The sequence below is a fragment of the Oncorhynchus masou genome, unplaced genomic scaffold (genome assembly GCF_036934945.1).
Source record: "Oncorhynchus masou masou isolate Uvic2021 unplaced genomic scaffold, UVic_Omas_1.1 unplaced_scaffold_1461, whole genome shotgun sequence".
Classification (NCBI taxonomy): Eukaryota; Metazoa; Chordata; class Actinopteri; order Salmoniformes; family Salmonidae; genus Oncorhynchus; species Oncorhynchus masou.
The window spans coordinates 238-72,326 of NW_027004595.1; the positions used below are offsets into that span (position 1 = coordinate 238).

At 42.3% G+C, this 72,089-nt stretch overlaps 3 protein-coding genes and 1 long non-coding RNA gene across 5 annotated transcripts; all 4 read left to right on the plus strand.

Moving 5' to 3' along the window:
- The first annotated feature begins 3,385 nt into the window (after window positions 1-3,385).
- LOC135530931 (B-cell receptor CD22-like) lies at window positions 3,386-10,633 on the plus strand. Its single transcript, XM_064959099.1, has 11 exons — window positions 3,386-3,464; window positions 4,063-4,140; window positions 4,424-4,771; window positions 5,797-6,006; window positions 6,158-6,424; window positions 7,174-7,377; window positions 7,476-7,739; window positions 7,909-7,996; window positions 8,303-8,312; window positions 8,434-8,528; window positions 10,498-10,633. The coding sequence occupies exons 2-11, from the start codon at window positions 4,086-4,088 to the stop codon at window positions 10,631-10,633; spliced, it is 1,677 nt and encodes a 558-aa protein (XP_064815171.1). The 5' UTR covers window positions 3,386-3,464; window positions 4,063-4,085.
- A 20,705-nt stretch (window positions 10,634-31,338) lies between these two features.
- LOC135530929 (B-cell receptor CD22-like) lies at window positions 31,339-37,959 on the plus strand. Its single transcript, XM_064959098.1, has 9 exons — window positions 31,339-32,341; window positions 32,450-32,598; window positions 33,300-33,471; window positions 33,629-33,883; window positions 34,503-34,766; window positions 34,961-35,057; window positions 35,150-35,204; window positions 35,315-35,494; window positions 36,065-37,959. The coding sequence occupies exons 4-9, from the start codon at window positions 33,643-33,645 to the stop codon at window positions 36,086-36,088; spliced, it is 861 nt and encodes a 286-aa protein (XP_064815170.1). The 5' UTR covers window positions 31,339-32,341; window positions 32,450-32,598; window positions 33,300-33,471; window positions 33,629-33,642; the 3' UTR covers window positions 36,089-37,959.
- Window positions 37,960-43,778: 5,819 nt separating this feature from the next.
- Window positions 43,779-53,188, plus strand: LOC135530930 (uncharacterized). Of its 2 annotated transcripts, none has more exons than XR_010453922.1 (3): window positions 43,779-43,870; window positions 52,529-52,606; window positions 52,890-53,188. It is a non-coding gene; the product is annotated as an uncharacterized LOC135530930 (long non-coding RNA). The 2 variants fall into 2 exon arrangements; XR_010453921.1 differs by lacking the exon at window positions 43,779-43,870 and adding an exon at window positions 51,450-51,548.
- An 82-nt stretch (window positions 53,189-53,270) lies between these two features.
- On the plus strand, window positions 53,271-57,531 carry LOC135530924 (sialoadhesin-like). The gene is made up of 9 exons (XM_064959091.1): window positions 53,271-53,286; window positions 53,331-53,546; window positions 54,251-54,515; window positions 54,900-55,153; window positions 55,354-55,617; window positions 55,796-55,892; window positions 55,986-56,025; window positions 56,153-56,233; window positions 56,328-57,531. The coding sequence occupies exons 1-9, from the start codon at window positions 53,271-53,273 to the stop codon at window positions 56,397-56,399; spliced, it is 1,305 nt and encodes a 434-aa protein (XP_064815163.1). The 3' UTR covers window positions 56,400-57,531.
- The last annotated feature ends 14,558 nt before the right edge of the window (window positions 57,532-72,089 follow it).

Below are 72,089 nucleotides of genomic sequence, written 5' to 3' on the forward strand. Positions count from 1 at the left end.
AGCTAAAGCTACTAAAAGTACTGTACAACAGAGGAGGCTGGTGGGCGGAGATATAGGAGGATGGACTCATTGTAATGGCTGGAATGAATGGAACACTATCCATTAATTTTATTCCTATTACTGCCAAAGGAATGAGGACGTAATATGAGGACTGGAGGCTGCAGTAATGTTGAGATGCCAGTAGGTGGCGCTCTAGTCTAGAACACTGGAACCTTCAGTACCACTTTGAGGCAGCTGATGAGGAGTGATGGGAATGGGTCATATTTAGCCTCTTTATAAAATCTAGGCCACTCCTCAAATATACAAATGCAACTATTTTCTGACATGTTGTTTATGCACGTTAATGTCTTAACATCCTGACTGGGCTACTTTTGAAAGGTGTCAACCACAGAACTCACACTTACAGTAGGACACTTCTTGTTTCTCTGCACTGCCAGTAAGTGTTGTTGGTTCAGGTGAACTGACTCAGCATCACCTCCCTGTTAACCAGGGTAGGGAGAAGTGTTGACATCTATACTGTGTAGGATGTGTGTTTGTACTTTTCTACGTCCATAACAGCCAGCTCTCTAGACTTTGATGCAGACTCAATGGGCCTTATGTACCTTCCCCTACAGATAGTGTCTGTACTTGTGTGTGTGTGTGAGTCACTTGTTTTAGCCTCACAGCTTGGTGATAGGAGCTATCATTGAATGTGATGGTCAGTCTTCTAGGACCAGACTGATAGGGAGTAGGGCTGACATCTATACTGTGGAGGATTTGTGGTTTAACTTTCTACATCCATAACAACCAGCTCTCTAGACTTTGATTCAGACTCCATAAACCTAATATATACCATCTAGCAGACACTTCTATCCAAAGTCATTCACTCAGTCATTACAGTCATGGGTGCATAAATCCTTCATATGTGGAAGTCCCAGCAGGAATGGAACCCATGAGCCATTCTGTACAAACTGAGTCACACAGAACTACTCTATTCACACTTAGAGTAGGAGTGCGTATCTAGGGTCAGTTTTGCCTTTACATCTATGATCAATAAGAAATTAACCTTGTAAATATTGAATAACTATTTTTTTCTAATATTTTTTGAGTTACAGCAAACTCGGAATCTGATAATAAGAACTTTTGACCAAAACGTTTTATATCTGAATTAGGCAGCCTGGAGGTTCAGTTATATTCTGCATAACTATTATTTAGTATCTGTCTGAAAGAATCATCAGACTTGTGAGACTAAATATGAATGAATGTATTACTTCATATGGTCCTGTAACATGATACACATAATATAAGTTTGTGTGATTTAAAAAAAAAGTTTTATGACAAAGTTAAGGCACAATTTTGCCTCAATGTCCAGGAAAGAGTTCTGCTTGATGCAACGTTTCTTATCGCTTAAAATAATCATGTATGAAGTGTGATATTTTTTGTAATCAACCTTTCAGAATAAACTTAATTGTCATTGTTTTCACCTTGTTATAACAGTATCTTCTGTGGAGAGAAAACGAAAGCTTTCAACATCTCACCTCTTGTACTTTACAGTACATATAGTAACTACAAATAATACATTTACATTGGTTTGTAGAACAATAGTGTTTTATTCACCTTCAACATCATCATGTCAGTACAAAATAAACACAGACACTTTCAGAAGGAGCAATGTCCAGTTACATGAAATATGATGTATTGCCATTTTAAAACACATCATGCAGACACATTATGACATCATGGATGTTTGGAGTGTTGAAGGTAGCTGCACCAGCGAGGGAATTCCACTCCGGAACACAAAGATGGAACATACCGGAATGTTCGATGATTGATAATATTGCATCTCACAGTTAACAAGTTCAGATTATTTCTTGATTTAAAGCCTTTGTCCAAAGATGAATATCCACCATTTTGTCCAAATAGTAGTTAGAGAATAGAATACATCATTGTTTAGTGAGAATGTAATGTCATATGTTTCTTGACCCCTAACTAGTGTCATACTTTCCCAGGTAGGAAGGAGGAGTTAGGGGTGGATGGGAGGGTGAAGATCCAATGGAGAGGTTTACCCCCCTGACAGTCCCATTGAGTCTGATTATGGGATAGAACATGGGGTGGGGGTAAATATGGGCGTCCCTTCTGATAGGCCACACCCACAGGAAGTATCACTAAGTGACGTTGTTGAACAGATGCATGGACTTCTGATTGTTCTCATCCTGGACGGGAGGCAGGAAGGGACAAAAAGCACAATGGGTAAGAAGCAGCTGGAGAGAAGGTTTAGTTATATTTTCATGTATCTCTCCTCCTAGAAATCCTGTTGTATAAGAACCCAAAGTGAACCGGAGGGCCTTGTTGTGGTCACAATAACACCCTTTGACGTCCCTGTGGTCCTTCACACATTCCTGAGTCAGTACCTAGGGATTAGTAGAGGTCATCCAGACCGTTTTTACATGTGTAACAGCTGGATCTCGTCTGAGCGGTTAGCTGGATATGCCGAGACCTGCTGCGTACTTAATGCTGAGTGGTTTAGGTTCTGCCCACTATAGTGCTGTCTGGTTAGAACATGGTGTTGAGGCCCGTCTCTCTACTCTTGATGGTCACCACCACCACATACATGCAGACACATCTGTTTCCATTTGAAGATGTTTTATATTATTGTGTGGTTATATTCGCTGGTCTCACACTGCAGTAAGGAACTGCATGTCAAAAGTCTATCAGCAACACAACACTTCTTCTCAAGACTGACCATGTCGTGCACTAACTGAAGGTGAGGGAGGCGGTGTCCTGCAGCACATCCAAGCACCCTGATTGGTTGGATGAACAGCGGTGCAAAGGGTGATTGACAGGGCTGCAGGCCAATCAAGTTGAGAGGGCATGTAAACACACACGGTCATACCATACCCATAGGGCTCTGGTCAAAGGAAGTGCACTATTTGGGACGCAATCAGTGTAAAGAAATGACAGTGGCATATTGTACTACTACAGACATCAGTGTTTGGGTGATTAAATGTGACTTTGTCAAGTAGCCAATGTTGTGTTTCACCATTCTATCTGATTAATTGAATGTGTTTGTAGAATAGAATGAATGACATCATGGAACTGTCCAAATGTAAATGGAACTTTGACCTGTTCCATGTAGAACTCAGAGGGACAAGGCAACACATTCTAAGATATTATAAACATTCCATATAGAACAGTCAACATATTGTTAACATGGTTCTGTATTTATTGAAAGTGAAATGGGAGACATTTTGTCTATTATAGAAATGTAGGACCCTCTCTAATACAGTAACCTCCGTTCTCTGACATGCTGTTCTGGTCCTCATGCATGTTAATGTCTTAAAGAGGAAGGAAAGGACTGTTCTGCATCAGCTACTTGTGTTCTGACTACTATAAATATGTATCAACCACAGAACACACACTTACCAGCAGTTCCCACTCAATACCAGTCAGTTAACTCACTGTACAAGACCTCTCCCCTTCAGTCTGTAAGTACTCTTGATATCTTGAAATATAGTTTTTTGTTTTTAGCCGTAAGTCATCTCCTCAAGGGTCTCAGGCTTGGAGTGCTGATCTAGGATCAGGTCCTCCTGGTCCATATAATTATGATCTAAATGGGAAAACTAATGCTAGATCCTTCTCTGAGACACTTTGTGAATACAGACACTATCATATAATGATGATATAAAAGGTGTGTGTGACTTGTTGTTTATCCTCACAGCTTGGGGATAGGAGGTGTCATTCAAGCTGGTGGTAACTGCCTTGCTCAAATTGGCAGAGGTTTCCACCTTGCCAGGTCAGAGATTTGAACCAGTAATGTTTCAGTTACTGGCCCAACATTCTTAACTGCTAGACTACCTGCTGATACCACTGACAAACCATATTACCAAACTATTATGAAGAATGTGATTTACATACCATCCACCCAAGGCTGTGATGATGATGTGTTGTTATACCTGCATCCCAAATGACACCATATTCACTATAGAGTGCACTACTTTTGACTAGAGCCCTACCTGCTGTCCCTGATGGTTTGTATGTAGTTATTCACCAGCTACAGAGTGAGTTGTTGTTTATGTTTCTCAGACTGCAGGGTGGGAGATGCAACAATGTCCTTGAGAACAGCAGGAAGTGTGTTGGTGGTCTTTCTCTGGTCTGTAGCAGGTATGGTCTCATTCTTATCTTTTAGTTGCTCTGTTTATCAATCTACAGACATTTCTAAAAGGATAAGAATCATAATGTTATTCTGGTGTGTTCTGTTAGGCGTCTCCACTTCACTTAAATAGTTATCTTTCACACCTCACTGAGTGATGCTTATCTGTGGTTTCCATTCACACTCAAATCAGGAACTATGGCAACAAAGTGTTGGCAAACCCTACAGTCACTGTGAGGCAATATATCTTGTCTTCATTCTGATACCATTGTGTTGTGTGACTTTGTGTTTCAGTGGTACTGGGTCAGTATGGCTGGAGTGTGACATACACCACTCAGAGTATCTGTACCTTGAAGGGGTCATCAGTGGATCTGTTCTGCTCTTACACATATCCCAGTGCTTATACGGTCACAACAACCTTCTGGTTCACTAAATGGGGGACCGGTGTACAACCTAAAGATCTAGGTCAGGACCCAGAGTATGCAGGTCGTCTGGAGTATCATGGGGATAAGAAGAAAGACTGTACCCTGAGAATCACAGACCTGAGAGACAGAGACTCAGCTGAGTACAAGTTCAGATTTCTAACAGATCAGACCAGAGGGAAATATTCTGGAAGTCCTGGAGTCACTCTGTCTGTAACAGGTACAGTAACATGCTTTATACTGCTAATCTGTTGAATTAATATCTACTGTCCATTTAGGTCTAGAAATTGGATTTGCATATATGAAACAGATTTAATAATTAAATGAGTTTGAGAATGTCTTGCATCATGTGATTAAACTATAGAACAGGTGATTCAGGGTTTTAATGTTGTGATCTTCTCCAGCTCTGCAGGTGAAGGTGACTCCTGCTGGTCAAAGGGACAGAAGACACTGACCTGTATCACCACCTGTACTCTGACTGACAACCCCACCTACATCTGGTACAAGAACGGACAACATCAAATGAGAGAACCTCCCCCAGTACAAATACTCAGTCTACACTAACAGTAAAGACAGCTACTCCTGTGCTGTAAAAGGCCATGAGGATCTCCACTCTCCTGCAGTGTGTGAGTGTGAATTTAACTCAGTATTCTAGTATACCTTTTCAAGTATAACTCTTCTGTCTGCTAAACAGGCCTCACAGTTGTGACTGCAACACTTTGACAAGACAGGATGGCATAACTACTTTAGATTAGTGAAGCTCATAATTCCACTGTGTAAATGATGTCCTCTTTATGTTTCAGGTGTTCAGGGTCAGAGCTGCAACAGAGTGACTTACACCAAGAGGAGAATCTGTGTCTTGAAGGGGTCAACAGTGGACATATCCTGTACTGTTGGTTATTATTCCACCACATCATCATTCTGGTTTAGAAGTGATAAGTCGACCCCTGAAGACCTAACCAGAGACCCAGGGGGATGCAGGTCGTGTGAAGTACACTGGAACATACAGAAGGTCCCTCCACCCTGAGAATCTCAGATCTGAGAGAGGAGGACTCAGCTGAGTATCGCTTCACTTTTAAAACAGACAACATTGAATGGGGTCATAGTTTCCCAGGAACAACTCTGTCTGTCACAGGTAATACTACACTGTATGATACAACTGTAAATCATATTTAATTACAGGAGAAATACATTGACCATCCTGTTGACACAGAGGTGTATGTGGTTTTATACATATTGTTTCAGGTCTGCAGGTGAAGGTGACTCCTGCTGCAGAGGGACAGAAGACACTGACCTGTAGCACCACCTGTACTCTGACTGACAACCCCACCTACATCTGGTACAAGAATGGACAGAATGTACAAGGTGTCTCCTCCCCCATGTACTCCATCAGCAGTGAGGATGCAGACAGCTACTTCTGTGCTGTAAAAGGCCGTCTCAGCTCTCCTGCAGTGTGTGAGTACAGCACAATAGTACAGTATTCTACTTAGCAAGTATCATGTATTCAGGCAAAAGAGACCTCTTACTTTATCAATCATTACAGAACAAAAATATATTTTTTACTAATTAATATTACTTTGACAAAACATTTGGTATTTTACATCAGATAAACCAAAGACCTCAGTGTCAGTCAGTCCCTCTGGTGAAATAGTGGAGGGCAGTTCAGTGACTCTGACCTGCAGCAGTGATGCCAACCCACCTGTCCAGAGTTACACCTGGTGGTACAAGAAGAATGGAGGTGACTATCAGAGTATGACAGGACCACAGCATGTCTTCAGTCACATCCAGTCATCTGACAGTGGAGAGTACTACTGTGAGTCCCAGAATGAGATGGGGACAGACAGGTCTGGGACCATCAACATGGATGTGAAATGTGAGTAAAGTACAGCTCAGTGTTTCAATGAGAAGGTAGCAAAACAATTATAATTAAATGAAGTAGTCCTTAAGCATATCATCTCCAAATGAGTATTTGTTAACTTTTGTGTAAGTTAGAGTTTTAGATAGTTCTCTAACTAAACAGATAATTTATTTTTGACATGACATGTCATTTGTAAAATACTACTGTGGTAAATATACTACTGTGGTAAATATACTACTGTGGTTATACTACTGTGGTAAATATACTACTGTGGTAACTATACTACTGTGGTAAATATACTACTGTGGTAAATATACTACTGTGGTTATACTACTGTGGTAAATATACTACTGTGGTAAATATACTACTGTGGTAAATATACTACTGTGGTAAATACTAAATATACTGTCACTGTGGTAAATATACTACTGTGGTAAATAAATAGATATACTACTATCTAACTGTTGTTAAATATCGTACCAGATAAAGAACCCCTCACTAAAATGTTAAATATAAACAGTGTGGTTAGATATACTACTGTGTAAATATATCTACTGTGGTTCAATATACTACTGTGTTAAATATACTACTGTGGTAAATATACTACTGTGGTAAATATACTACTGTGGTAAATATACTACTGTTAGAATTAGTAGTGGAAACTGTGGTAAATATACTACTGTGGTAAATATACTAGTCATATCCCTCTGACAAATGATAAACCAAAGAACCCCCAGTGTCAGTCAGTCCCTCTGGTGAAATAGTGGAGGGCAGTTCAGTGACTCTGACCTGCAGCAGTGATGCCAACCCACCTGTGGACAAATACTGGTACAAACAGAAGAACGTAACCTCACCAAAAGCATCAGGACAGAGTAAGCATCATGACTCATCTCTGAGGACAGAGGAGAATATTACTGTGAGGCTGAGAATAAATATGGACTCTTCTTCTGTGTTTGTGGACGTTCAGTGTAAGTTCACCTCATCTTTAATCAGAGAATCACATTTAAATTCATATGGAAACAGAGAATTCAATAACAAGATAAACACTGTTGTTACAGTCCACCAGATGGCCCAAGGAACACCTCAGTGTCAGTCAGTCCCTCTGGTGAAATAGTGGAGGGCAGTTCAGTGACTCTGACCTGCAGCAGTGATGCCAACCCACCTGTGGACAAATACACCTGGTACTTTCAAAATGAGACTTTTCTAAATGGATGTGGACAGATGTACAACATCAGTAACTTCAAGTCAGTGGACAGTGGACATTACCACTGTGAGGCCTGGAATAGAAGAGGATCTAGGAACTCTACAGCTCTGATGATCATTTTACCAGGTGAAGTTTCAGCTTATATATTTCTACACAAAATTATGTTTCAAGCTAATATTAATAATTGTACTTTGGAATCTTATCATACTTTGTGTTATAATTATATATACATTCAGATTAGATCAGTTAACACATATTGTACTGTTGTTCCCATATCATCCCTATTTTATTATAGTGAAACAGACCTCAGTCCTGACTGCAGCTGTAGGAATCACAGAGGTTCTGGTTCTCATCCTCTGTCTCTCTGGACTCATGTGGTTCAGGTGAGTGATTCTTTTAAAGATTATTTCACTAACTATTTTTTATTAAATGACTTTGTTCATTGATTAATAATAAATGTTCATTCATTCAAGAATAAAAATGTAAATTAATGTGCAAAAACCAGGAAGAAGGCTGTTGGAATCAGAGAATGTACAGGTGAGTCTGTTGGAAATCCAATCCTCTGACACAAGAATCAGAGACATCAGAGAATGTACAGGTGAGTCTGTTACAATCAGATTATTTGTAAACAGAGAATTGCTTTGTGGAACATTTCTACTCATCATGTTGTCTGTCCTCTTCCCCACCAGGGAGACTCTAGTCCAGTGTATGAAAACATCTCAAGCATGTCCACAGCCTCTACTGCAGCACAGACAGCAGCCACAGTCGACCAGGATGATGTTCACTATGCCAGAGTCCACTTCTCTCACTCCAAAACCAGGAAGTGCCTCTGTACTCCACCGTCCAGCTGTGTAAACCCCAGAAACAGGATGTCCAGTACGATGCTGTTGGAAATGTCAACAGTGCTGCCACCAGGTGAGTCGAGCATGTCTGCCATAGATAACATAGAGACATTTCTGGAGCATTTTTTAAAACAACATAGAGCCTAAAAGAGCATTGTTACACCACATTAAAACAACATAGAGACATGTCTGGAGCATTGTGAATACAGGTGAGTCTGTTGGAATCACATTAAAATAACATAGAGACCCTGGAATCAGCTTCACCACATTAAAACAACGAGGATGAGGAAGTGAATTAGATGGAATTGGAGAATGTACAAGTCTGTTGGATAGAGCATTGTCACCACATTAAAACAACATAGAGCTTTGAGGAACATTTCTATTATGTTGTCTGTCCTCTTCCCACCAGAGCATTGTGAATAAATGTCCACAGCCTCTAAAAGACAAGCCACAGTACCAGGATGATGTTCCAAACTCCAAAAACCAGAAGCATTCCAGTGAATACACCACATTAAAATAACATAGAGACATTTCTGGAGCATTGTGAATACACCACATTAAAATAACATAGAGACATTTATGAGCATTGTGAATACACCACATTAAAACAACATAGAGACATTCTATTGTGAATACACCACATTAAAATAACATAGAGACATGTCTGGAGCATTGTGAATACACCACATTAAAACAACATAGAGCCAATTATAGAGCATTGTGAATACACCACATTAAAATACATGTCTGGAGCATTGTGAATACACCACATTAAAATAACATAGAGACATGTCTGGAGCATTGTGAATACACCACATTAAAACAACATAGAGAATTATAGAGTTGTAATACACCACATTAAAACAACATAGAGCCAATTATAGAGCATTGTGAATACACCACATTAAAATAACATAGAGCATTTCTCATTGTGAATACACCACATTAAAACAACATAGAGCCAATTATAGAGCATTGTGAATACACCACATTAAAATAACATAGAGCCATTTATAGAGCATTGTGAATACACCACATTAAAACAACATAGAGCCAATTATAGAGCATTGTGAATACACCACATTAAAACAACATAGAGCAAATTATAGAGCATTGTGAATACACCACATTAAAGGAGAAATATGCTTTTTTACAACCAAATGTCTATTTTGTATCTAAATGCCATGTTCCCAGAAGGGTCCAGACACCTTTTTTTGCAATTTCACTTGTTTTAGGGAAACCAGCAATTCACTTCCTCATCCTCGTTGTGCAGTACGGAGGCTCTGAAAAAACATGAACAAATGCTCCAAAAACACCCAAATCCATCCTTTTAAAACAGAAATATCTCAGTATAGTGATGCAGGTCTTTAGATGTTGCAGTTGTACACATGACATTGTGTCATTCTGAACTGTTCCAAACGGTATATTCCGTTTGTTGACTCCTGCTGTTTCTCCGTCCAAATGTTCTATTCTCCATGTATCAGGCTGCTAGAACGGACCAGAAGCATCGTTCAAGTCTCAACAACATGGAACATAACGTTACAGATTAAGTTCAGAAAGACACATTTTATGTGTACAACATCTGAAGAAATGCATCACTATAGACTACTTAGAGTGCCCACTAAACAACGAGGATGAGGAAGTGAATAGATGGTTGGGGATAGTTTCTCAAAAACGAGTGAATTCGCCCAAAGAAAATCTGACCCTCCTATAACATTCCAGTTACTTATGTTTCTAGATTTGGTTGTAAACAAAGCTTTACCTTGATTACAGCTCATTCATATGCAGCTGATTGGACGAGAAGACCATGACGTCATTAATAAGAGAAAGAGTTGACCCCTAGTGGCCACTAGTAATGGCATTTCCTTACAAACCCAACAATGAATGAGAGACTGGTATGTGTTCCAAATGGAACCCTATTCCCAATTTAGTGCAACTTTTCACCAGAGCCATATAGGCCTTGGTCAAAGTAATGCACTAAACGAGTATATGAAGGTTTTTAGTGGATGCAGACTGTTACATTTCTGTTTCTCTCTCTTCAGACCCACGGCAGCACAAGCAGCTGAGGAGGACTTTTCTGAGACTATAGTAGAGTCAACAAACCCAGAAGACCTGAACACAACAAACCCTGAACCAAGAAGACATGAACTCACCAAACCCAGAACCAAGAGTACCTGAACACAACAAACCCAGAACCAAGAGGACCTGAACACAACAAACCCAGAACCAAGAGGACCTGAACTCAACAAACCCAGAACCAAGAGGACCTGAACACACACAACAAACCCAGAACCAAGAGGACCTGAACACAACAAACCCAGAACCAAGAGTACCTGAACACAACAAACCCAGAACCAAGAAGACCTGAACACACCAAACCCAGAACCAAGAAGACCTGAACACAAGTTTGACATAAACAAACCTGTATATCTGGACCTGTATAGTCCAACTAAGTGATATTATTCCATCATAAGATACGCCATTTAGAAAAACACTTTTAACCAAAGTGACTTATTATCCTGTGTGGATACATCTTTTCATGCCGGTGGTCCCATTCCCCAATCACCCATTCACCATGCTGTACCAACTGAGCCACAGGACTACTGTATTCACACTGGACTGCTGATCTAGAGTCAGTTTAGCCTTTTAAAACTATGATGAATAAGATAATAATCATAATAAATTACATTTGTCAAGCACTTTTCATTATACAGAATAATATACAGAACCTTGTAAATCATTTTTATGTTAAATACACTTTAGAACTTTCATGTTTTAAGTAACATGGAACAGAATCTGAACACAATAACTTTGCTTTCCTTGGGTCCAGCTGTTTCTGAAACAGCCTCGATGTCCAGTTATATTTTATATGAAGGCTGAGAACATTATAAATATATGTTTTAATTTCTTCTTGATGTTCGCTCACAGGAACAATACTTATATTCTACAGTACCATTCTGTTACATTCTACAGTACTGTATTATTCTATTACATTCTACAGTACTGAACCATTCTGTTACATTTTACAGTACTGAACTTTTCTGTTACATTCTAATAGTACTGTACTATTCATTATACATAATCTACAGTACTGAAATCATTCTGTTACATTCTACAGTACTGAACTATTCTGTTACATTCTACAGTACTGAACCATTTCTGTTACATTCTACAGTACTGAACTATTCTAGTTACATTCTACAGTACTGAACTATTCTGTTACATTTTACAGTACTGAACTATTCTGTTATTTCGCATTTTACAGTACTGAACTATTCTATTACATTCTACAGTACTGAACTATTCTATTACATTCTACAGTACTGAACCATTCTATTACATTCTACAGTACTGAACCATTCTGTTACATTCTACAGTACTGAACTATTCTGTTACATTCTACAGTACTGAACCATTCTATTACATTCTACAGTACTGAACCATTCTGTTACATTCTACAGTACTGTACTATTCTGTTACATTCTACAGTACTGTATATTCTGTTACATTCTACAGTACTGAACATTCTGTTACATTCTACAGTACTGTACTATTCTATTACATTCTACAGTACTGAACCATTCTGTTACATTATACAGTACTGTACTATTCTATTACATTCTACAGTACTGTATATTCTATTATATTACACAGTACTGAACAGTATTCTGTTTACATTCTACAGTACTGAACTATTCTATTACATTATACAGTACTGAACCATTCTGTTACATTCTACAGTACTGAACTATTCTGTTACATTCTACAGTACCATTTCTGTTACATTCAGTACAGTACTGTACTGTACTATTACATTATACAGTACTGTACTATTCTATTACATTATACAGTACTGTACTATTCTATTACATTATACAGTACTGTATTATTCTATTACATTATACAGTACTGTACTATTCTGTTACATTATACAGTACCATTTCTATTATATTACAGTATACAGTACTGTACTATTCTGTTACATTATACAGTACTGTTTATATTCTATTACATTATACAGTACTGTACTATGTTACAGTATACAGTACTGTTTATATTCTGTTACATTATACAGTACTGAACCATTCTGTTACATTATACAGTACTGTACTATTCTATTACATTATACAGTAATATTCTGTTATATTCTACAGTACTGTTTATATTCTATTACAGTATACAGTACTGTACTGTTACATTATACAGTACTGAACTATTCTATTACATTATACAGTACTGTACTATTCTATATACAGTACTACTAGTACAGAACCATTACTGTTACTATTACAGTATACAGTACTGAACCATTCTATTACATTATACAGTACTGAACTATTCTATTACATTATACAGTACTGTTTATTTTCTATTACATTATACAGTACTGTACTATTCTATTACATTATACAGTACTGTACTATTATATTACAGTATACAGTACTGTTTACTATTCTATTACATTATACAGTACTGTATATTCTATTACATTATACAGTACTGTATATTATATTACAGTATACAGTACTGTTTCTATTCTATTACATTATACAGTAGTACTATGACAGTATACAGTACTGTACTATTACAGTATACAGTACTGTTTATATTCTATTACATTATACAGTCCTGTACTAGTATATTACATTATACAGTACTGTACTATTCTATTACATTATACAGTAGTACTATGACAGTATACAGTACTGTTTATATTCTATTACATTATACAGTACTGTATTATTCCATTACAGATGATACACATAATATATGTTTATTTGATATTTTCATATACATTTGTTATTGGTTTTATGACAAAGTTATGGTAATATTTTGCCTCAATGTTCTGATGCAACGTTTCTTTTCACTTTGTAGTGTCTGACTGTCATTCATGTGATGACATGTTATTTTATCAAATAGATTACCTAACGTTTAATTGATTACGTGATTGAATTAAATCATGCAACAATTAACTCACTAATAACCTGGGGCATGTTGGAGTGAACCATTAAGGAGAGAGCTGAGCATTAAATAGGTCTGGTTGCCAGGCTGAAATAGCAAGGACATGCACATTAAGAGAAGATGACACCCAGGCCATATGACACTCAGACTATACTCTATTTTAGAAAGAGTACATTAACCAAGACCATACATACATTTATGACAGCTGGACGTACTATGTTCAGCAGGTTACAGGAAGAAGATGGAAGCAAGATAACTGATGACTAACACGTGAAACATAAGCATGCAATGCACACATTATTTTTAGAACATGGAAAGAGTTCTACCATCATTATAACCTAACCAAAAGCAGATATGGGTGTTAGGAGTTCCCTCTTCCAAATTAACTCTTACAGATCTAAAACATACATTTCCCTATGTCGTCTTCTCTGTTGGAATCCTGGATCGTCCTGTAGGGTTCCTCACAGTCTCATTTTGTCCAACTAGTAGTTAGAGAATAAATTACATCATTGTTTAGTGAGAATGTGATGTCATATAGAATGAGTGATATGGTCTCCAACATGGCGTGGCTCTTGAGCCCCTAACTGTTGTCTGACCTTCCCAGGTAGGGGTGTCTATTTTGGGGGGCAGAGATGGGCTAGAGGTGGATGAGAGAGTGGAGACCCATGGAGGTGTACCTATTGCCCACCAAACTGTTGTAAGATCTACCCGGTTAGGAGTCTCTATTTTTTTTGGGGGGGGGGGACTAGGGACGGATGGGAGAGTGGAGATCCATGGAGGGGTACGTTTTACCCACCTGACAGCCCTAATGAGTCTGTGATTGGGGATAGAGGAGAGCACGGGGGTGGAAGCTGTGGGGCTAAATATGGGCACCCTGTCCAGAAATTCCTCAGTGGTGACCACACCATCTTTGTTCTTGTCCATTTTCTAACAGAGAAACAGTTGAATATGCAACCCTTTCTCCTCCCCGAGGGTGTCTCAGGAGGAGTGGGATATGCAACCCTTTCTCCTCCCCGAGGGTGTCTCAGGAGGAGTGGGATATGCAACCCTTTCTCCTCCCCGAGGGGAGTCTCAGGAGGAGTGGGATATGCAACCCTCCCCCCCGAGGGTGTCTCAGGAGGAGTGGGATATGCAACCCTTTCTCAGGAGGAGTGGGATATGCTCTCCTCCCCGAGGGTGTCTCAGGAGGAGTGGGATATGCAACCCTTTCTCCTCCCCGAGGGTGTCTCAGGAGGAGTGGGATATGCAACCCTTTCTCCTCCCCGAGGGTGTCTCAGGAGGAGTGGGATATGCAACCCTTTCTCCTCCCCGAGGGTGTCTCAGGAGGAGTGGGATATGCAACCCTTTCTCCTCCCCGAGGGTGTCTCAGGAGGAGTGGGATATGCAACCCTTTCTCCTCCCCGAGGGTGTCTCAGGAGGAGTGGGATATGCAACCCTTTCTCCTCCCCGAGGGTGTCTCAGGAGGAGTGGGATATGCAACCCTTTCTCCTCCCCGAGGGTGTCTCAGGAGGAGTGGGATATGCAACCCTTTCTCCTCCCCGAGGGTGTCTCAGGAGGAGTGGGATATGCTCAGGAGGAGGAGTGGGATATGCAACCCTTTCTCCTCCCCGAGGGTGTCTCAGGAGGAGTGGGATATGCAACCCTTTCTCCTCCCCGAGGGTGTCTCAGGAAGAGTGGGATATGCAACCCTTTCTCCTCCCCGAGGGTGTCTCAGGAGGAGTGGGATATGCAACCCTTTCTCCTCCCCGAGGGTGTCTCAGGAGGAGTGGGATATGCAACCCTTTCTCCTCCCCGAGGGTGTCTCAGGAGGAGTGGGATATGCAACCCTTTCTCCTCCCCGAGGGTGTCTCAGGAGGAGTGGGATATGCAACCCTTTCTCCTCCCCGAGGGTGTCTCAGGAGGAGTGGGATATGCAACCCTTTCTCCTCCCCGAGGGTGTCTCAGGAGGAGTGGGATATGCAACCCTTTCTCCTCCCCGGGTGTCTCAGGAGGAGTGGGATATGCAACCCTTTCTCCTCCCCGAGGATGTCTCAGGAGGAGTGGGATATGCAACCCTTTCTCCTCCCCGAGGGTGTCTCAGGAGGAGTGGGATATGCAACCCTTTCTCCTCCCCGAGGGTGTCTCAGGAGGAGTGGGATATGCAACCCTTTCTCCTCCCCGAGGGTGTCTCAGGAGGAGTGGGATATGCAACCCTTTCTCCTCCCCGAGGGTGTCTCAGGAGGAGTGGATATGCAACCCTTTCTCCTCCCCGAGGGTGTCTCAGGAGGAGTGGGATATGCAACCCTTTCTCCTCCCCGAGGGTGTCTCAGGAGGAGTGGGATATGCAACAAACTATTTCCATTTCACACCACACACACTGTACAGGTTACACGCTTCCATCTGAAACAGGGCAAATATAAGCACAACCTCTATCTGACCTTTTGGTCCTGGTTGTTCATAAGGTCTGAGTGCACCAATAAGGAGAAGGTTATGTCCGTGGGATCCTTTTAAAACACTTTATGGAAAACAAAGGCTGTAGACTTATCTAACCCTGGAGCCTGGAGCCTGGATCCAATTAGAAACCGTGCTAAAGCATTTAAAAGGTCATTTCCAAATCTGCTGTGTTCACCTTGAATGTGATCTCCACTAACGCATTAACTTTGCCTTTAAATAAACGTATTGTCTACAAGCACATTAGGATTGAATCAAGATCCCACAGTGGATTCGGAAAGCATTCAGACCCTTGATTTTTTCCAGATTTTGTTAAGTTACAGCCTTATTCTAAAATGGATGAAATTGTTTATTTTCCCGTCAATCTACACACAATACCCATTAATGACAAAGCAAAAACAGGTTTACATTTTTTTGCAAATGTATAAAAAATACTGAAATATCCCATGTACATAAGTATTCAGACCTGTGGTTAGTTCTGTCACCTAGAATAAGTTGTCGACATGCTCCATGGGTAAATTGTTCTGCATACAGGGGTGCGTTTTTATATTATTTAACCAGGTAAGTTGACTGAGAACACATTCTCATTTACAGCAACGACCTGGGGAATATTTACAGGGAGAGGAGGGGGATGAATCAGCCAATTGGAAGCTGGGGATGATTAGGTGACCGTGATGGTATGAGGGCAAGATTGGGAATTTAGCCAGGACACCAGGGTTAACACCCCTACTCTTATGATAAGTGGCATGGGATCTTTAGCGACCAGAGAGTCAGGACACCCGTTTAGCATCTCATCTGAAAGATGGCACCCTACACAGGGTAGTGTCCCCAATCACTGCCCTGGGACATTGGGAAAAACATTTAGACTAGAGGAAAGAGTGTCTCCTAATGGCCCTCCAACACCACTTCCAGCAGCATCTGGTCTCCCAACCAGGGACCAATCCTGATTAGAATCAAGCCAGCAGTGGGATGCAGTGGTATGCTGCTGACAAACACATCCCCATCATACGGTATCATAGATGGAGTGCAAGTATTGCACCGTATAGGGATTAGGGTGCCATTTGATACAGAAACAGTGTAAAAGAAAATGACATTGGCATGTTGTAACAATACAGACATCAGTTTGTAGCAGTGTTGTTAGAGAGGTAAAGAGAAAGGTTTTATGTTTGGGCGCCAGACAGGTATTAACCTGCTGAACTGAATAGAGTAGGATAGATAGAGAACCACTACCTGTTGAACTGAACAGAGTAGGATAGATAGAGAACCACTACCTGTTGAACTGAACAGAGTAGGATAGATAGAGAACCACTACCTGTTGAACTGAACAGAGTAGGATAGATAGAGAACCACTACCTGTTGAACTGAACAGAGTAGGATAGATAGAGAACCACTACCTGTTGAACTGAACAGAGTAGGATAGATAGAGAACCACTACCTGTTGAACTGAACAGAGTAGGATAGATAGAGAACCACTACCTGCTGAACTGAACAGAGTAGGATGTTAGAACCACTACCTGAACTGAACAGAGTAGGATAGATAGAGAACCACTACCTGTTGAACTGAACAGAGTAGGATAGATAGAGAACCACTACCTGCTGAACTGAACAGAGTAGGATAGATAGAGAACCACTACCTGTTGAACTGAACAGAGTAGGATAGATAGAGAACCACTACCTGTTGAACTGAACAGAGTAGGATAGATAGAGAACCACTACCTGTTGAACTGAACAGAGTAGGATAGATAGAGAACCACTACCTGTTGAACTGAACAGAGTAGGATAGATAGAGAACCACTACCTGCTGAACTGAACAGAGTAGGATAGATAGAGAACCACTACCTGTTGAACTGAACAGAGTAGGATAGATAGAGAACCACTACCTGTTGAACTGAACAGAGTAGGATAGATAGAGAACCACTACCTGTTGAACTGAACAGAGTAGGATAGATAGAGAACCACTACCTGTTGAACTGAACAGAGTAGGATAGATAGAGAACCACTACCTGTTGAACTGAACAGAGTAGGATAGATAGAGAACCACTACCTGTTGAACTGAACAGAGTAGGATAGATAGAGAACCACTACCTGTTGAACTGAACAGAGTAGGATAGATAGAGAACCACTACCTGTTGAACTGAACAGAGTAGGATAGATAGAGAACCACTACCTGTTGAACTGAACAGAGTAGGATAGATAGAGAACCACTACCTGTTGAACTGAACAGAGTAGGATAGATAGAGAACCACTACCTGTTGAACTGAACAGAGTAGAATAGATAGAGAACCACTACATGCTGAACTGAACAGAGTAGGATAGATAGAGAACCACTACCTGTTGAACTGAACAGAGTAGGATAGATAGAGAACCACTACCTGTTGTACTGAACAGAGTAGGATAGATAGAGAACCACTACCTGCTGAACTGAACAGAGTAGGATAGATAGAGAACCACTACCTGTTGAACTGAACAGAGTAGGATAGATAGAGAACCACTACCTGTTGAACTGAACAGAGTAGGATAGATAGAGAACCACTACCTGTTGAACTGAACAGAGTAGGATAGATAGAGAACCACTACCTGTTGAACTGAACAGAGTAGGATAGATAGAGAACCACTACCTGTTGAACTGAACAGAGTAGGATAGATAGAGAACCACTACCATCTGAACTGAACAGAGTAGGATACCACTACCATCTGAACTGAACAGAGTAGGATAGATAGAGAACCACTACCTGCTGAACTGAACAGAGTAGGATAGATAGAGAACCACTACCTGTTGAACTGAATAGAGTAGGATAGATAGAGAACCACTACCTGTTGAACTGAACAGAGTAGGATAGATAGAGAACCACTACCTGTTGAACTGAACAGAGTAGGATAGATAGAGAACCACTACCTGTTGAACTGAACAGAGTAGGATAGATAGAGAACCACTACCTGTTGAACTGAACAGAGTAGGATAGATAGAGAACCACTACCTGTTGAACTGAACAGAGTAGGATAGATAGAGAACCACTACCTGTTGAACTGAACAGAGTAGGATAGATAGAGAACCACTACCTGTTGAACTGAACAGAGTAGGATAGATAGAGAACCACTACCATCTCAACTGAACAGAGTAGGATAGATAGAGAACCACTACCATCTGAACTGAACAGAGTAGGATAGATAGAGAACCACTACCATCTGAACTGAACAGAGTAGGATAGATAGAGAACCACTACCTGCTGAACTGAACAGAGTAGGATAGATAGAGAACCACTACCTGTTGAACTGAACAGAGTAGGATAGATAGAGAACCACTACCTGTTGAACTGAACAGAGTAGGATAGATAGAGAACCACTACCTGTTGAACTGAACAGAGTAGGATAGATAGAGAACCACTACCTGTTGAACTGAACAGAGTAGGATAGATAGAGAACCACTACCTGTTGTACTGAACAGAGTAGGATAGATAGAGAACCACTACCTGTTGAACTGAACAGAGTAGGATAGATAGAGAACCACTACCTGTTGAACTGAACAGAGTAGAATAGATAGAGAACCACTACCTGCTGAACTGAACAGAGTAGGATAGATAGAGAACCACTACCTGTTGAACTGAACAGAGTAGGATAGATAGAGAACCACTACCTGTTGAACTGAACAGAGTAGGATAGATAGAGAACCACTACCTGTTGAACTGAACAGAGTAGGATATATAGATACCATCTGAACTGAACAGAGTAGGATAGATAGAGAACCACTACCTGCTGAACTGAACAGAGTAGGATAGATAGAGAACCACTACCTGTTGAACTGAACAGAGTAGGATAGATAGAGAACCACTACCTGTTGAACTGAACAGAGTAGGATAGATAGAGAACCACTACCTGTTGAACTGAACAGAGTAGGATAGATAGAGAACCACTACCTGCTGAACTGAACAGAGTAGGATAGATACAGAACCACTACCTGTTGAACTGAACAGAGTAGGATAGATAGAGAACCACTACCATCTGAACTGAACAGAGTAGGATAGATAGAGAACCACTACCTGCTGAACTGAACAGAGTAGGATAGATAGAGAACCACTACCATCTGAACTGAACAGAGTAGGATAGATAGAGAACCACTACCTGTTGAACTGAACAGAGTAGGATAGATAGAGAACCACTACCTGTTGAACTGAACAGAGTAGGATAGATAGAGAACCACTACCTGTTGAACTGAACAGAGTAGGATAGATAGAGAACCACTACCTGTTGAACTGAACAGAGTAGGATAGATAGAGAACCACTACCTGTTGAACTGAACAGAGTAGGATAGATAGAGAACCACTACCTGTTGAACTGAACAGAGTAGGATAGATAGAGAACCACTACCTGTTGAACTGAACAGAGTAGGATAGATAGAGAACCACTACCTGTTGAACTGAACAGAGTAGGATAGATAGAGAACCACTACCTGTTGAACTGAACAGAGTAGGATAGATAGAGAACCACTACCTGTTGAACTGAACAGAGTAGGATAGATAGAGAACCACTACCTGCTGAACTGAACAGAGTAGGATAGATAGAGAACCACTACCTGTTGAACTGAACAGAGTAGGATAGATAGAGAACCACTACCTGTTGAACTGAACAGAGTAGAATAGATAGAGAACCACTACCTGCTGAACTGAACAGAGTAGGATAGATAGAGAACCACTACCTGTTGAACTGAACAGAGTAGGATATATAGAGAACCACTACCATCTGAACTGAACAGAGTAGGATAGATAGAGAACCACTACCTGCTGAACTGAACAGAGTAGGATAGATAGAGAACCACTACCTGTTGAACTGAACAGAGAACAGAGAGGATAGATAGAGAACCACTACCTGTTGAACTGAACAGAGTAGGATAGATAGAGAACCACTACCTGTTGAACTGAACAGAGTAGGATAGATAGAGAACCACTACCATCTGAACTGAACAGAGTAGGATAGATAGAGAACCACTACCTGCTGAACTGAACAGAGTAGGATAGATAGAGAACCACTACCATCTGAACTGAACAGAGTAGGATAGATAGAGAACCACTACCAGTTGAACTGAACAGAGTAGGATAGATAGAGAACCACTACCTGTTGAACTGAACAGAGTAGGATAGATAGAGAACCTCTACCTGCTGAACTGAACAGAGTAGGATAGATAGAGAACCACTACCTGTTGAACTGAACAGAGTAGGATAGATAGAGAACTGAACAGAGTACCACTACCTGTTGAACTGAACAGAGTAGGATAGATAGAGAACCACTACCTGTTGAACTGAACAGAGTAGGATAGATAGAGAACCACTACCTGTTGAACTGAACAGAGTAGGATAGATAGAGAACCACTACCTGTTGAACTGAACAGAGTAGGATAGATAGAGAACCACTACCTGTTGAACTGAACAGAGTAGGATAGATAGAGAACCACTACCTGTTGAACTGAACAGAGTAGGATAGATAGAGAACCACTACCTGTTGAACTGAACAGAGTAGGATAGATAGAGAACCACTACCTGTTGAACTGAACAGAGTAGGATAGATAGAGAACCACTACCTGTTGAACTGAACAGAGTAGGATAGATAACAGAGAACCACTACCTGTTGAACTGAACAGAGTAGGATAGATAGAGAACCACTACCATCTCAACTGAACAGAGTAGGATAGATAGAGAACCACTACCTGCTGAACTGAACAGAGTAGGATAGATAGAGAACCACTACCTGTTGAACTGAACAGAGTAGGATAGATAGAGAACCACTACCTGTTGAACTGAACAGAGTAGGATAGATAGAGAACCACTACCTGTTGAACTGAACAGAGTAGGATAGATAGAGAACCACTACCTGTTGAACTGAACAGAGTAGGATAGATAGAGAACCACTACCTGTTGAACTGAACAGAGTAGGATAGATAGAGAACCACTACCTGTTGAACTGAACAGAGTAGGATAGATAGAGAACCACTACCTGTTGAACTGAACAGAGTAGGATAGATAGAGAACCACTACCTGTTGAACTGAACAGAGTAGGATAGATAGAGAACCACTACCTGTTGAACTGAACAGAGTAGGATAGATAGAGAACCACTACCTGTTGAACTGAACAGAGTAGGATAGATAGAGAACCACTACCTGTTGAACTGAACAGAGTAGGATAGATAGAGAACCACTACCTGCTGAACTGAACAGAGTAGGATAGATAGAGAACCACTACCTGTTGAACTGAACAGAGTAGGATAGATAGAGAACCACTACCTGTTGAACTGAACAGAGTAGGATAGATAGAGAACCACTACCTGTTGAACTGAACAGAGTAGGATAGATAGAGAACCTCTACCTGTTGAACTGAACAGAGTAGGATAGATAGAGAACCACTACCTGTTGAACTGAACAGAGTAGATAGATAGAGAACAGAACTGAACAGAGATAGATAGAGAACCACTACCTGTTGAACTGAACAGAGTAGGATAGATAGAGAACCACTACCTGTTGAACTGAACAGAGTAGAATAGATAGAGAACCACTACCTGTTGAACTGAACAGAGTAGGATAGATAGAGAACCACTACCTGTTGAACTGAACAGAGTAGGATAGATAGAGAACCACTACCTGTTGAACTGAACAGAGTAGGATAGATAGAGAACCACTACCTGCTGAACTGAACAGAGTAGGATAGATAGAGAACCACTACCTGTTGAACTGAACAGAGTAGGATAGATAGAGAACCACTACCTGTTGAACTGAACAGAGTAGGATAGATAGAGAACCACTACCTGTTGAACTGAACAGAGTAGGATAGATAGAGAACCACTACCTGTTGAACTGAACAGAGTAGGATAGATAGAGAACCACTACCTGTTGAACTGAACAGAGTAGGATAGATAGAGAACCACTACCTGTTGAACTGAACAGAGTAGGATAGATAGAGAACCACTACCTGTTGAACTGAATAGAGTAGGATAGATAGAGAACCACTACCTGTTGAACTGAACAGAGTAGGATAGATAGAGAACCACTACCATCTGAACTGAACAGAGTAGGATAGATAGAGAACCACTACCATCTGAACTGAACAGAGTAGGATAGATAGAGAACCACTACCTGTTGAACTGAACAGAGTAGGATAGATAGAGAACCACTACCTGTTGAACTGAACAGAGTAGGATAGATAGAGAACCACTACCTGTTGAACTGAACAGAGTAGGATAGATAGAGAACCACTACCTGTTGAACTGAACAGAGTAGGATAGATAGAGAACCACTACCTGTTGAACTGAACAGAGTAGGATAGATAGAGAACCACTACCTGTTGAACTGAACAGAGTAGGATAGATAGAGAACCACTACCATCTCAACTGAACAGAGTAGGATAGATAGAGAACCACTACCATCTGAACTGAACAGAGTAGGATAGATAGAGAACCACTACCTGCTGAACTGAACAGAGTAGGATAGATAGAGAACCACTACCTGTTGAACTGAACAGAGTAGGATAGATAGAGAACCACTACCTGTTGAACTGAACAGAGTAGGATAGATAGAGAACCACTACCTGTTGAACTGAACAGAGTAGGATAGATAGAGAACCACTACCATCTCAACTGAACAGAGTAGGATAGATAGAGAACCACTACCATCTCAACTGAACAGAGTAGGATAGATAGAGAACCACTACCTGCTGAACTGAACAGAGTAGGATAGATAGAGAACCACTACCTGTTGAACTGAACAGAGTAGGATAGATAGAGAACCACTACCTGTTGAACTGAACAGAGTAGGATAGATAGAGAACCACTACCTGTTGAACTGAACAGAGTAGGATAGATAGAGAACCACTACCTGTTGAACTGAACAGAGTAGGATAGATAGAGAACCACTACCTGTTGAACTGAACAGAGTAGGATAGATAGAGAACCACTACCTGTTGAACTGAACAGAGTAGGATAGATAGAGAACCACTACCTGTTGAACTGAACAGAGTAGGATAGATAGAGAACCACTACCTGTTGAACTGAACAGAGTAGGATAGATAGAGAACCACTACCTGTTGAACTGAACAGAGTAGGATAGATAGAGAACCACTACCTGTTGAACTGAACAGAGTAGGATAGATAGAGAACCACTACCATCTGAACTGAACAGAGTAGGATAGATAGAGAACCACTACCTGTTGAACTGAACAGAGTAGGATAGATAGAGAACCACTACCTGTTGAACTGAACAGAGTAGGATAGACAGAGAACCACTACCCTGAACTGAACAGAGTAGGATAGATAGAGAAACACTACCTGTTGAACTGAACAGAGTAGGATAGATAGAGAACCACTACCTGTTGAACTGAACAGAGTAGGATAGATAGAGAACCACTACCTGTTGAACTGAACAGAGTAGGATAGATAGAGAACCACTACCATCTCAACTGAACAGAGTAGGATAGATAGAGAACCACTACCATCTCAACTGAACAGAGTAGGATAGATAGAGAACCACTACCTGCTGAACTGAACAGAGTAGGATAGATAGAGAACCACTACCTGTTGAACTGAACAGAGTAGGATAGATAGAGAACCACTACCTGTTGAACTGAACAGAGTAGGATAGATAGAGAACCACTACCTGTTGAACTGAACAGAGTAGGATAGATAGAGAACCACTACCTGTTGAACTGAACAGAGTAGGATAGATAGAGAACCAACCACTGAACTGAACAGAGTAGGATAGATAGAGAACCACTACCTGTTGAACTGAACAGAGTAGGATAGATAGAGAACCACTACCTGTTGAACTGAACAGAGTAGGATAGATAGAGAACCACTACCTGTTGAACTGAACAGAGTAGGATAGATAGAGAACCACTACCTGTTGAACTGAACAGAGTAGGATAGATAGAGAACCACCTAACCTGATGTTGAACTGAACAGAGTAGGATAGATAGAGAACCACTACCATCTGAACTGAACAGAGTAGGATAGATAGAGAACCACTACCTGTTGAACTGAACAGAGTAGGATAGATAGAGAACCACTACCTGTTGAACTGAACAGAGTAGGATAGACAGAGAACCACTACCTGCTGAACTGAACAGAGTAGGATAGATAGAGAAACACTACCTGTTGAACTGAACAGAGTAGGATAGATAGAGAACCACTACCTGTTGAACTGAACAGAGTAGGATAGATAGAGAACCTCTACCTGTTGAACTGAACAGAGTAGGATAGATAGAGAACCACTACCTGTTGTACTGAACAGAGTAGAATAGATAGAGAACCACTACCTGTTGAACTGAACAGAGTAGGATAGACAGATAACCACTACCTGTTGAACTGAACAGAGTAGGATAGATAGAGAACCACTACCTGTTGAACTGAACAGAGTAGGATAGATAGAGAACCACTACCTGTTGAACTGAACAGAGTAGGATAGATAGAGAACCACTACCTGTTGAACTGAACAGAGTAGGATAGATAGAGAACCACTACCTGTTGAACTGAACAGAGTAGGATAGATAGAGAACCACTACCTGTTGAACTGAACAGAGTAGAATAGATAGAGAACCACTACCTGTTGAACTGAACAGAGTAGGATAGATAGAGAACCACTACCTGTTGAACTGAACAGAGTAGGATAGATAGAGAACCACTACCTGTTGTACTGAACAGAGTAGAATAGATAGAGAACCACTACCTGTTGAACTGAACAGAGTAGGATAGATAGAGAACCACTACCTGCTGAACTGAACAGAGTAGGATAGATAGAGAACCACTACCTGTTGAACTGAACAGAGTAGGATAGATAGAGAACCACTACCTGTTGAACTGAACAGAGTAGGATAGATAGAGAACCACTACCATCTGAACTGAACAGAGTAGGATAGATAGAGAACCACTACCTGCTGAACTGAACAGAGTAGGATAGATAGAGAACCACTACCATCTGAACTGAACAGAGTAGGATAGATAGAGAACCACTACCTGTTGAACTGAACAGAGTAGGATAGATAGAGAACCACTACCTGTTGAACTGAACAGAGTAGGATAGATAGAGAACCACTACCTGTTGAACTGAACAGAGTAGGATAGATAGAGAACCACTACCTGTTGAACTGAACAGAGAAGGATAGATAGAGAACCACTACCAGTTGAACTGAACAGAGTAGGATAGATAGAGAACCTCTACCTGTTGAACTGAACAGAGTAGGATAGATAGAGAACCACTACATGTTGAACTGAACAGAGTAGGATAGATAGAGAACCACTACCTGTTGAACTGAACAGAGTAGGATAGATAGAGAACAGAGTAGGCCACTACCTGTTGAACTGAACAGAGAAGGATAGATAGAGAACCACTACCTGTTGAACTGAACAGAGTAGGATAGATAGAGAACCACTACCTGTTGAACTGAACAGAGTAGGATAGATAGAGAACCACTACCTGTTGAACTGAACAGAGTAGGATAGATAGAGAACCACTACCTGCTGAACTGAACAGAGTAGGATAGATAGAGAACCACTACCTGTTGAACTGAACAGAGTAGGATAGATAGAGAACCACTACCTGTTGAACTGAACAGAGTAGGATAGATAGAGAACCACTACCTGTTGAACTGAACAGAGTAGGATAGATAGAGAACCACTACCTGTTGAACTGAACAGAGTAGGATAGATAGAGAACCTCTACCTGTTGAACTGAACAGAGTAGGATAGATAGAGAACCACTACCTGTTGAACTGAACAGAGTAGGATAGATAGAGAACCACTACCTGTTGAACTGAACAGAGTAGGATAGATAGAGAACCACTACCTGTTGAACTGAACAGAGTAGGATAGATAGAGAACCACTACCTGCTGAACTGAACAGAGTAGGATAGATAGAGAACCACTACCTGTTGAACTGAACAGAGTAGGATAGATAGAGAACCACTACCTGTTGAACTGAACAGAGTAGGATAGATAGAGAACCACTACCTGTTGAACTGAACAGAGTAGGATAGATAGAGAACCACTACCTGTTGAACTGAACAGAGTAGGATAGATAGAGAACCACTACCTGTTGAACTGAACAGAGTAGGATAGATAGAGAACCACTACCTGTTGAACTGAACAGAGTAGGATAGATAGAGAACCACTACCTGTTGAACTGAACAGAGTAGGATAGATAGAGAACCACTACCTGTTGAACTGAACAGAGTAGGATAGATAGAGAACCACTACCTGTTGAACTGAACAGAGTAGGATAGATAGAGAACCACTACCTGCTGAACTGAACAGAGTAGGATAGATAGAGAACCACTACCTGTTGAACTGAACAGAGTAGGATAGATAGAGAACCACTACCTGTTGAACTGAACAGAGTAGGATAGATAGAGAACCACTACCTGTTGAACTGAACAGAGTAGGATAGATAGAGAACCACTACCTGTTGAACTGAACAGAGTAGGATAGATAGAGAACCACTACCTGTTGAACTGAACAGAGTAGGATAGATAGAGAACCACTACCTGTTGAACTGAACAGAGTAGGATAGATAGAGAACCACTACCTGTTGAACTGAACAGAGTAGGATAGATAGAGAACCACTACCTGTTGAACTGAACAGAGTAGGATAGATAGAGAACCACTACCTGTTGAACTGAACAGAGTAGGATAGATAGAGAACCACTACCTGTTGAACTGAACAGAGTAGGATAGATAGAGAACCACTACCTGTTGAACTGAACAGAGTAGGATAGATAGAGAACCACTACCTGTTGAACTGAACAGAGTAGGATAGATAGAGAACCACTACCTGCTGAACTGAACAGAGTAGGATAGATAGAGAACCACTACCTGTTGAACTGAACAGAGTAGGATAGATAGAGAACCACTACCTGTTGAACTGAACAGAGTAGGATAGATAGAGAACCACTACCTGTTGAACTGAACAGAGTAGGATAGATAGAGAACCACTACCTGTTGAACTGAACAGAGTAGGATAGATAGAGAACCTCTACCTGTTGAACTGAACAGAGTAGGATAGATAGAGAACCACTACCTGTTGAACTGAACAGAGTAGGATAGATAGAGAACCACTACCTGTTGAACTGAACAGAGTAGGATAGATAGAGAACCACTACCTGTTGAACTGAACAGAGTAGGATAGATAGAGAACCACTACCTGTTGAACTGAACAGAGTAGGATAGATAGAGAACCACTACCTGTTGAACTGAACAGAGTAGGATAGATAGAGAACCACTACCTGTTGAACTGAACAGAGTAGGATAGATAGAGAACCACTACCTGTTGAACTGAACAGAGTAGGATAGATAGAGAACCACTACCTGCTGAACTGAACAGAGTAGGATAGATAGAGAACCACTACCTGTTGAACTGAACAGAGTAGGATAGATAGAGAACCACTACCTGTTGAACTGAACAGAGTAGGATAGATAGAGAACCACTACCTGCTGAACTGAACAGAGTAGGATAGATAGAGAACCACTACCTGTTGAACTGAACAGAGTAGGATAGATAGAGAACCACTACCTGTTGAACTGAACAGAGTAGGATAGATAGAGAACCACTACCTGTTGAACTGAACAGAGTAGGATAGATAGAGAACCACTACCTGTTGAACTGAACAGAGTAGGATAGATAGAGAACCACTACCTGTTGAACTGAACAGAGTAGGATAGACAGAGAACCACTACCAGACATCAGCAGAAGAGACTGCCTATAGGGAAGCCTGTTGGCCAGATAGTCAGTGGGGAGAAAGGAGAAGACAAGTCACAGGCGGTAACCTAACCAATAATAACTCATACAATATTAATGTCAGAGCAATTCAAAGGCAACTTCCTAGAAACAATGGACCAGAAAGCAATATGCAATATTTTGTATCACCTCCAAATGAAAGAGGGTGGAGGGACGGATGGGTGTGTAGGTGTGTTCATAGACTAAAAAGACAGATGGGTGTGCAGGTGTGTTCATAGACTAAAAAGACAGATGGGTGTGCAGGTGTGTTCATAGACTAAAAAGACAGATGGGTGTGCAGGTGTGTTCATAGACTACTTAAAACATTCCAAATGTCAGTTGTCCCACACAAAATCAATAAAGTTCAAAACACTCACACAACCTCCCTTTAACTAAAAAGTAACAGTCCCAAAGTGCATTATTAGTTCACTGAAGGCGCTGAACATGAACGAGAGAGCAGCACAGAGAGAGAACATATTTCACTGTAAACACTGAAGAAGGAGCTGTTGCGTACAAGCTTGAACGTGAATTTGTCCGTCTGACACAATCCTTGGTTGTTCGTTTGACAAAAGCTTGCAACAATGTTGCTAGTATTCGATGAGATCAGAGTCCAGAACGCTTCCAACTCGTCAGGAGTAACGCGATAACAACAGTAATCACACTTAGAAATGTTATAAACTAAGCACGCTGAAACCAAACAAGTCGTATGCGGAGTTGAACACACCCATCAAACTGCCCCGCCAATCGAGAGCTCCGACACTGAGCCGGAAAAGACGTCTTGATTTCCTCTTTCCTGACTGCTGCTGCGCTCTTAAAGTGCCAGTGTACGGCGAAGACAACTTGCAGGATCGCGCTACAAGTGTTTGTGTCCTTATTAAATGTGACTTTGTCAAGTACTAGACAGTGTTGTGTTTCACCTTTCTATCTGATGTATTGTCAGTTTGTAATGTTGTTATTAGTCCAACATTATTGAGGACATTATTATTAGGATGGTGCAGTAATGTTGAGATGCCAGTAGGAGGAGCTCTAGTCTAGAACACTGGAACCTTCAGTACCACTTTGATACAGCTGATGAGGAGAGTAAATTGAATGTGTTTGTAGAATAGAATGAATGACATCATGGAACTGATCAAATGTAAATGGTACATTGACCTGTTCCAAGAAGAACTCGGAGGGAGGCTATAGTAAAATAGTAGGCTATAGTAAACATGATAAACATAGTATTTAGTCAATATAATACATTGTAAATGGGCCACGTTTAAAAAATTGTAAGCTCACTACTCAAATGAAGAAAGGCAACTAGATATGCAGTCTGTTGTACATTTTCTATTGAAATACAGTAACCTCCCCTTTATATGTGCTGTTCTGATTATCATGCATGTTAATGTCTTAAAGAGGAAGGAAAGGACAGTTCTGCATCAGCTACTTGTGTCCTGACTACTTTAAATATGTATCAACCACAGAACTGACACTTAATGTCATTTCCCACACACTACCAGTAAGTTGACTCACTGTACAAGACCTCTCCCCTTCACTTCACTCTGTAAGTACTCTTGACAATATCTTGAAATATAGTTTTTGGTTATTTGTTTTTTCAGTCATATTCTTGAGGGTAATGTATCATTTTACTAGTTGTGTTTTGAGCTGTGTTTTGGTTGTTACATCAGGGCCAGTATTCATAAAGTGTCTCATAGCCCATCATTATCCTCCTATATTTGGGGTTCTGAGAATAAAACAGCTTCAGAATAATCAATGTAGAAATGTGTTTACAGTACTGTGTTGTTGATGATGTTGATCCATAGTGTAATAAATAGACAGACAGTATTCACACACACAACCGTATACAGATGAAGGATCTTAAAAATTATCCTTCAGCAACAGGAAAAGTGAATTATTATGTGTATTATAATTAATGTGGTGGTTCACACAGTTTTCATTAGGGAAAATTAAGTCTGACAGTTGAAAAAAAACACAAAAAAAACCTTTAGATGCCTTTTTAAACCTTGAATACACAAATTTTCTACAACTAAAGAGTGATCAAATTAAAAAGATCCGTAACACAATACAGCACAACGCAATATGAGCTTGGTTCAATTTGTAAGTCGCTCTGGATAAGAGCGTCTGCTAAATGACTTAAATGTAATGTAATGTAATGTTCATTTTCAGTAATGAGGCCCTGTACCCCATTTACAGTTTCTACTTCAATGTATCAGGTGGAGTTATTCACCAGCTATAGAGTGAGTTGTTGTTTATGTTTCTAAGACTGCAGGGTGGGAGATGCAACAATGGCCTTGAGAACAGCAGGAAGTGTGTTGGGGGTCTTTCTCTGGTCTGTAGCAGGTATGGTCCCTTTCATAACTGTTTTAGTTGCCCTGTGTTTCAATTTATAAACATGTCTAAAAGGTTAAGAGTCGTAATGTTGTTCTGTTTGGCATATATACTTCACTTTATATATTGGTCTTCTACCGTCCCTGGGAGGGGTGCGTCACTTGAGTGGGTTAAGTCACTGATGTCACTGACGCCCCCCCCCCCCTGGGTTGTGCCGTGGCGCAGATCTTTGTGGGCTATACTCGGCCTTGTCTCTGGATGGTAAGTTGGTGGTTGAAGATATCCCTCTAGTGGTGTGGGGGCTGTGCTTTGGCAAAGTGGGTGGGGTTCTATCCTTCCTGTTTGGCCCTGTCCGGGGTGTCCTCGGATGGGGCCACAGTGTCTCCTGACCCCTCCTGTCTCAGCCTCCAGTATTTATGCTGCAGTAGTTTATGTGTCGGGGGGCTGGGGTCAGTTTGTTATATCTGGAGTACTTCTCCTGTCCTATTCGGTGTCCTGTGTGAATTTAAGTGTGCTCTCTCTAATTCTCTCTTTCTCTCTTTCTTTCTCTCTCTCGGAGGACCTGAGCCCTAGGACCATGCCTCAGGACTACCTGGCACGATGACTCCTTGCTGTCCCCAGTCCACCTGGCCGTGCTGCTGCTCCAGTTTCAACTGTTCTGCCTTATTATTATTGGACCATGCTGGTCATTTATGAACATTTGAACATCTTGGCCATGTTCTGTTATAATCTCCACCCGGCACAGCCAGAAGAGGACTAGCCACCCCACATAGCCTGGTTCCTCTCTAGGTTTCTTCCTAGGTTTTGTCCTTTCTAGGGAGTTTTTCCTAGCCATCGTGCTTCTACACCTGCATTGCTTGCTGTTTGGGGTTTTAGGCTGGGTTTCTATACAGCACTTGGAGATATCAGCTGATGTACGAAGGGTTATATAAATAAATTTGATTTGATTTGATTTCTACTCCTCATCGAGAGATGCTTATCTGTGGTTTCCATTCACACAACTCAGCAACTATGGCAACAAAATGTGGACCAACAATACCGTTAGTGAGAGCCATTTTTGCCTCATTTTCATTTAATAAATGTTGTGTTGTGTGACTGTGTTTCAGTTGTACTGGGGAAGAATGTCTGGAGTGTGACATACTCTGATTGGTGTATCTGTGCCTTGAAGGGGTGAACAGTGGAGATGACCTGCTCTTTCAGCTATCTCAGAGGTCATAAGGTCACATCAACCTTCTGGTTCACTAAAATTGAGACTGAAGATCTAGGTCAGAACCCAGAGTATGCAGGTCGTCTGGAGTATCATGGAGATAAGAAGAAAGACTGTACCCTGAGAATCACAGACCTGAGAGAGAGAGACTACGTATTGGTTCAGATTATTAACAGATTATTACTGGCAATCCTGGAGTGACCTTGTCTGTCACAGGTACAGTAAAAGTGTTTTTATGTTCAATTCCAATTAGTTCTGACAATTGTTGTGGTGTGTATGTACAATAGTCTGTATAACATAGGATTTCTTCCATCTTTGTATTAGAGTGATAAGTCACCCCACCTACATCTGGTACAAGAACGGACACAAAGTAAAGGAGGACACTTCCAGCCTGGACTCAGACTCCTTTAGTGATGCAGACAGTTACTCCTGTGCTGTAAAAGGCCACGAGGATCTCCTCTCTCCTGCAGTGTGTGAGTGTGGACTTTTACATACAACATTTGTTTCAGGTCGTCAGACGATCATTATTTAATTTGCTGTGAACGTGACGTCCACTTCTGCTTTAGTTCCGTATGCTTTGCCACGCAGTGTTGAATGGGCTTCAAGATATATAATCAAATTCATGAAAATGCAGTCAATGGATGAATGTACTTCTACCAAATACCTTTCATTACGTTGTTGTGCCTGTACACCATTGCACTACTTTTTTTGAGCACTGAAGACCCATGAAAAATAACTACTAAAGTTTAAAAACTACAAAGCTGATAGTCACTTCCTGGTTACTTTCACAGCATATGATTTAAACATTGTTGTTTAGTTTTTTTTCATTGATACTTGGAGGTGAGGTGCCCTGATTGGTGTCACTCGTTAGTCAGAATGTGTTACAACTGTGGGGTTTTATTTTGTTTGCCTCTTCTTGGGTAAATGTTGTGGAAGCTCATGTCTTTTTGTTCTAGTTGTTGTTGATAGTACTTTTTCAATGGACTCCCCCATGAGTGTCTTTCAGAGCCCACTGGTCTCATTTTTGTCTTTGTCAGTGACTCTTTTACTAATTCCCATTTGTGTTTTGGTTACATTTGAGGTTTTCTTGCTGGGGAACGTACCAGCATAAGTGTATACAGTAGATATTGTAATTAAGAATTTTATAAAGGTGTTATATTGTCTTGTATTTCAGATAAGAAGTGTTGGAGTGTGACTTACACCCATCAGAAGATCTGTGCTTTGAAGGGGTCAACAGTGGACATTTCCTGCTCTTACACATATCCCAGTTACCATGAGATCAAACAAGCTTTCTGGTTTACTAAATGGTCTGGTATGGAGGCTGAAGATCTGAGCTCAGTGCCAAGGTATGAGGGTCATATAGAGTACCTTGGGGATAAGGAGAGTGACTGTACCCTGCAGTGTTATGTAACAGGGAAAAATATATATAATATATATATATAATATTTCACATAAGATGACATATATAGGAGGAGAATAATGATTTGTTTCCTTTTACTCTAGATGTTGTGTTGGAGATGGATCCTACATCTGTGTCAGAGGGGGAGAGAGTCACACTGACATGTAGAACCAAATGTACACTGGACCCCATCACAGTCTACAGTTGGTATAAGAATGGACAGTCTCTACCAAACAGCAACACCTCCTCTCCTGTCTATATCCTGTTCTCAGTCAGCAGTGAGGATACAGGCAGATACTCCTGTTCTGTAGAAGGACATGAGGATCTCCCCTCTGATGAAGAGACTCTCACTGTCACATGTAAGTACATTGGGGATTTTAATGTCCAGTTTGATATACTGACAATGTTGATACTTGAATTTAGAATAGCATGTTTTACACAATAATATATCTATCAATACATATTTTAGTGTGTAACATCCTGTCACTCCCTGACCATAGAGAGCCCTCGGTTCTCTATGGTGTTTAGGTCAGAGCGTGACTAGGGGGGTGTTCTAGTCATTTATTTTCTATGTGGCTGGTTTGTGTGGTTCCCAATTAGAGGCAGCTGGTAATTGTTGCCTCTAATTGGGGATCATATTCAGGAAGCCCTTTATCCCACCTGCTTTGTGGGATATTGTTTTTGAGTGAGTTCATGTTGCACCTCAGTACTGTCGGCGTTGTTAGTTTCTTGGTTTATTGTAAGTTTCACTAAAAATAAAGATGTAGAACTCCACTCATGCTGCGCCTTGGTCCGTCTCTCCACACGATCGTGACTTATCCATTTCCCTGAATGTGCATTACCACAATGTCATCATTATTTATTGTGATTCTGTTTCACATTTTCTTTTGCTCTGAATTAATAATTTATTATAATTTATAAATTATTTCAACTAAACACAAATGTTGCTATAAATAAATAAAATTTATTTTACACCAGATGGTCCATGGAACACCTCAGTGTCAGTCAGTCCCTCTGGTGATTTAGTGGAGGGCAGTTCAGTGACTCTGACCTGCAGCAGTGATGCCAACCCACCTGTGGACAAATACACCTGGTTCAAGAATAATGTAACCTCACCAAAAGCACCAGGACAGAGTTACAGCATCACTAACATCATCTCTGAGGACAGAGGAGAATATTACTGTGAGGCCCAGAATGGAAGAGGATCTAATAACTCTACAGCTCTGATGATCATTGTAGCAGGTAAAGTTACATCTTCATTACTTCAATACAAAATTATGTTTCAAGGTATCTTCTTCTAGTTTGCCTCATTCCACTTTGGTTTATAACTATACATGGGCTTCTATATACAAGTATTGCATTAATGTCCTGTTTTGCTGTATATTCATTTTCACTTCATAATAACCTGTACTCATATCATCTATATTATCTTTTAGGGAAACAGACCTCAGTTATAACTGCAGCCTTAGGAATCATAGTGGTTGTTCTGGTTGTCATACTGGCTTCATGTCTCTCTGGACTCATGTGGTTCAAGTGAGTGAAAATGCATATTTTAAAGATTATTTCACTTTATTATCTTCATTACTTTATTAACATATTCATTCACTCATTCATTTACAAAACAGGAAGAAGGTCTCCAAAACCACCTCTGACACAAGACACACGGCAGGCAATGGACAGGTCTGTTGAAACAGATGTAGGATTGTCTTTATTGCTTTGTGGGACATTTCCACTCTTCATGCTGTCTGTCCCCAGGTCTATTTATATTGTCTGTCCTCTCTCTCCATCAGGGAGACTCTAGTCCAGTGTATGACAACATCTCAGGCATGGCCTTCACCCCTACTGCAGCACAGACAGCGGCCACCGTCGACCAAGATGACATTCACTTCGCCAGCGTCCACTTCTCTCACTCCAACCTGCTTCAACCCCAGAAAGAGGATGAATTTCAACCTACCCAGTGCTGCCACCTGGTGAGCATATTCTGCCGTTACAACAATATAGAGTCTATACTATGTAGAACATGTGACCACACAGACAGCATCAAGACAATTCATATGCTGCTGCTTATTGGAGGCGAGGACAATGATTTCATTAAAATAAGCAAAACAGTTGACCCCTAGTGACCCCTCATTGCTCCCTGATAACTCCATCACTATCTGAGGGTTGAAGGAGAAATCTCAAGTGTCAAGTGACATTTCATTGAACTCTATGGTGAACTCTAGGGGCATACTATGGTGTGACAGTGAACATTTTGAAAAGTTGCAGTTTTAATGTCTAAAAGGTTCCAGGGCCATTCTTCAGGCCAAATGGCATTTCCTGAAACTACAAACTCAACAATTTACATCTCAAGACAGTTACTATGATATGTCTATAATGAAGGAGGGATGTGATGTGATGATGGTTTTGAGTAACTGCTCTGCTTGCATTCCAAATGGCACCCTATTCCCTCTTTAGATTACTACTGGTCTAAAGTAGTGCATGCAAAAATGGAGTAGGGTGCCATTTGGGACTCACATTCAGTTTAATGTTTCTTTCTTCAGGTCCACGGTGGAACAATCAGCTGAGGAGGATCCCTCTGTTCTCTACAGTACAGTCAACAAACCCAGAACCAAGAAGTCCTTAACACAATAAACCCAGAACCAAGAAGACCTGAAAATAACAAACCCAGAACCAAGAAGACCTGACCAACCCAGAACCAAGCACTGAACACAACAAACCCAGAACCAAGAACTGAAAACAACAAACCCAGATCCAAGAAGAACTGAAAACAACAAACCAGAACCAAGAACTGAAAGCAACAAACCCAGAACCAAGAAGAACTGAAAACAACAAACCCAGAACCAAGAAGAACTGAACACAACAAATCCAGAACCAAGAACTGAAAACAACAAACCCAGAACCAAGAAGAACTGAACACAACATATCCAGAACCAAGAACTGAAAACAACAAACCCAGAACCAAGAAGACCTGACAAACCCAGAACCAAGAACTGAAAACAACAAACCCAGAACCAAGAAGATCTGACAAACCCAGAACCAAGAACTGAACACAACAAACCCAGAACCAAGAACTGAAAACAACAAACCCAGAACCAAGAAGAACTGAAAACAACAAACCCAGAACCAAGAACTGAAAAAAACAAACCCAGAACCAAGAAGAACTGAAAACAACAATCCCAGAACCAAGAACTGAACACAACAAATCCAGAACCAAGAACTGAAAACAACAAACCCAGAACCAAGAAGAACTGAAAATAACACACCCAGAACCAAGAAGACCTGACAAACCCAGAACCAAGAACTGAAAACAACAAACCCAGAACCAAGAAGACCTGACAAATCCAGAACCAATAACTGAAAACAACAAACCCAGAACCAAGAAGACCTCACAAATCCAGAACCAAGAACTGAAAACAATAAAACCAGAACCAAGAACTGAAAACAACAAACCCAGAACCAAGAAGACCTGACAAACCCAGAACCAAGAACTGAAAACAACAAACCCAGAACCAAGAACTGAAAACAACAAACCCAGAACCAAGAAGACCTTGTATATCTGGACCCGTATATAATAACTAAGTGGTATAATTAAGCAATAAGGTCAGAGGGGTGTGGTATATTGGCCTATATACTGTACCACGGCTAAGGACTGTTCTTAAGCACGACACAACGCAGAGTTCCTGGATACAGCCGTTAGCTGTGGTATATTGGCCTATATACTGTACCACGGCTAATGACTGTTCTTAAGCACGACACAACGCAGAGTTCCTGTATACAGCCGTTAGCTGTGGTATATTGGCCTATATACTGTACCACGGCTAAGGACTGTTCTTCAGCACGACACAACGCAGAGTTCCTGGATACAGCCGTTAGCTGTGGTATATTGGCCTATATACTGTACGACGGCTAAGGACTGTTCTTAAGCACGACACAACGCAGAGTTCCTGTATACAGCCGTTAGCTTTGGTATATTGGCCTATGTACTGTACCACGGCTAATCACTGTTGTTCTGCACAATGCAGAGTGCCTTGATACAGCCCTTAGCCGTGGTATATTGACCATATACTACAAGCCCGAGGGCCTTATTGCTATTATAAACTGGTTACCAACATAAATAGAAAGTAAACAAATATGTTGGTGTCATACCAGTGTTCTATTGTCTGAAATACTGTATGTGAAATGAAATGCTTATTCAGCCAATCAGCATCCAGGACCTAAACTACCTGGTTTATAATAGTATCTAGTAATATACAGTGCATTCAGAAAGTATTCAGACCCCTTGACTTTTTCCACATTTTGTTATGTTACAGCCTTATTCTAAAATTGAATAGAGTTTTTTTCCCCTCATCAATCTACACACAATACCCCATAATGACAAAGCAAAAACAGGTATTTAGAAAGGTTTGCAAATTGATTAAAAATGTTCTTTACATTGTTGGTTTGTTCTGTATCAATTTTTTACATTTTCAAATGTTATTCAACCCCGAAGTAGACCTGACTCCACCCACTTCTTCCCCGAAGTGGACCTGACTCTGCCCACTTCTTCCACGAAGTAGACCTGACTCCGCCCACTTCTTCCACGAAGTAGACCTGACTCCGCCCACTTCTCCCCCGAAGTAGACCTGACTCCGCCCACTTCTTCCCAGAAGTAGACCTTGTGAGCATCGTAGATTTGCATGTTTCGCTCTCTGATCGGATTGTCTGAATTCACTATTGTCAATCACAGAAAAAAACAACATTGATGAAAATACATTTTGAGAAAATGTGAATCCCTCGTCCGATTCCTTGACCCCTGGCAAAGACATAGAATGTGTATAGGGCAAAGATTTCAGCTTCGCCTGTTCCACTGATATGGATTCAGCTAACAAATATGGAAACTCCAATGTTCACACCAGTCTCATACTTTTAAATCCATGACGGGAAGAGTGAACTTGCACACTTGGTAAAGGGTTGGGAATCGGGACCTCAGTCTCAGGCACCTTATTACCAGTTTGATATTTTGTTATTGATCCAAGTGGATGAGGACATGATTGGGACATATGAAGAGAGACTGGAGGCTGCAGTAATGTTGAGATGCCAGTAGGGGGAGCTCTAGTCTAGAACACTGGAACCTTCAGGAGCACTTTGATGGAGATGATGAGGAGTGATGGGTCACATCTTGTGAGGAAACACATTAAGAAACCATATAGAACAGTCAACACTTTGTTGTGGATCTATATTTAAAGAAAAGACTATGTTGAAAATGGGCTGCATTTTGCCCCATTAAAAAATGTAGGCCCACTCCTCAAATGAAGAAATGTAAATAGCTGTGCAGTCTTTATCAGTACATCCAGTACATCCCTTTCTGACATGCTGTTGATGCATGTGATTGTCTTAAATGCCTGACTAGGCTACTTTCACAATGTGTCAGTCACTAAAATCACACTTCTACATATATATATATATATATATATGTATATGTATATATATGTACTGTATCATTTTACTTACATTTTTGACACTTTGTGAATATGGAACCTGGACTGTTTTAATGTATCAGGTGGAGTTATTCACCAGCTATAGAGTGAGTTGTTGTTTATGTTTCTCAGACTGCAGGGTGGGAGATGCAACAATGGCCTTGAGAACAGCAGGAAGTGTGTTGGGGGTCTTTCTCTGGTCTGTAGCAGGTATGTGGTCTGTAGCAGGTATGGTCTCATTCATAATGTTTTAGTAATGTTATTCTGTGTGTTCAGTGACATCGTCTGTTAGGGGCTTCTTATTTTCTGGAATAGTTGTCTTTCACACCTCACTGAGTAACACTTAGGTCCTTTCTGTGGTTTCCATTCACAGTTGAATGCAATTATGAAATTAAGCTAAACTGTTGAATTCCATTTAGTTCAGTTAAATGTCTTGGTTTGTGTTTGTCTGTTTAACATAGGATTTCTTCCATCTGTGCATTAGAGTGAATACTAAGTGATAAAGGGATTTACAGTGATAGTTTTTCTGTCACTTTATTTGGATAGTCTGGATAGATGCTCTACAGATGGTCATTCTATCAACACACTACCTGTTGATAAGTTACTGCTTTTATTTTTTACTGTGTCACAATAGTCTCTTTCTACTATTTTCCCTGTACCTTGACACAGCTCTCTCTCCAGAGTGTCCATCCTGACCCTAACTGGGACACACACACCACTGAAAATGAGGACCAGACACTCTGGCAGTAGTTATGTTATAACATATTCATATATGTGTTTATTTTGTATATAATATTTGTGTTCGTTTGTGTGTGGGTGAGAGAGACGGAGAGAGATGAACACAGAAAGTAGAAGTGTGTCACGCCCTGGTTGAAATATATTATAGTTATCTTCATTTATTTGGTCAGGCCAGGGTGTGACATGGGTTATTGTGGTGTGTTTTTGTCTTGGGGTTTTTGTGGGGCCTATAGTATAGTCTATGGCTGCCTGAGGCAGTTCTCAATCAGTCAGGTGATTATTGTTGTCTCTGATTGGGAACCATATTTAGGTAGCCATATTCTGTGAGTGTTTTCGTGGGTGATTGTTCCTGTCTCTGTGTTTAGTTTCACCAGACAGGCTGTATAGTTTTTCACGTTTCCGTCTGTTGTTTTTGTACATGTTCAGTTATTTCACGTCTAGTCTACTTTCATTCAATAAACATGAGTAACCAACACGCTGCATTTTGGTCCGCTCCTCCTTCAACAGAAGAAAGCCGTTACAGAATCACCCACCACAACAGGACCAAGCGGCGTGGTAACAGGCAGGTGCAGCAAAGAGAGGAATGGACATTGGAGGACGAATTGTTCGGAGAAGGACCCTGGGATCAGCCTGGAGAATATCGCCGCCCCAATGAAGAACTGGAGGCGGAGAGAACTGAGAGGCGCTGGTATGAGGAGGCAGCGCGGCGACGCGGATGGAAGCCGGAGAGTCAGCCCCAAGGGAGAGTGTGGCAGAGTGTGGAGTCAGACCTGAGCCCACTGTCCTTGTTTATCGTGAGGAGACCAGAGCCAGAGCCGGTGTTGGAGGTGAGCGAAGCAGAGACTGTGAAGGAGTTAATGGGGAAATTTGAGGAGAGAGAAATGAGGGAGTTGCTGTGTTGGTGCTTTTTGCATGGAATTCGCCCAACGGAACGTGTCAGGGATTTGATGGCACCTGGGTCAGCGCTCCATACTCGTCCTGAGGTGCGTGTTAGTCGGCTGGTGAAGTTGGTGCCAGCCTCACGCACCAGGCCTCCTGTACACATCCCTAGCTTTGCAAGTCCTGTGGCAACACTGCTCTCAAGATCTCCAGTACGCCTTCACGGTCTAGCCCATCCTGTGCCACCTCCACACACCAGCCCTCCGGTGGCAGCTCCCTGCACCAGGCTTCCTGTGCGTGTCCTCGGCCCAGTACCACCAGTGCCAGCACCACCAGTGCCAGCACCACGCATCAGGCCTACAGTGCGCCTCGCCTCTCCAGCGCTACCGGAGCCTTCCTCCTCTCCTGTGATGTCGGAGCCTTTCTCCTCTCCTGTGATGTCGGAGCCTTTCTCCTCTCCTGCGCTGCTGGAGTCTCCCGCCTGTTTAGCGCAGCCAGAGCCTTTCTCCTCTCCTGCGCTGCTGGAGTCTCCCACCTGTTTAGCGCAGCCAGAGCCTTCCTCCTCTCCTGCGCTGCTGGAATCTCCCGCCTGTTTAGCGCAGCCCGAGCTGTCAGTCTGTATGGAGCAGCCAGAGCTGTCAGTCTGCATGGAGCAGCCAGAGATGTCAGTCTGCATGGAGCAGCCAGAGATGTCAGTCTGCATGGAGCAGCCGGAGATGCCATTCTGCATGGAGCAGCCGGAGCTGCCATTCTGCATGGAGCAGCCAGAGCTGTCAGTCTGCATGGAGCAGCCAGAGCTGTCAGTCTGCATGGAGCAGCCAGAGCTGTCAGTCTGCATGGAGCAGCCAGAGCTGTCAGTCTGCATGGAGCAGCCAGAGCTGTCAGTCTGCATGGAGCTGCCAGAGCTGCCAGTCTGCAAGAAGCCGCCAGAGCTGTCAGTCTACATGGAGCAGCCAGAGCCGCCAGTCAGCATGGAGCAGCCAGATCCGTCAGTCAGCCAGACTCTTCCAGATCTGCCAGTCAACCAGATTCTTCCAGATCTGCCAGTCAACCAGACTCTTCCAGATCTGCCAGTCAGCCAGGATCTGCCAGAACCGTCAACCAGCCAGGATATGCCGGATCCAACTACCTGGCTGAGCTTCCTCTCAGTGCTAGGCTGACCCTCTGTCCCGAGCTGACCCTCTGTCCCGAGCTGACCCTCTGTCCCGAGCTGACCCTCAGTCCAGTGGGGTTCCGGGTGAGGACTACTAGGCCATGGTCGGCGGCGAGGGTGGACTATCCTAGGACGCGAGGAAGGGGGACTAAGACATTAATAGAGTGGGGTCCCGCGCCGGAGCCGCCACCATGGACAGACGCCCACCCGGACCCTCCCTATTGTTTTGATGTGCGTCCGGGAGTCCGCACCTTAGGGGGGGGGGGGTTCTGTCACGCCCTGGTCGAAATATATTATATTTATCTTCATTTATTTGGTCAGGCCAGGGTGTGACATGGGTTTTTGTGGGGTGTATAGCATAGTCTATGGCTGCCTGAGGTGGTTCTCAATCAGTGTCAGGTGATTATCGTTGTCTCTGATTGGGAACCATATTTAGGTAGCCATATTCTGTGAGTGTTTTCGTGGGTGATTGTTCCTGTCTCTGTGTTTAGTTTCACCAGACAGGCTGTATAGGTTTTCACGTTTCCGTCTGTTGTTTTTGTACATTTTCAGTTATTTCACGTCTAGTCTACTTTCATTCAATAAACATGAGTAACCATTACGCTGCATTTTGGTCAGCTCATCCTTCAACAGAAGAAAGCGTGTAAAGTGCTCATACTGTGTTTCCTGTGTCACTGTCTCTCTGAGTGTGAAAATCCCCCACAGTGACACGTTCACATCTCTTCAGAGAGACGCTCAGCACTCCGTATATCAGACCATCCAGGGGAGAGAACCACCACAGAACCTGGACTGATAGAACCACCACAGAACCTGGAGGGAAGAGAACCACCACAGAACCTGGACTGATAGAACCACCACAGAACCTGGAGGGAAGAGAACCACCACAGAACCTGAAGGGAAGAGTACCACCACAGAACCTGGAAAGAAGAGAACCACCACAGAACCTGGACTAAAGAGAACCACCACAGAACCTGCACTGAAGAGAACCACCACAGAACCTGAAGGGAAGAGAACCACCACAGAACCTGGACTAAAGAGAACCATCACAGAACCTGCACTGAAGAGAACCACCACAGAACCTGCACTGAAGAGAACCACCACAGAACCTGGAGGGAAGAGAACCACCACAGAACCTGGAGGGAAGAGAACCACCACAGAACCTGAAGGGAAGAGAACCACCACAGAACCTGGACTAAAGAGCTATGGCCCCAAACCAAAGCTAGTCCTTACACTCTATTCTCTTGCTAATATATTGTTATAATATAATGAAGGTTCACCCAAGTTACAAAATGACACATTGGTTTCCCTTCCCTTTTAGCAGTCTATGAACATGGTGACATCAGTCCCTGCTTTGGTTTAGTTTCCCCGGACACTGTTTCCACCTGCTAACGTTTTAGCATTCGTGGCACAAATCCCATTCGTCATGTGACTGATAAGAGGCATTTCTCGCACATTTCTAAATCAATCAAAAGTTTAAAAAAATGCGTTGTGAAGGTCAACAAAGTCACTTCTAGATGATTTGAACATGATGAGAGAATGTTAATATGTGAAATCTTAATATCAGTCCCGTGACTTGAATGGGATTTTTGTAAATGTGGGAGTATTCGACATAGTAGCTGACTTTATAGGCAAGTCAAGATCTACAAATCACCTTGCATGATGAATAACTACTCAATATTATTTATAGATTATTCAGTCAGTCACAATTTACCCATGATACATCAGTTTTGATGTTCTCGAACACTGTCTGAGTGACTGCTGAAGGAAGCCTTCTCTGCATAAGCTTCTTGGTCCCTGACATAGAGTTGGATAGAAGGTACATCTTTGTCATGATGTCTTCTGTGACAGAATGAGCAGCACCATTGAGGGCTATTTCCGTATTAAAGTAGTTAATATCTTCAACTTCCATAAGTTTAATAACAGTCGGTACACCAACTGAAATGGTGTATTCAATGGCTTTAGCCATGCTAAAACAGGCTTTGAAGCAAGTATGCCTCTACTCAACTCTATTGTCCCTGACTGCTTCAATGTTGTGTCAACCAGACCTCAAACCTCACACTCAGTGTCTATTTATATAGACTTCCAGTAAGTTAACTTGCAACACATCTCCCCTTCACTCTGTAAGTATGCTTGACGATATCTTAAAATATGTTTATTTTATCATTTGTTTGTTTCCATGAACTTCTGTATCCTGTTATGTGCATGGCGATGCTATTATAATGTATGTTTTGTTTTTCTGTTATTTACAGTATACTCTGTAGATGTATTTCTGCGTAGTAATCTGATACAGTATTGTACATGTGGTTACACATATAATACTTTAGCATGGTATCTTAAGGACTCTAAAAGCAATAGATTGTTGTGGAGACTTGTTTGAAAATAGCCTAAAGTAAGCTTGAGAGTAAAAGTGATTATGTGTATGCTTCGTAAGAGCTTTAGGAGTAGTATTAACTTGAGACACAGTGATGGTGGGTTGTGTTTAGGAGTAGTATTAACATGAGACACAGTGATGGTGGGTTGTGTTTAGGAGTAGTATTAACATGAGACACAGTGATGGTGGGTTGTGTTTAGGAGTAGTATTAACATGAGACACAGTGATGGTGGGTTGTGTTTAGGAGTAGTATTAACATGAGACAATGATGGTGGGTTGTGTTTAGGAGTAGTAGTAACATGAGACACAGTGATGGTGGGTTGTGTTTAGGAGTAGTATTAACATGAGACACAGTGATGGAGGGTTGTGTTTAGGAGTAGTAGTAACATGAGACACAGTGATGGTGGGTTGTGTTTCGGAGTAGTAGTAACATGAGACACAGTGATGGTGGGTTGTGTTTAGGAGTAGTATTAACATGAGACACAGTGATGGAGGGTTGTGTTTAGGAGTAGTATTAACATGAGACACAGTGATGGTGGGTTGTGTTTAGGAGTAGTATAAACATGAGACACAGTGATGGTGGGTTGTGTTTAGGAGTAGTATTAACATGAGACACAGTGATGGAGGGTTGTGTTTAGGAGTAGTATTAACATGAGACACAGTGATGGTGGGTTGTGTTTAGGAGTAGGATTAACATGAGACACAGTGATGGAGGGTTGTGTTTAGGAGTAGTATTAACATGAGACACAGTGATGGTGGGTTGTGTTTAGGAGTAGGATTAACATGAGACACAGTGATGGTGGGTTGTGTTTAGGAGTAGTATTAACATGAGACACAGTGATGGTGGGTTGTGTTTAGGAGTAGTATTAACATGAGACACAGTGATGGTGGGTTGTGTTTAGGAGTAGTATTAACATGAGACACAGGTCGACATGGTAGAAAACACCCCCGTAAGTACAGGCCGACATAAGTCGCTCTGGATAAGAGCGTCTGCTAAATGACTTAAATGTAAATGTAATGTAGAATAAACCCCCGTAAGAACAGGCCGACATGGTAGAATAAACCCCCGTAAGAACAGGCCGACATGGTAGAATAAACACCCGTAAGAACAGGCCGACATGGTAGAAAACACCCCTGTAAGAACAGGCCGACATGGTAGAAAACACCCCCGTAAGAACAGGCCGACATGGTAGAAAACACCCCTGTAAGAACAGGTCGACATGGTAGAAAACACCCCCGTAAGAACAGGCCGACATGGTAGAAAACACCCCTGTAAGAACAGGTCGACATGGTAGAATAAACCCCTGTAAGAACAGGCCGACATGGTAGAATAAACCCCTGTAAGAACAGGCCGACATGGTAGAATAAACCCTCGTAAGAACAGGTCGACATGGTAGAATAAACCCCCGTAAGAACAGGTCGACATGGTAGAATAAACCCCTGTAAGAACAGGTCGACATGGTAGAATAAACCCCCGTAAGAACAGGCCGACATGGTAGAAAACACCCCCATAAGAACAGGCCGACATGGTAGAATAAACCCCCGTAAGAACAGGCCGACATGGTAGAAAACACCCCCATAAGAACTGGCCGACATGGTAGAAAACACCCCTGTAAGAACAGGCCGACATGGTAGAATAAACCCCCGTAAGAACAGGCCGACATGGTAGAAAACACCCCCATAAGAACTGGCCGACATGGTAGAAAACACCCCTGTAAGAACAGGCCGACATGGTAGAAAACACCCCCCTAAGAACAGGCCGACATGGTAGAATAAACCCCTGTAAGAACAGGCCGACATGGTAGAAAACACCCCCGTAAGAACAGGTCGACATGGTAGAATAAACCCCCCTAAGAACAGGCCGACATGGTAGAATAAACCCCCGTAAGAACAGGCCGACATGGTAGAATAAACCCCCGTAAGAACAGGTCGACATGGTAGAATAAACCCCGTAAGAACAGGCCGACATGGTAGAATAAACCCCGTAAGAACAGGTCGACATGGTAGAAAACACCCCCGTAAGAACAGGCCGACATGGTAGAAAACACCCCGTAAGAACAGGCCGACATGGTAGAAAACACCCCGTAAGAACAGGCCGACATGGTAGAAAACACCCCCGTAAGAACAGGTCGACATGGTAGAATAAACCCCGTAAGAACAGGCCGACATGGTAGAATAAACCCCCGTAAGAACAGGTCGACATGGTAGAATAAACCCCCGTAAGAACAGGCCGACATGGTAGAATAAACCCCCGTAAGAACAGGCCGACATGGTAGAATAAACCCCTGTAAGAACAGGTCGACATGGTAGAAAACACCCCCGTAAGAACAGGCCGACATGGTAGAATAAACCCCCGTAAGAACAGGCCGACATGGTAGAATAAACCCCCGTAAGAACAGGCCGACATGGTAGAATAAACCCCCGTAAGAACAGGTCGACATGGTAGAATAAACCCCGTAAGAACAGGCCGACATGGTAGAATAAACCCCCGTAAGAACAGGTCGACATGGTAGAAAACACCCCGTAAGAACAGGCCGACATGGTAGAAAACACCCCCAAGAACAGGCCGACATGGTAGAAAACACCCCCGTAAGAACAGGTCGACATGGTAGAAAACACCCCGTAAGAACAGGCCGACATGGTAGAATAAACCCCCGTAAGAACAGGCCGACATGGTAGAATAAACCCCCGTAAGAACAGGCCGACATGGTAGAAAACACCCCCGTAAGAACAGGCCGACATGGTAGAAAACACCCCCGTAAGAACAGGCCGACATGGTAGAAAACACCCCTGTAAGAACAGGTCGACATGGTAGAATAAACCCCTGTAAGAACAGGCCGACATGGTAGAATAAACCCCTGTAAGAACAGGCCGACATGGTAGAATAAACCCCCGTAAGAACAGGTCGACATGGTAGAAAACACCCCCATAAGAACAGGCCGACATGGTAGAAAACACCCCCGTAAGAACAGGCCGACATGGTAGAAAACACCCCCGTAAGAACAGGCCGACATGGTAGAAAACACCCCCATAAGAACAGGCCGACATGGTAGAAAACACCCCCATAAGAACAGGCCGACATGGTAGAAAACACCCCGTAAGAACAGGCCGACATGGTAGAAAACACCCCGTAAGAACAGGCCGACATGGTAGAAAACACCCCCGTAAGAACAGGCCGACATGGTAGAAAACACCCCGTAAGAACAGGCCGACATGGTAGAAAACACCCCCGTAAGAACAGGCCGACATGGTAGAAAACACCCCCGTAAGAACAGGCCGACATGGTAGAAAACACCCCCGTAAGAACAGGCCGACATGGTAGAATAAACCCCCGTAAGAACAGGCCGACATGGTAGAAAACACCCCCGTAAGAACAGGTCGACATGGTAGAATAAACCCCCGTAAGTACAGGCCGACATAAGTCGCTCTGGATAAGAGCGTCTGCTAAATGACTTAAATGTAAATGTAATGTAGAATAAACCCCCGTAAGAACAGGCCGACATGGTAGAAAACACCCCTGTAAGAACAGGCCGACATGGTAGAAAACACCCCCGTAAGAACAGGCCGACATGGTAGAAAACACCCCCTTAAGAACAGGCCGACATGGTAGAAAACACCCCCGTAAGAACAGGCCGACATGGTAGAAAACACCCCCGTAAGAACAGGCCGACATGGTAGAATAAACCCCTGTAAGAACAGGTCGACATGGTAGAATAAACCCCCGTAAGAACAGGCCGACATGGTAGAAAACACCCCCCTAAGAACAGGCCGACATGGTAGAATAAACCCCCGTAAGAACAGGTCGACATGGTAGAAAACACCCCCGTAAGAACAGGCCAACATGGTAGAATAAACCCCCGTAAGAACAGGTCGACATGGTAGAATAAACCCCCGTAAGAACAGGTCGACATGGTAGAAAACACCCCCGTAAGAACAGGCCGACATGGTAGAATAAACCCCCGTAAGAACAGGCCGACATGGTAGAATAAACCCCCGTAAGAACAGGCCGACATGGTAGAAAACACCCCGTAAGAACAGGTCGACATGGTAGAATAAACCCCGTAAGAACAGGCCGACATGGTAGAAAACACCCCGTAAGAACAGGTCGACATGGTAGAATAAACCCCGTAAGAACAGGTCGACATGGTAGAAAACACCCCCGTAAGAACAGGCCGACATGGTAGAATAAACCCCCGTAAGAACAGGCCGACATGGTAGAAAACACCCCCGTAAGAACAGGTCGACATGGTAGAATAAACCCCCGTAAGAACAGGCCGACATGGTAGAATAAACCCCCGTAAGAACAGGCTGACATGGTAGAAAACACCCCCGTAAGAACAGGCCGACATGGTAGAATAAACCCCCGTAAGAACAGGCCGACATGGTAGAAAACACCCCTGTAAGAACAGGTCGACATGGTAGAATAAACCCCCGTAAGAACAGGCCGACATGGTAGAAAACACCCCCGTAAGAACAGGTCGACATGGTAGAATAAACCCCCGTAAGAACAGGTCGACATGGTAGAATAAACCCCCGTAAGAACAGGTCAACATGGTAGAAAACACCCCCGTAAGAACAGGCCGACATGGTAGAAAACACCCCCGTAAGAACAGGCCGACATGGTAGAATAAACCCCCGTAAGAACAGGCCGACATGGTAGAATAAACCCCTGTAAGAACAGGTCGACATGGTAGAAAACACCCCTGTAAGAACAGGCCGACATGGTAGAAAACACCCCCGTAAGAACAGGCCGACATGGTAGAAAACACCCCCGTAAGAACAGGCCGACATGGTAGAAAACACCCCTGTAAGAACAGGCCGACATGGTAGAAAACACCCCCGTAAGAACAGGCCGACATGGTAGAAAACACCCCCGTAAGAACAGGCCGACATGGTAGAAAACACCCCTGTAAGAACAGGCCGACATGGTAGAAAACACCCCCGTAAGAACAGGCCGACATGGTAGAAAACACCCCTGTAAGAACAGGCCGACATGGTAGAAAACACCCCCGTAAGAACAGGCCGACATGGTAGAAAACACCCCGTAAGAACAGGCCGACATGGTAGAAAACACCCCTGTAAGAACAGGCCGACATGGTAGAAAACACCCCCGTAAGAACAGGCCGACATGGTAGAAAACACCCCCGTAAGAACAGGCTGACATCTTTTGGACATATTTTTTGGTCAGGTCCGAACTGGCAGTCTTTTTTGATGTTTTACAAATGGTAGACCTTCAACATAGATGGGCATTCCGGAAATTCAATTTCAGACAACACTGTAGGCTGTACCTCAGTAAGCACCGTCCTACACTGACACCTTCTGGATGTTTTGTTTGGTCCTGTCTGGACTGGATGTTTTGTTTGGTCCTGTCTGGACTGGATGTTTTGTTTGGTCCTGTCTGGACTGGATGTTTTGTTTGGTCCTGTCTGGACTGGATGTTTTGTTTGGTTCTGTCTGGACTGGATGTTTTGTTTGGTCCTGTCTGGACTGGATGTTTTGTTTGGTCCTGTCTGGACTGGATGTTTTGTTTGGTCCTGTCTGGACTGGATGTTTTGTTTGGTTCTGTCTGGACTGGATGTTTTGTTTGGTCCTGTCTGGACTGGATGTTTTGTTTGGTCCTGTCTGGACTGGATGTTTTTTGGTGCATTCTGGACCTGATTTTCACGTTCACGGACGTTGGTTTTTGGTCTGGTCCGGACCAAATCTGAACCAATCATAGACGTCGGTATTTGGCCAGCTTTCATGTGGCCCAAACACAGACATCTATAAATCACCTCTTTTCATCTTTCTTTAAGAACCTAAAGTGAACCTAACTTCAACGTCAGGAAAAAACAAGCATTTTAAAACCACGACCTAGAGAGGTAACACCGGCGATCAACTTAACACTTTACAACTAAGCACACTGAAAATAAACAGGACTTCTGCAGAGTTGCACACACTGTGGTCCAACCAACAGCTCCACACAGAGAGCCAGAAGAGCTTTACTTCCTCCTTCCTGACTGCTGATGTGCTCTTAAAGTGGCAGCGCACAGTGAAGGATCTGTGCAGGATTTCACCACACCATTAGACTATATATGGATAACAGGGTACATTAGACTATATATGGATAACAGGCTACATTAGACTATATATGGATAACAGGCTACATTAGACTATATATGGATAACAGGCTACATTAGACTATATATGGATAACAGGCTACATTAGACTATATGGATAACATGCTACATTAGACTATATATGGATAACAGGCTACATTAGACTATATATGGATAACATGCTACATTAGACTATATATGGATAACAGGCTACATTAGACTATATATGGATAACATGCTACACTAGACTATATATGGATAACACGCTACATTAGACTATATATGGATAACAGGCTACATTAGACTATATATGGATAACATGCTACATTAGACTATATATGTATAACAGGCTACATTAGACTATATATGGATAACAGGCTACATTAGACTATATATGGATAACAGGCTACATTAGACTATATATGGATAACATGCTACATTAGACTATATATGGATAACAGGCTACATTAGACTATATATGGATAACAGGCTACATTAGACTCTATATGGATAACATGCTACATTAGACTATATAGTATATGGACAGCAGCAGTCAATACAGCAGACTATGGTGATGATGATACTGATTCCTCTGCTAACTAATGCTACTATCAGTACTGTACACAAGGGTCAACAGTGTAACATAATATGATAGTGGCATGTTGTACTACAGACATCAGTGTTTGTGTGATTAAATGTGACTTTGTCAAGTAGACAGTGTTGTGTTTCACCATTTTATCTGATGTATTGTCAGTTTGTAATGTTGTTATTAGCCCAACATTATTGAGGACATTATTATTAGGATGGTGCAGTAATGTGGAGATGCCAGTAGGAGGAGCTCTAGTCCAGAACATTGGAACCTTCAGTACCACGTTGATGCAGCTGATGAGGAATGTAAATTGAATGTGTTTGTAGAATAGTATGAATGACATCATGGAACTGACCAAATGTAAATGGAACTTTGACCTGTTCCATGTAGAACTCAGAGGGACAAGGCAACACATTCTAAGATATTATAAACATTCCATATAGAACAGTCAACATATTGTTAACATGGTTCTGTATTCAAATAAAAGTGGATTTGGGGAACATTTTGTCCATTATAGAAATGTAGGGCCCATTTTAATACACTAACCTCCGTTCTCTGACATGCTGTTCTGGTTGTCATGCATGTTAATGTCTTAAAGAGGAAGGAAAGGACAGTTCTGTATCAGCTACTTGTGTCCTGACTACATAAATATGTATCAACCACAGAACTGACACTTACTAGCAGTTCCCACTCAATACCAGTTAACTCACTGTACAAGACTCTCCCCTTCACTTCACTCTGTAAGTACTCTTGACGATATCTTGAAATATAGTTTTTTGGTTCTTGTTTTTATTAATATATACATAAGTCATATACTTGAAGGTAATGTATCATTTTACTCCTTGTTATGTTTTGAGCTCTGTTTTGGTTGTTACGTCAGGGTCAGTATTCATAAAGTGTCTCAGTGTTGGAGTGTTGATCTACATAGTGATGAGATGATTAACCAGGGTAAAAAAGACATGCAGACAAACATTGTAACACTGCAGTGTGTGTGTGTGTGTGTGGGGGGGGGGTGATTTGTACATTGCTAGACATGACGGCCTTGTAGACCTGATAGCCAGTGAGGTGAGACCAGTAGTCTCACCAACAGCACACATGCATAAACATTCTTGTGTAAAAGGGGTCACCTTGTTGGCGCTGGAGAAGATGGCTGACGTTTATTTTTTACAGTCACAAGTGTAGAGAGTCAGGAGGCAGTTGCAGGTTTAGAACTACTGAAATGTCATAAAATAATAAAGTACTCAGGAAATAGCAGGACAACAAGCAACATTTACCAAATTTGCCAAAGCGAAGGCTGGGCTGTCTGTCTGTCTGTCTGTCTGTCTGTCTGTCTGTGTGTCTGTGTGTCTGTGTGTCTGTGTGTCTGTGTGTCTGTGTGTTTGTGTGTCTGTGTGTCTGTGTGTCTGTGTGTCTGTCTGTCTGTCTGTGTGTCTGTGTGTGTGTGTGTGTGTGTGTGTGTGTGTGTGTGTGTGTGTGTGTGTGTGTGTGTGTGTGTGGGTGTGTGTTTGGGGGTGTAGACAGATGTAGACAGACATGCAACTCGTCACACACATTACATACTGACAGTATTCACATAGACAATCATATAGCACAATACAACAGAACACAATATGAGCCTGGTTCATTTTCAGTAATGAGGCCCTGTACCCCATTTAGAGTTCTATGCATCAAGTGTAGTTATTCACCAGCTATAGAGTGAGTTGTTGTTTATGTTTCTAAGACTGCAGGGTGAGAGATGCAACAATGGCCTTCAGAACAGCAGGAAGTGTGCTGGTGGTCTTTCTCTGGTCTGTAGCAGGTATGGTCTCATTCTTATGTTTTAGTTGCTCTATGTATCAATCTACAGACATTTCTAAAAGGATAAGAATCATAATGTTGTTCTGGTGTGTTCTGTTAGGAGTCTCCACTTCACTTTTAAATAGTTATCTTTCACACCTCACTGAGTGACCCTTATCTGTGGTTTCCATCCACACTCAACTCAGCAACTATGGCAACAAAGTGTGGACAAACCTTACTGTCAGTGTGAGCCAAAAGACCTTGACTTCATTCTGATTCCCTTTTGTTGTGTGACTGTGTTTCAGTGATTCTGGGTCAGAATAGCAGGATTGTGACCTACACCAAGAAACGTTTCTGTACCTTGAAGGGGTCAACAGTGGATCTATCCTGCTCTTACACATATCCCAGAGGTCATACAGTCACAGCAACCACATGGTATAAATGGAAGAGTTTGACGTGGACTCACATCCCAGATAAATATGAGGATCGTATAGAGTACCGTGGGAATAAGGAGAATGACTGCACCCTGAGAATCACAGACCTGAGAGAGGAGGATTCAGCATCATATTACTTCTCATTTTCAACAGGCTCATTGACATCTGGCTCAGCTGTCACTCTCTGTCACAGGTTCTGTAATCTGACATAAAGAGAACAGTTACCACTTCTAATGATGTATTACATTTTCAATGAGAACTTGGAATGGTGCTGACTGACAGATGTTCTCCATTGTTGTTTCATAACTACAGATCTAAAGGTGACTGGGGGAACAAGAGGGGAGTATTGGACGACACTGACCTGTAGCACCACCTGTACTCTGACTGACAACCCCACCTACATCTGGTACAAGAACGGACACAAAGTGAAGGAGGACACTTCCAGCCTGGACTCAGACTCCTTTAGTGATGCAGACAGTTACTCCTGTGCTGTAAAAGGCCATGAGGATCTCCTCTCTCCTGCAAAGTGTAAGTGTGGACTTCGACATACAACATTTGTTTCAGGTTGTCAGTCAATCATTATTGATTTTGCTGTGAATGTAATGTCCACTTCTGCTTTAGTTCTGTATGCTTTGCCACGCAGTGTTGAATGGGCTTCAAGATATATAATCAAATTCATGAAAATGCAGTCAATGGATGAATTTACTTCTACCAAATACCTTTCATTACGTTGTTGTGCCTGTACACTATTGCACTACTTTTTTTGAGCACTGAAGACCCATGAAAAATAACTACTAAAGTTTAAAAACTACAAAGCTGAATGATAGTCACTTCCTGGTTACTTTCACAGCATATGATTTAAACATTGTTGTGTTGTTGTTTTCATTGATACTTGGAGGTGAGGTGCCCTGATTGGTGTCACTCGTTGGTCAGAATGTGTTACAACTGTGGGGTTTTATTTTGTTTGCCTCTTCTTGGGTAAATGTTGTGGAAGCTCATGTCTTTTTGGTCCAGTTGTTGTTGATAGTACATTTTCAATGGACTCCCCCATGAGTGTCTTTCAGAGCCCACTGGGCTCATTTTTGTCTTTGTCAGTGACTCTTTTATTAATTCCCATTTGTGTTTTGGTTACATTTGAGGTTTTCTTGCTGGGGAACGTAACAGCATAAGTGTATACAGAAGATATTGTAATTAAGAATTTTATAAAGGTGTTATATTGTCTTGTCTTTCAGGTCAGAAGTGTTGGAGTGTGACTTACACCCATCAGAAGATCTGTGCTTTGAAGGGGTCAACAGTGGACATATCCTGCTCTTACACATATCCCAGTTATCATGAGATCAAACAAGCTTTCTGGTTTACTAAATGGTCTGGTATGGAGGCTGAAGATCTGAGCTCAGTGCCAGGGTATGAGGGTCATATAGAGTACCTTGGGGATAAGGAGAGTGACTGTACCCTGAGAATCACAGACCTGAGATTGAGTGACTCTGCTGGGTTCAGGTTCAGATTCATAACATCTGGAGGAAATTTTTCTGGCTCACCTGTCTCTCTGACTGTCACAGGTAATCTGTCACACATCTCACATCTATGACGCATATCTAGATAGCTGTAATGTGAGTGTTGTTTGTATGTATGCTAATGGGAATGTTGTGTTTTAATCTGTTTTATTGATTCTATGGAACCCAGGACTTCCTGGAAAACAGTGGAAATTATTACAGAGTTGACTGTCCTGTCTAAATATATCAAATTAATGACCGTAATTACCTTATTTAAGGGCAGTCATGCAGACACTGCAGTGTTATGTAACAGGGGAAAAATATATAATATTTCACATAAGAGGACATATATAGGAGGAGAATAATGATGTGGTTCCTTTTACTCTAGATGCTGTGTTGGAGATGGATCCTACATCTGTGTTAGAGGGGAGAGAGTCACACTGAGATGTAGAACCAACTGTACACTGGACCCCATCACAGCCTACAGTTGGTATAAGAATGGACAGTCTATACCAAACAGCAACACCTCCTCTCCTGTCTATATCCTGTTCTCAGTCAGCAGTGAGGATACAGGCAGATACTCCTGTTCTGTAGAAGGACATGAGGATCTCCCCTCTGCTGAAGAGACTCTCACTGTCACATGTAAGTACATGGGGATTAACCCTTTAGTTTGGTATATTAACATTGTAGTGACATATCCACATGATACTTGAATTGATCATCTTGAATAAGAGGGTGGATCTAAAAGTAATTGTGTGGAAAAGTACAATTGTGGAATGTTTATATAATATGTTTAATAACTGTCCTAATTTGTACTAAATCTACTGTTTTTTTTACACCAGATGGTCCATTGAACCCCTCAGTGTCAGTCAGTCCCTCTGGTGAACTAGTGGAGGGCAGTTCAGTGACTCTGACCTGCAGCAGTGATGCCAACCCACCTGTGGACAAATACACCTGGTACAAGAAGAACGTAACCTCACCAAAAGCATCAGGACAGAGTTACAGCATCACTAACATCAGCTCTGAGGACAGAGGAGAATATTACTGTGAAGCTGAGAATAAATATGGACGTCTCAACTCTTCTTCTGTGTCTGTGGACGTTCAGTGTAAGTTCACCTCATCTTCCTCTATTCATTGATAATCACACAGGTCAACAACAATAAATAATAGTTAGCAATGTGAGACACTCATCATACTGTATGACAGAATTAAATACATATTGTTTCATTTTGTTCTTCCCTGGTTTCCTCTGTCATATCTCCATCATGCATTTATAAACTCAAGATACTACAGCAGTGTTTCCCTGGGTTCCTGTGGTGGGGGTGGGGGCTGTCCTGACTGCTGGAGCTCTGCTACTCACCATCTACTGCACTCTGAAGAGGTGAGGATTTAATTTACATATCCTGTGTTAGTAACATATCAACTTCCACTAGAGGTCAGTAGAGAGCAGAACTCACTCTGTTCCTCATTACAGGAGATCCACAGGAGGAAGTGATGACACAGCAGACACACTGGTAATAATGTCAACAACAGAAGTTATTTCAATCCCAATACCACAAACATAGACAATAAATGAATGAATGAATGTATTTGTGTTTTATGCAGTATTGAGTGTTTGTGTTTCTGTGTCTCTCTCCACAGAGTGTCCATCCTGACCCCAACAGTGACATGTACACATCTCTGAACATGAAGACCAGGTCACCAGAGTATGACACCCTGGCAGTAAGTCTCTTATAATGCAGTCTGTGTGTCCGTGTACATACAAGTGTTAGAGGGAGTGGTTTGTAAAGTGCTCATTCAATGTGTCTCCTTTCAGAATGTGAGAGACTTGGCAGTGACACACACAGGCACTCAGATAGATGCTGAGTCCTCCGATTACGAGAACTAAAGAGAACCACGACAGAACATGGACTGAAGAGAACCACCACAGAACTTGGACTGAAGAGCAACAGCATCAAACCAAAGCTAGGCCTCACAATGTTATTCTCTTACTATCATGTTGCTTTCTTATCTAGGTTTGAGACAATGAGCTTTAACTTTTGAGTATGTGCTGGAATTTAGATTGTTCTTCTAATGATAAATACAGTATGTGCACTACCGTTCAAAAGTTTGGGGTCACTTAAAATGTCCTTGTTTTTGAAAGAAAAGCAAAAAAATGTGTCCATTAAAATAGCATCTAATTGATCAGAAATGCAGTGTAGACATTGTTAATGTTGTAAAATACTATTCTACCTGGAAAATGCAGATGTTTTATGGAATATCTACAAAGGCGTGCAGAAGCCAATTATCAGCAACCATTACCCCTGTGTTCCAATGGCACGTTGTGTTAGCTAATCCAAGTTTATCATTTTAAAAGGTAAATTAATCATTAGAAAACCATATTGTTATTATGTTAGCACAGCTGAAAACTGTTGTGCTCGCTGATTAAAGAAGCAATGAAACTGGCCTTTTTTACACTAGTTGAGTATCTGGAGCATCAGCATTTGTGGGTTCATTTACAGGTTCAACATGTCAACTTATCTGTTTACTATCTGTAGATTGTATTGCTTATCTTTTTTATGGGATTTTGCCAATTCCAGATTTTGAACGATGCGGCGAGGTTCAAACACAGCTAGCGAGCATTCACAAAGAAAATATTATATCAGAAATCAGCAGCATAGTGAGAAACAGCTAGTTACAGTAGCAGAGTCAACGGAGGACAAGAAGCCAGCGTAGAGTAACAGTAGCAGCAGCAGAGTCAACGGAGGACAAGAAGCCAGCGTAGAGTAACAGTAGCAGCAGCAGAGTCAACAGAGGACAAGAAGCCAGCGTAGAGTAACAGTAGCAGCAGCAGAGTCAACAGAGGACAAGAAGCCAGCGTAGAGTAACAGTAGCAGCAGTAGAGTCAACAGAGGACAAGAAGCCAGCGTAGAGTAACAGTAGCAGCAGCAGAGTCAGAGGACAAGAAGCCAGCGTAGAGTAACAGTAGCAGCAGCAGAGTCAACAGAGGACAAGAAGCCAGCGTAGAGTAACAGTAGCAGCAGCAGAGTCAGAGGACAAGAAGCCAGCGTAGAGTAACAGTAGCAGCAGCAGAGTCAGAGGACAAGAAGCCAGCGTAGAGTAACAGTAGCAGCAGCAGAGTCAGAGGACAAGAAGCCAGCGTAGAGTAACAGTAGCAGCAGCAGAGTCAGAGGACAAGAAGCCAGCGTAGAGTAACAGTAGCAGCAGCAGAGTCAACAGAGGACAAGAAGCCAGCGTAGAGTAACAGTAGCAGCAGCAGAGTCAACAGAGGACAAGAAGCCAGCGTAGAGTAACAGTAGCAGCAGCAGAGTCAACAGAGGACAAGAAGCCAGCGTAGAGTAACAGTAGCAGCAGCAGAGTCAACAGAGGACAAGAAGCCAGCGTAGAGTAACAGTAGCAGCAGCAGAGTCAACAGAGGACAAGAAGCCAGCGTAGAGTAACAGTAGCAGCAGCAGAGTCAGAGGACAAGAAGCCAGGGTAGAGTAACAGTAGCAGCAGCAGAGTCAACAGAGGACAAGAAGCCAGCGTAGAGTAACAGTAGCAGCAGAGTCAACAGAGGACAAGAAGCCAGCGTAGAGTAACAGTAGCAGTAGCAGAGTCAACGGAGGACAAGAAGCCAGCGTAGAGTAACAGTAGCAGCAGAGTCAACAGAGGACAAGAAGCCAGCGTAGAGTAACAGTAGCAGCAGCAGAGTCAACAGAGGACAAGAAGCCAGCGTAGAGTAACAGTAGCAGCAGCAGAGTCAACAGAGGACAAGAAGCCAGCGTAGAGTAACAGTAGCAACAGCAGAGTCAACAGAGGACAAGAAGCCAGAGTAGAGTAACAGTAGCAGCAGCAGAGTCAGAGGACAAGAAGCCAGCGTAGAGTAACAGTAGCAGCAGCAGAGTCAACAGAGGACAAGAAGCCAGCGTAGAGTAACAGTAGCAACAGCAGAGTCAATAGAGGACAAGAAGCCAGCGTAGAGTAACAGTAGCAGCAGCAGAGTCAACGGAGGACAAGAAGCCAGCGTAGAGTAACAGTAGCAGCAGCAGCAGAATGATGTGAGATCAGAACCGGTCAGTTTAATAGACCACAGAATGAGATGGTGGTGAATGATACTCGTCTCTAATTGGACACTCAGGTTTCCTTCCTGAACTGGCCTACTGTTCTTGTGTACTTATCTGTTTACTATCTGTAGATTCTATTGCTCATCTTTTCTATTGGATTTTGCCAACTCCTGATTTTTTTTATAACATATGAAGTTATGTCTTGTCTTAGTGACACAAAAAGGAATTATATTGACAAGAGCTTTTAAATATTTGTATCTCTGGAGTTGTTCCTGATGTGTTAAAATATGTTTTACTTTGTATTGCTGTCAGTCATTACTGGTCATTCTATATTTTATATTATGTAATACCATATTGTTCTGTGTCATGATATTGCTTGTTTTATTTTCAAATGATTAATGATTCATTAGTACATTTATTTGAGATACATTGAATACAGTATAAGCATCATGTTGTAAATAAGCTCAAAGGTAGACAATAAATAGACAACAAATACATTGATTGTTTGACTAACATGCATTGATTCATAACTATGCTTCGCGTTCCTAGGAAACTATGCAGTTTTTTGTTTTTTTTACATGTTATTTCTTACATTAGTACCCCAGGTCATCTTAGGTTTCATTACATACAGTCGAGAAGACCTACTGTATATAAGACCAGCTTCAACTCAACATCAGTTCGACCAAGAATATGACTTTCGCGAAGCGGATCCTGTGTTCTGCCTTTCAACCGGGACAACGGAATGGATCCCAGCCGGCGACCCAAACAAACGACTTCGTAAAAGAGGGAAACGAGGCGGTCTTCTGATCAGACTACGTAGACGGGCACATCGTGCCCCACTTCCTAGCATTCTTCTCGCCAATGTCCAGTCTCTTGACAACAAGGTTGATGAAATCCGAGCAAGGGTAGCATTCCAGAGGGACATCAGAGACTGTAACGTTCTTTGCTTCACGGAAACATGGCTCACTGGAGAGACGCTCTCGGTGGCGGTGCAGCCAGCGGGTTTCTCCACGCATCGCGCCGACAGAAACAAACACCTTTCTGGTAAGAAGAGGGGCGGCGACGTATGCCTTATGGCTAACGAGACGTGGTGTGATCACAGAAACATACAGGAACTCAAGTCCTTCTGTTCACCTGATTTAGAATTCCTCACAATCAAATGCAGACCGCATTATCTACCAAGAGAATTCTCTTCGATTATAATCACAGCCGTATATATTCCCCCCCAAGCAGACACATTGATGGCTCTGAACAAACTTTATTTGACTCTTTGCAAACTGGAATCCATACATCCTGAGGCTGTATTCATTGTAGCTGGGGATTTTAACAAGGCTAATCTGAAAACAAGACTCCCTAAAATGTATCAGCATATCGATTGCGCCACCAGGGCTGGCAAAACCTTGGATCACTGTTATTCTAACTTCCGCGATGCATATAAGGCCCTGCCCCGCCCCCCTTTCGGAAAAGCTGACCACGACTCCATTTTGCTGATCCCTGCCTACAGACAGAAACTGAAACAAGAAGCTCCCACGCTGAGGTCTGTCCAACGCTGGTCCGACCAAGCTGATTCCACACTCCAAGACTGCTTCCATCACGTGGACTGGGACATGTTTCGTATTGCATCAGGCAAAAACATTGACGAATACACTGATTCGGTGTGCGAGTTCATGTTACGGTTTTCATGCGGTGAAGGAGAGTCGGACCAAAATGCAGCGTGTAGATTGCGATCCATGTTTAATGAAAAACATAAAACACGAATCAATACAAATACTACAAAAACAAAAAGAACGTAACGAAAACCGAAACAGCCTATACTAGTGTAAAACTAACATAGCGATAGGAACAAGGACACTAAGGACAATCACCCACGAAACACACAAAGAATATGGCTGCCTAAATATGGTTCCCAATCAGAGACAACGATAATCACCTGACTCTGATTGAGAACCGCCTCAGGCAGCCATAGCCTGAAGCTAGACGTCCCACAAAACCCCAAGACAAAAACACACCACAATAACCCATGTCACACCCTGGCCTGACCGAATAAATGAAGAATAAACATAATATATTTCGACCAGGGCGTGACAGTTCATTAGAACGTGCGTTGAAGATGTCGTTCCCATAGCAACGATTAAAACATTCCCTAACCAGAAACCGTGGATTGATGGCAGCATTCGCGTGAAACTGAAAGCGCGAACCACTGCTTTTAATCAGGGCAAGGTGACTGGTAATATGACTGAATACAAACAGTGCAGCTATTCCCTCCGTAAGGCTATCAAACAAGCTAAGCGTCAGTACAGAGACAAAGTAGAATCTCAATTCAAAGGCTCAGACACAAGAGGTATCTGGCAGGGTCTACAGTCAATCACGGACTACAAGATGAAATCCAGCTCAGTCACGGACCAGGATGTCTTGCTCCCAGGCAGACTAAATAACTTTTTTGCCCGATTTGAGGACAATACAGAGCCACTGACACGGCCTGCAACGGAAACATGCGGTCTCTCCTTCAATGCAGCCGAGGTGAGTAAAACATTTAAACGTGTTAACCCTCACAAGGCTGCAGGCCCAGACGGCATCCCCAGTACAGGTGCATCAAAGCTGGGACCGAGAGACTGAAAAACAGCTTCTATCTCAAGGCCATCAGACTGTTAAACAGCAACCACTAACATTGAGTGGCTGCTGCCAACACACTGACTCAACTCCAGCCACTTCAATAATGGGAATTGATGGGAAAGGTTGTGAAATATATCACTACCCACTTTAAACAATGCTACCTAATATAACGTTTACATACCCTACATTATTCATCTCATATGTATACGTATATACTGTACTCTATCATCTACTGCATCCTTATGTAATACATGTATCACTAGCCACTTTAACTATGCCACTTTGTTTACATACTCATCTCATATGTATATACTGTACTCAATACCATCTACTGTATCTTGCCTATGCTGCTCTGCACCATCACTCATTCATATCTTTATGTACATATTCTTTATCCCCTTACACTGTGTATAAGAAATTAGTTTTGGAATTGTTAGTTAGATTACTTGTTGGTTATTACTGCATTGTCGGAACTGGAAGCACAAGCATTTCGCTACACTCGCATTAACATCTGCTAACCATGTGTACATTTACATTACATTTAAGTCATTTAGACAAGATTACAAATTTATGACAAATAAAATTTGACTTGAACTAAATCCATTCTGCTCGTTTCTTGTATTTCTACCTATTGGACACATGATGGAACCATTGAACCACATAGCTTGGCTATAGGCAGGTCAGGGATACTACATTACTGTCAGGAGACACTGTCATAGATCAACACCAAGCACTGTTCATAACCTCTCTCTCCCCCTCTCCCCCTCTCTCTCCCCCTCTCCACCCCCTCCCCCCCACTCTCTACCCCCTCCCCCCTCTCTCCCCCTCTCCCCCCCTCTCTCTCCCCCCTCTCTCTTTCCTCTCCCCCTCCCCCAGTTTGTTGCTGCTGGAGAAGTTTACCACTGTGCAGATTGCTCTCGGCTCCCCTCTCAGGACTCCAGTAGTGGACCTCTCCTCCCCTCATGACTCCAGTGGTGGACCTCTCCTCCCCTCAGGACTCCAGTGGCTGACCTCTCCTCCCCTCATGACTCCAGTGGTGGAACTCTCCTCCCCTCAGGACTCCAGTGGTGGACCTCTCCTCCTCTCAGGACTCCAGTGGTGGACCTCTCCTCCCCTCATGACTCCAGTGGTGGACCTCTCCTCCCCTCAGGACTCCAGTAGTGGACCTCTCCTCCCCTCAGGACTCCAGTAGTGGACCTCTCCTCCCCTCAGGACTCCAGTGGTGGACCTCTCCTCCCCTCAGGACTCCAGTGGTGGACCTCTCCTCCCCTCATGACTCCAGTGGTGGACCTCTCCTCCCCTCATGACTCCAGTGATGGACCTCTCCTCTCCTCAGGGACTCCAGTGGTGGACCTCTCCTCCCCTCGGGACTCCAGTGGTGGACCTCTCCTTCCACTAAGGACTCCAGTAGTGGATCTCTCCTCCCCACAGGACTCCAGTAGTGGACCTCTCCTCCCCTCAGGACTCCAGTGGTTGACCTCCCCTCCCCTCAGGACTCCAGTGGTGGACCTCCCCTCCCCTCAGGACTCCAGTGGTGGACCTCTCCTCCCCTCATGACTCCAGTGGTGGACCTCTCCTCCCCTCGGGACTCCAGTGGTGGACCTCTCCTCCCCTCGGGACTCCAGTGGTGGACCTCTCCTCCCCTCGGGACTCCAGTGGTGGACCTCTCCTCCCCTCGGGACTCCAGTGGTGGACCTCTCCTCCCCTCGGGACTCCAGTGGTGGACCTCTCCTCCCCTCGGGACTCCAGTGGTGGACCTCTCCTCCCCTCGGGACTCCAGTGGTGGACCTCTCCTCCCCTCGGGACTCCAGTGGTGGACCTATCCCCCCTCGGGACTCCAGTGGTGGACCTCTCCTCCCCTCGGGACTCCAGTGGTGGACCTCTCCTCCCCTCGGGACTCCAGTGGTGGACCTCTCCTCCCCTCGGGACTCCAGTGGTGGACCTCTCCTCCCCTCGGGACTCCAGTGGTGGACCTCTCCCCCCTCGGGACTCCAGTGGTGGACCTCTCCTCCCCTCGGGACTCCAGTGGTGGACCTCTCCTCCCCTCGGGACTCCAGTGGTGGACCTCTCCTCCCCTCGGGACTCCAGTGGTGGACCTCTCCTTCCCTCATGACTCCAGTGGTGGACCTCTCCTCAGGGACTCCAGTGGTGGACCTCTCCTCCCCTCGGGACTCCAGTGGTGGACCTCTCCTTCCCTCATGACTCCAGTGGTGGACCTCTCCTCAGGGACTCCAGTGGTGGACCTCTCCTCCTCTCAGGACTCCAGTGGTGGACCTCTCCTCCTCTCAGGACTCCAGTGGTGGACCTCTCCTCCCCTCAGGACTCCAGTGGTGGACCTCTCCTTCCCTCATGACTCCAGTGGTGGACCTCTCCTCCCCTCAGGACTCTACTGGGTGTGTATGTTTAACTCTGGCTATCATACCTGGGTTGTACTGTGATTCTAGACCATGCTAGCCCACTGAGGTAAAGTGTAGACATTAGCTCCTGTTAGCTAACATGAATCTCCAGGTCTAAGACAAGGTTATCTCATCATTACAGACCAGCTTCTTTCACTGAAATCACACCCAGTCTGTTGTTTGGTTATTCCACATCTAAAATTATACATACTTTAATGTGAGTGTATATACCTACAGCTATAGGTTCTATAGACTGTCCAAAATAGCACCCTATTCCTACATAGTGCACTATTTTCTACCAGAGCCTCATGGTCACGGTCAAACATAGTGCACTGTGTAGGGGATAGGGTGCCATTTAGGTCACATTCATAATGTTGGGTTGTTGTAAGGTTGCTGTAATGGATTTAATATGACCATGGTCCCCTCCCTTCCTCTCCTCCTCTGGTCCCCCTGTCCCTGTCTCTGGGTGGGGAACGTCACCATGGACCTCACTGAGAAACACATATTGGACCTTTTCAAAACGTATGACCATCATGCCCCATCTGTTTTAGTTCTGTATCTGCATCTCTAACTACATGTTAGTCAACAGACGCTCTTATCCAGAGACTTACAGGATGACTTTCAGAGTTCCACATTCTAATTATATCTCCCCTCAGCTACAGTACAGAACATAGAGAGTATCAGAGTTCTACATTCTAATTCTATCTCCCCTCACCTACAGTACAGAACATAGAGAGTATCAGAGTTCTACATTCTAATTATATCTCCCCTCACCTACAGTACAGAACATAGAGAGTATCAGAGTTCCACATTCTAATTATATCTCCCCTCACCTACAGTACAGAACATAGAGAGCATCAGAGTTCCACATTCTAATTATATCTCCCTTCACCTACAGTACAGAACATAGAGAGCATCACAGTTCCACATTCTAATTATATCTCCCTTCACCTACAGTACAGAACATAGAGAGCATCACAGTTCTACATTCTAATTCGATCTCCGGTCACCTACAGTACAGAACATAGAGAGTATCAGAGTTCCACATTCTAATTATATCTCCCCTCAGCTACAGTACAGAACATAGAGAGCATCACAGTTCTACATTCTAATTCGATCTCCAGTCACCTACAGTACAGAACACAGAGAGCATCACAGTTCTACATTATAATTCTATGTGCTGTACTGTAGTTGAGGGAAGATCGTATCAGAGTTCTACATTCTAATTATACATTCTGTACTGTAGGTGTAGGGAGAGAGTATCAGAGTTCTAATTTTATCTCCCCTCATCTACAGTAAATAACATAGAAATAGAATGTAGAACTATAATACTCTCAATGTTTCGTCTCTCCCTAGTTGTGGTTATATGTGTGGTGAGATAGAGAGTATCAGAGTTCTACATGAGAGATGATGTGGCTTTGTCAACATCAAGAATACCAACATGGCTGCTCTCACCTTGGAGAGGCTCCAGGTGAGTGGTGGGATGAAACATAATGCTGTCAAATGCATTTAACTATGTGAGATGTGCTTTCAATTATTTAGCTTGAACAAAAGGAGATTGTTGTATGTATTTTGACAGTGGATGCTGTTGTATGTATTTTGACAGTGGATGCTGTTGTATATATTTTGACAGTGGATGATGTTGTATGGATTTTGACAGTGGGGTCTGTTGTATGTATTTTGACAGTGGATGATGTTGTATGTATTTTGACAGTGGATGATGTTGTATGTATTTTGACAGTGGGGTCTGTTTTATGTATTTTGAGAGTGGATGATGTTGTATGTATTTTGACAGTGGATGATGTTGTATGTATTTTGACAGTGGCCGCTGTTGTATGTATTTTGACAGTGGATGCTGTTGTATGTATTTTGACAGTGGATGCTGTTGTATGTATTTTGACAGTGGATGCTGTTGTATGTATTTTGACAGTGGGGTCTGTTGTATGTATTTTGACAGTGGGGTCTGTTGTATGGATTTTGACAGTGGGGTCTGTTGTATGTATTTTGACAGTGGGGTCTGTTGTATGTATTTTGAAAGTGGATGATGTTGTATGTATTTTGACAGTGGCTGCTGTTGTATGGATTTTGACAGTGGGGTCTGTTGTATGTATTTTGACAGTGGATGATGTTGTATGTATTTTGACAGTGGCTGCTGTTGTATGGATTTTGACAGTGGGGTCTGTTGTATGTATTTTGACAGTGGATGATGTTGTATGTATTTTGACAGTGGATGATGTTGTATGTATTTTGACAGTGGCCGCTGTTGTATGTATTTTGACAGTGGATGATGTTGTATGTATTTTGACAGTGGATGATGTTGTATGTATTTTGACAGTGGGGTCTGTTGTATGTATTTTGAGAGTGGATGATGTTGTATGTATTTTGACAGTGGATGATGTTGTATGTATTTTGACAGTGGCCGCTGTTGTATGTATTTTGACAGTGGATGATGTTGTATGTATTTTGACAGTGGATGCTGTTGTATGTATTTTGACAGTGGATGCTGTTGTATGTATTTTGACAGTGGATGCTGTTGTATGTATTTTGACAGTGGGGTCTGTTGTATGTATTTTGACAGTGGGGTCTGTTGTATGGATTTTGACAGTGGGGTCTGTTGTATGTATTTTGACAGTGGGGTCTGTTGTATGTATTTTGAAAGTGGATGATGTTGTATGTATTTTGACAGTGGCTGCTGTTGTATGGATTTTGACAGTGGGGTCTGTTGTATGTATTTTGACAGTGGATGATGTTGTATGTATTTTGACAATGGATGATGTATGTATTTTGACAGTGGATGCTGTTGTATGGATTTTGACAGTGGGGTCTGTTGTATGTATTTTGACAGTGGATGATGTTGTATGTATTTTGACAGTGGATGATGTATGTATTTTGACAGTGGGGTCTGTTTTATGTATTTTGACAGTGGATGATGTTGTATGTATTTTGACAGTGGATGATGTTGCATGTATTTTGACAGTGGATGATGTTGCATGTATTTTGACAGTGGATGATGTTGTATGTATTTTGACAGTGGATGATGTTGTATGTATTTTGACAGTGGATGATGTTGCATGTATTTTGACAGTGGATGATGTTGCATGTATTTTGACAGTGGATGATGTTGCATGTATTTTGACAGTGGCTGATTTTGTATGTATTTTGACAGTGGATGATGTATGTATTTTGACAGTGGCTGCTGTTGTATGGATTTTGACAGTGGGGTCTGTTGTATGTATTTTGACAGTGGATGATGTTGTATGTATTTTGACAGTGGCTGCTGTTGTATGTATTTTAACAGTGGATGATGTTGATTGTATTTTGACAGTGGATGATGTTGTATGTATTTTGACAGTGGATGATGTTGCATGTATTTTGACAGTGGCTGATGTTGTATATATTTTGACAGTGGATGTGTTGTATGTATTTTGACAGTGGATGATGTTCTATGTATTTTGACAGTGGATGTGTTGTATGTATTTTGACAGTGGATGTGTTGTATGTATTTTGACAGTGGATGTGTTGTATGTATTTTGACAGTGGATGATGTTCTATGTATTTTGACAGTGGATGTGTTGTATGTATTTTGACAGTGGATGATGTTCTATGTATTTTGACAGTGGATGCTGTTGTATGTATTTTGACAGTGGATGATGTTCTATGTATTTTGACAGTGGATGATGTTGTATGTATTTTGACAGTGGATGATGTTGTATGTATTTTGACAGTGGATGATGTTGTATGTATTTTGACAGTGGATGATGTTGTATGTATTTTGACAGTGGATGATGTTGTATGTATTTTGACAGTGGATGATGTTGTATGTATTTTGACAGTGGATGATGTTGTATGTATTTTGACAGTGGATGATGTTCTATGTATTTTGACAGTGGATGATGTTGTATGTATTTTGACAGTGACTGCGGTTTGTCCTACTGTCCAGGTGGTGGAGCTGGAGAGCACCAGACTGGTGATTTTGTACCCAGACCGCTAGGTCCTCTCCTCAGAGGACCAACCTCCAACCGAGACCTCAACACCTCCTCAGCCTCCCAGTACGCCGCCACAGGGTAAGGACATCCGACTATCTGTCAAAACATCAACTATATATTATAAACATATATAAGCATTTATAATTTTGTATTCTAAATTGCTACTAATCTATGGGCCATGAATTGTACAAATTACAGATAACTGACAGAAGGTGGGGATGGGAGCACTTGCGTGGAGGTGCTTGTGTTTTCATACTGTTTGTTTGTCTTTCCCAGGACCAGGAGGATGGCTCCCATTAATGGTGATGAGTGTTTATTCTGGAGGACCACTGGCTGCCTGTATGGTGACAAATGGAGCATCAAACACAAGCCTGACCATAGAGGAAGAGACAGGAAACCATGGCAACCCTGAACACCCTGACAACCCTGAACACCCTGACCACCCAGACTACCCTGACCACCCTGACCACCCTGACTACCCTGACCACCCTGACCACCCTGACCACCCTGACCACCCTGACCACCCTGACCACCCTGACCACCCAGACTACCCTGACTACCCTGACTACCCTGACTACCCTGACTACCCTGACCACCCAGACTACCCTGACCTCCCTGACCACCCAGACCACCCTGACCTCCCTGACCAACCAAACTACCTTGACCACCCAGACCACCCAGACTACCCTGACCACCGTGACCCACTGACCACCCTGAACACCTCGCACCGTCCGGATATAACAGAGGGAAGAAGAAGAGGAGGAAGAGGAAGAACAGAATAATGAATATGAAGATTGAGGTAGAGGAATAGGGACCGTGTACCTACCTTAAAAGGGAACAGGAAGCTTGGACAGAATGGGGGTGTTGGGGGGGGAACCACTTTTATAGTCCTCTGACACACAGCACAGACAGAACACTGGACATACAGTATGAGTGTGTGAAGTGTCAATCAAAGTGAAGAGGAGGGCTCCTCTGATTCCCTTTCCCTGCTCCCTCAGCCTGAGCTGATTTTGAATTCAATTGCAAATGAATATAGGGCCTGTTCCAGGCAGACTATATTACAGTCGCCTGCCAGATCTCACAATGCCTGGATAGGTGTTTGTGTTTAAGATATCAGTTAACCTGCGTTTCCTGACTGCGCATTCAATGATGTGGCACACAACCATTGGTTGCTGCACACAGCTTGACTGCAATATAGTCAGCCTGGAACGCCCTCAGTGTCCATGCGGTGTTCTAACATCCACACCAGACCACCTTAACTGAAACAAGTAGTGTGCTGCTGTGGATATTGGATCAAGGCCCGTATCTTCAGTTCAGTGATTTTATACATGATGTTCAGTGGACTAATTCAATTCAAGTTGACTAAAGTGACAATATGAGGAGCACAGAATGATTGATGAGAGCATCAATGTAAAAAGACAATCTGTCTGTATCCTCTCAGCATGTGGGGAGCTGAGTGAACAAATGACTACTGTTTTATTATGACAATCAGTTGTATTCATTCATAATAAAATACAGTTTAATCAAATCAGATGTAGTGTCATTGTTAATGTAATGTCATTATTCAGAAAGGCTATGGATACTGGTGTTCTAAAACCCAAAAACAGTTTTAGCAACATGTTTGGGGAATGAACAGCACCCCACCAGAACTAGTGTTTCTCAATCCTCTCAGGAGGGACCCATCTATCCACTCTCCATATTGGAGCCACCAATGAAGAAATACAAGTAGCCTATGACATATCAGACAGACATTTCTTGTAAAGTCCCTCTCTCTCCTCATGAAGATGTTCACACCGTTCTTAAAGCCCTTCACTGGCGTGTTGGTTGCCAGGAAGAGGCATCATGAGGACAGGAAGCCAGCTCTGCAGCACCTTTCAGCCCCTCAGTACATCTAGTTGCTGTCAACCACAGAACTCACACCATTCTGTTTCATTCTCTGTTTGGACAGTGAGCTCACCTCCCCTCTCTCCTCACGCTGTAAGTACGCTTGATGATGTCTATCTTTTCATTATTATTGGTTTCTAGTCCTCAAACTTCTGATATGACAATGTTTTTATATTGCTGTTTTGTTTGTCTGTTAGCCTAGACATACATAATGTAGACCTAAATACAGTTTGTTTGTCTGTTAGCCTAGACATACATAATGTAGACCAACATACAGTTTGTTTGTCTGTTAACCTAGGCATACATAAGGTAGACCTTCATGCAGTTTGTTTGTCTGTTAACCTAGACATACATAATGTAGACCTACATACAGTTTGTTTGTCTGTTAGCCTAGGCATACATAATGTTGAACAACATACAGTTTGTATGTTAACCTAGATATACATAATGTAGACCTCCATACAGTTTGTTTGTGTGTTAACCTAGACATATATAATGTAGACCTACATACAGTTTGTTTGTCTGTTAGCCTAGACATAGATAATGTAGACCTACATACAGTTTGTTTGTCTGTTAGCCTAGACATACATAATGTAGACCTTCAAACAGTTTGTCTGTTAACCTAGACATACATTATGTAGACTACATACAGTTTGTTTGTCTGTTAACCTAGACATACATTATGTAGACCTACATACAGTTTGTTTGTCTGTTAACCTTGACATACATAATGTAGACCTACATACAGTTTGTTGTCTGTTAACCTAGATATACATAATGTAGACCAACATACAGTTTGTTTGTCTGTTAATCTAGACATACATAATGTAGACCTACATACAGTTTGTCTGTTAACCTAGATATAAATAATGTAGACCTACATACAGTTTGTTTGTCTGTTAAGAACCTAAAGTGAACCTAACTTCAACGTCAGGAAAAACAAGCATTTTAAAACCACGACCTGGAGAGGTAACACCGGCGATCAACTTAACACTTTACAACTAAGCACACTGAAAATAAACAGGACTTCTGCAGAGTTGCACACACTGTGGTCCAACCAACAGCTCCACACAGAGAGCCAGAAGAGCTTTATTTCCTCCTTCCTGACTGCTGATGTGCTCTTAAAGTGGCAGCGCACAGTGAAGGATCTGTGCAGGATTTCACCACAACATTAGACTATATATGGATAACAGGGTACATTAGACTATATATGGATAACAGGCTACATTAGACTATATATGGATAACAGGCTACATTAGACTATATATGGATAACAGGCTACATTAGACTATATATGGATAACAGGCTACATTAGACTATATATGGATAACAGGCTACATTAGACTATATATGGATAACAGGCTACATTAGACTATATATGGATAACAGGCTACATTAGACTATATATGGATAACAGGCTACATTAGACTATATATGGATAACAGGCTACATTAGACTATATATGGATAACAGGCTACATTAGACTATATATGGATAACAGGCTACATTAGACTATATATGGATAACAGGCTACATTAGACTATATATGGATAACAGGCTACATTAGACTATATATGGATAACAGGCTACATTAGACTATATATGGATAACAGGCTACATTAGACTATATATGGATAACAGGCTACATTAGACTATATATGGATAACAGGCTACATTAGACTATATATGGATAACAGGCTACATTAGACTATATATGGATAACAGGGTACATTAGACTATATATGGATAACAGGCTACATTAGACTATATATGGATAACAGGCTCCATTAGACTATATATGGATAACAGGCTACATTAGACTATATATGGATAACAGGCTACATTAGACTATATATGGATAACAGGCTACATTAGACTATATATGGATAACAGGCTACATTAGACTATATATGGATAACAGGCTACATTAGACTATATATGGATAACAGGCTACATTAGACTATATATGGATAACAGGCTACATTAGACTATATATGGATAACAGGCTACATTAGACTATATATGGATAACAGGCTACATTAGACTATATATGGATAACAGGCTACATTAGACTATATATGGATAACAGGCTACATTAGACTATATATGGATACCATGCTACATTAGACTATACAGTATATGGACAGCAGCAGTCAATACAGCAGACTATGGTGATGATGATACTGATTCCTCTGCTAACTAATGATACTACCAGTACTGTACACAAGGGGCAACAGTGTAACATAATATGATAGAGGCATGTTGTACTACAGACATCAGTGTTTTGGTGCTTAAATGTGACTTTGTCAAGTAGACAGTGTTGTGTTTCACCATTCTATCTGATGTATTGTCAGTTTGTAATGTTGTTATTCGCCCAACATTATTGAGGACATTTTTATTAGGATGGTGCAGTAATGTTGAGATGCCAGTAGGAGGAGCTCTAGTCCAGAACACTGGAACCTTCAGTACCACGTTGATGCAGCTGATGAGGAGTGTAAATTGAATGTGTTTGTAGAATAGAATGAATGACATCATGGAACTGACCAAATGTAAATGGAACTTTGACCTGTTCCATGTAGAACTCAGAGGGACAAGGCAACACATTCTGAGATATTATAAACATTCCATATAGAACAGTCAACATATTGTTAAC

Excerpts from the sequence above, each read along its gene's own strand:
- LOC135530931 (XM_064959099.1), top strand. The coding sequence starts at position 4,086 with ATGTCCTTGAGAACAGCAGGAAGTGTGTTGGTGGTCTTTCTCTGGTCT. Across the intron at positions 6,007-6,157 it reads TCTCAGCTCTCCTGCAGTGT|ATAAACCAAAGACCTCAGTG; the intron begins GTGAGTACAGCA and ends ATTTTACATCAG. Across the intron at positions 7,378-7,475 it reads TGTGTTTGTGGACGTTCAGT|ATGGCCCAAGGAACACCTCA; the intron begins GTAAGTTCACCT and ends ACAGTCCACCAG.
- LOC135530929 (XM_064959098.1), top strand. The coding sequence starts at position 33,643 with ATGGATCCTACATCTGTGTCAGAGGGGGAGAGAGTCACACTGACATGT. Across the intron at positions 33,884-34,502 it reads AGAGACTCTCACTGTCACAT|ATGGTCCATGGAACACCTCA; the intron begins GTAAGTACATTG and ends ATTTTACACCAG. Across the intron at positions 34,767-34,960 it reads TCTGATGATCATTGTAGCAG|GGAAACAGACCTCAGTTATA; the intron begins GTAAAGTTACAT and ends ATTATCTTTTAG.
- LOC135530924 (XM_064959091.1), top strand. Across the intron at positions 54,516-54,899 it reads AGTGACTCTGCTGGGTTCAG|ATGCTGTGTTGGAGATGGAT; the intron begins GTTCAGATTCAT and ends CTTTTACTCTAG. Across the intron at positions 55,154-55,353 it reads AGAGACTCTCACTGTCACAT|ATGGTCCATTGAACCCCTCA; the intron begins GTAAGTACATGG and ends TTTTTACACCAG.